The sequence below is a fragment of the Abrus precatorius genome, unplaced genomic scaffold (genome assembly GCF_003935025.1).
Source record: "Abrus precatorius isolate BTA unplaced genomic scaffold, Abrus_2018 Scaffold7, whole genome shotgun sequence".
NCBI classification, from domain to species: Eukaryota; Viridiplantae; Streptophyta; class Magnoliopsida; order Fabales; family Fabaceae; genus Abrus; species Abrus precatorius.
This window is the reverse complement of record NW_020874417.1, coordinates 28,721,645-28,793,733: the sequence shown is the minus strand read 5'-3', so window position 1 is coordinate 28,793,733 and position 72,089 is coordinate 28,721,645. Positions and strand designations below refer to the sequence as shown.

The 72,089-nt window shown below is 30.7% G+C and overlaps 6 protein-coding genes across 8 annotated transcripts; 2 read left to right on the top strand and 4 right to left on the bottom strand.

Annotated features, from left to right (window-relative positions):
- Positions 1-8,166: 8,166 nt before the first annotated feature.
- On the top strand, positions 8,167-10,942 carry LOC113871735 (protein SMAX1-LIKE 3-like). The gene is made up of 3 exons (XM_027508834.1): positions 8,167-9,362; positions 9,497-9,725; positions 9,827-10,942. The coding sequence occupies exons 1-3, from the start codon at positions 8,167-8,169 to the stop codon at positions 10,940-10,942; spliced, it is 2,541 nt and encodes an 846-aa protein (XP_027364635.1).
- Positions 10,943-20,057: 9,115 nt separating this feature from the next.
- On the bottom strand, positions 20,058-22,770 carry LOC113872983. 2 transcript variants are annotated; one of them, XM_027510906.1, is made up of 7 exons: positions 22,649-22,770; positions 22,444-22,528; positions 22,272-22,355; positions 22,064-22,103; positions 21,732-21,800; positions 21,542-21,651; positions 20,058-20,416 (listed from the first exon to the last, which is right to left on the bottom strand). In XM_027510906.1, exons 1-7 carry the CDS (start codon positions 22,755-22,757, stop codon positions 20,281-20,283), a joined length of 633 nt encoding a protein of 210 aa, XP_027366707.1. In that variant the 5' UTR covers positions 22,758-22,770; the 3' UTR covers positions 20,058-20,280. The 2 variants fall into 2 exon arrangements, with proteins under 2 accessions (XP_027366707.1, XP_027366708.1); XM_027510907.1 differs by lacking the exon at positions 20,058-20,416 and adding an exon at positions 21,284-21,444 and having other exon boundaries at positions 21,491-21,651.
- Positions 22,771-23,657: 887 nt separating this feature from the next.
- LOC113871370 (exocyst complex component EXO70A1-like) lies at positions 23,658-31,766 on the bottom strand. 2 transcript variants are annotated; one of them, XM_027508462.1, is made up of 12 exons: positions 31,352-31,766; positions 31,036-31,131; positions 30,287-30,492; positions 29,491-29,748; positions 28,702-28,840; positions 28,406-28,618; positions 27,729-27,934; positions 26,088-26,282; positions 25,893-25,992; positions 25,082-25,203; positions 24,847-24,993; positions 23,658-24,197 (listed from the first exon to the last, which is right to left on the bottom strand). In XM_027508462.1, the coding sequence occupies exons 1-12, from the start codon at positions 31,511-31,513 to the stop codon at positions 24,080-24,082; spliced, it is 1,962 nt and encodes a 653-aa protein (XP_027364263.1). In that variant the 5' UTR covers positions 31,514-31,766; the 3' UTR covers positions 23,658-24,079. The 2 variants fall into 2 exon arrangements, with proteins under 2 accessions (XP_027364263.1, XP_027364262.1); XM_027508461.1 differs by having other exon boundaries at positions 23,692-24,197; positions 29,491-29,797; positions 30,252-30,492; positions 31,352-31,748.
- A 26,992-nt stretch (positions 31,767-58,758) lies between these two features.
- On the top strand, positions 58,759-62,246 carry LOC113872986 (nudix hydrolase 26, chloroplastic). Its single transcript, XM_027510910.1, has 6 exons — positions 58,759-58,945; positions 59,019-59,069; positions 59,480-59,572; positions 60,993-61,087; positions 61,756-61,870; positions 61,950-62,246. Exons 1-6 carry the CDS (start codon positions 58,772-58,774, stop codon positions 62,013-62,015), a joined length of 594 nt encoding a protein of 197 aa, XP_027366711.1. The 5' UTR covers positions 58,759-58,771; the 3' UTR covers positions 62,016-62,246.
- Positions 62,247-62,792: 546 nt separating this feature from the next.
- LOC113873215 lies at positions 62,793-66,421 on the bottom strand. Its single transcript, XM_027511253.1, has one exon. The coding sequence runs from the start codon at positions 66,305-66,307 to the stop codon at positions 64,850-64,852; it is 1,458 nt and encodes a 485-aa protein (XP_027367054.1). The 5' UTR covers positions 66,308-66,421; the 3' UTR covers positions 62,793-64,849.
- A 527-nt stretch (positions 66,422-66,948) lies between these two features.
- LOC113873086 (receptor-like protein kinase) lies at positions 66,949-70,791 on the bottom strand. Its single transcript, XM_027511061.1, has 2 exons — positions 67,738-70,791; positions 66,949-67,605 (listed from the first exon to the last, which is right to left on the bottom strand). Exons 1-2 carry the CDS (start codon positions 70,676-70,678, stop codon positions 67,292-67,294), a joined length of 3,255 nt encoding a protein of 1,084 aa, XP_027366862.1. The 5' UTR covers positions 70,679-70,791; the 3' UTR covers positions 66,949-67,291.
- Between the last annotated feature and the right edge of the window lie 1,298 nt (positions 70,792-72,089).

The window sequence follows — 72,089 nt, the reverse complement described above, 5'->3', positions numbered from 1 at the left end:
CCCAAAATCCTCTCTTTCCTTTTCATTTTGTATTACACCGAGCTTGTACTTGGTAATAATAGTCTCCTATTTTGAGGAGTAAATTTTAGAGTAAGGAGTAGTGTAATTTTTCTTCTGTGATAATTTTATATTGTCTTTATTGGCTCTTATTTTTCATCTCTTATTTTAGTTGTGTGTTATTATACTGATACTCTGGTCCCAACAGTGGTATCAGAGCTATTGGTTTAGTTTATTCCGCTGCTATTGTCATTAGAATAGTGTTGGTAAAATTCTGAGTATACTCTGTGATTGCGATTTAATCTGATCTTTCACATCAAAAAAGAGTTGTTACTGAAAAAGTTTGGTAGTGTGAAACTGCTATCTGAGAAAGTTCTGGCTAGGAAAGATTTGGTATTTAAGAGTGTCGTTCTGGCTAGGAAAGATTTGGTATTTAAGAGTGTCTATAGTGACCCACCTCTCTTTCCTAGGAATTTTTTTTGTGTGTGTTAGTTCATGGTCTACCTGTGTTATTTCAGTAGACAATACTATTCATAGTGAGAAGTGCATAAGTCGGTATAATAAAGAGAGAAAATATGGCAGCAAAATATGAGATAGAGAAATTTAATGGGAGTAATTTCTCCCTGTGGAAATTGAAGATAAGAGCAATTTTGAGAAAAGACAATTGTCTTGATGCAATTGAAGGCAGACCTGCAGATATTTTAGAAGAAAAATGGAGAGAAATGGATAACAATGTTGTTGCCAATTTGCACTTAGCATTGGCTGATTCAGTGTTATCCAGTGTTGCAGAGAAGAAGACTGCAAAGGAGATTTGGGACACACTGATCAAGTTGTACGAGGTCAAGTCACTTCACACCAGAATATTCTTGAAGAGGAAACTCTACACTCTTTGAATGAGTGAGTCCACATCAGTAACGAACCACATCAACAATTTGAATACGTTATTTGCTCAGCTTACAGCCGCAGATTTCAACAAAGTAGAAAATGAACATGCGGAGCTTCTACTCCAGAGTTTACCAGATTCATATGATCAACTCATCATCAATATAACAAACAACAACATTATCGGTCGTCTATCCTTTGATGATATTGTTGGAGCAGTTCTTGAAGAAGAATCCAGGAGAAAGAATAAGGAAGATAGACTGGAAAATTCTAAACAGGCAGAAGCATTGACGATGATGAGAGGAAGATCAATGGAACGTGGTTCCAGTGGGAGCCAGAATCATGGTAGATCAAAATCTCAGAGAAGGAAGAACCTCAAATGCTACAATTGTGGCAAGAGAAGGCACGTGAAGAAAGATTGTTGGAACAAGAAGAGTGGAGGAGGGAAGAATATTGAAGCATCAACCTCTCAAGGTTGTGTTGCAAGTACTTCAGATGATGGTGAAATCTTATATAGTGAAGCAGTAAAATCTAGAGGTGGAAGACAACTTCATGAATGTTGGATATTGGATTCAGGTGCAACCTGGCACATGACTCCATGTCGAGACTGGTTTTACAATTATGAACCTATCTCAGGAGGATCCGTGTTCATGGGAAATGATCATGTCCTAGAAATTGCTGGAATTGGTACTGTCAAATTAAAAATGCATGATGGTACTATTCGTACAATTCAAGGAGTACGACATGTGAAAGGCTTAAAAAAGAATCTATTGTCCATTGGGCAATTGGATGACCTCAATTGTAAGATCCATATTGAAGGTAGAATCTTGAAAGTGGTTAAAGGCAACTTGGTGGTGATGAAAGCAGAAAAGATCACAACCAATTTATACATGCTTTTGGGAGATACGTTGAAAGAAGCAGATGCATCAGTTGCAATTAGTCAAGAAGAAGAAACAATGATGTGGCATCGTAGACTTGGTCATATGTCAGAACGAGGCCTGAAAATTCTAGCAGAACGTAATCTCTTGCCCGGGCTCAAAATGATAACCTTACCATTTTGTGACCACTGTGTGACAAGTAAGCAGCATAGATTGAAATTTGGCAACGTGACTACAAGAAGTAGACACATACTGGACTTGATTCATTCTGATGTATGGGAATCACTGGAAGTATCTATTGGAGGAGCAAAATATTTTGTATCATTCATTGATGATCACTCAAGGAGATTGTGGGTGTACCCAATCAAGAAGAAGTCAGATGTGTTTCTAGTATTCAAGGAATTTAAAGCACTAGTAGAACTTGAAACTGGGAAAAGAATTAAGTGCTTAAGGACAGACAATGGAGGAGAATATGTAGATGGTGATTTTCTGGCATTTTGCAAGCAAGATGGTATTTCAAGGCAATTCACAGTGCCTTATACACCTCAGCAGAATGGTGTAGCAGAGCGGATGAACAGAACTCTTCTAGAAAGAACAAGAGCTATGCTAAGAACAGCAGGAGTGGCTAAATCTTTCTGGGCAGAAGCAGTGAAAACTGCCTGTTATGTAATAAACCGATCACCATCAACAACAATTGGTTTGAAGACACCAATGGAGATATGGAATGGAAAGCCACCTAATTATTCTTCATTACATGTGTTTGGATGTCCTGTGTACGTGATGTACAATTCCCAAGAAAGAACAAAACTGGATCCAAAATCCAGGAAATGTATATTCTTGGGTTATGCTGACAATGTTAAGGAGTATCGCTTGTGGGATCCCACTGCCTGCAAGGTTGTTGTTAGCAGAGATGTAGTCTTTGCAGAAAATGAACTGCAAAAGGAGCAGAAAGATGACAGTACTACCAAAGACACTATTTCAGTAGTGATAGAAAGGAAAGCTAAAGAAGATGACAACTCTGAAGCAGAACAAGAGCACGGAGAACAAGAATCAAATGATGCCAATGATGGAGAAACTCAACAAACAAGACGTGAGATAAGGAGACCATCTTGGCACTCAGACTATGTGATGGCAAGCCACGATGCCTATTGTCTTCTAACAGATGAAGGAGAACCATCAACCTTTCATGAGGCTTTGAGGAGTTCAGATGCTTCATTATGGATGACAGCAATGCAGGAAGAAATTGAGGCCTTACATAAAAACAAGACATGGAAACTTGTTGAACTTCCAAAAGATCGAAAAGCCATTGGTTGTAAATGGGTCTATAAAATCAAACGAGATGGTAATGATCAAGTGGAGCGGTATCGTGCAAGATTAGTGGTTAAAGGATATGCTCAGAAAGAAGGCATTGATTTCAACGAGATATTCTCTCCAGTTGTTCGATTAACCACAATCAGAATTGTTCTGGCAATGTGTGCTGCATTTGATTTACATCTTGAATAACTTGATGTAAAGACTGCTTTTCTACATGGAGAACTTGAAGAGGAAATATATATGCTCCAACCAGAAGGTTTTGAAGAACAAGGAAAGGAAGATTTGGTTTGTAGGTTGACCAAATCTCTGTGTGGTTTAAAACAGGCGCCAAGGTGTTGGTACAAGAGATTTGATTCCTTCATTATTAGCCTCAGATACAACAGATTGAGTTCAGACCATTGTACCTATTACAAGAGGTTTGGTGATAATGATTTCATCATTTTGTTGTTGTATGTGGATGACATGCTGGTGATAGGCCCCAGCAAAGATCGAATTCAAGAATTGAAGGCACAATTAGCTAGGGAGTTTGATATGAAGGACTTAGGACCAGCAAACAAGATTTTAGGGATGCAAATACACCGAGACAGAAAAGATAGGAAGATTTGGCTCTCTCAAAAGAATTATCTTCGTAAAGTCTTGCGACGCTTCAATATGCAAGACTGTAAGCCAATCTCTACCCCACTTCCTGTCAGTTATAAATTATCCTCAAGTATGTGTCCTAGCAATGAAGCGGAGAGGATGGAAATGTCTCGAGTGCCGTATGCATCAGCGGTGGGAAGCCTTATGTATGCCATGATTTGTACTAGACCAGACATTGCACAAGCAGTGGGAGCAGTCAGTATGTACATGGCAGATCCTGGTAGAGAGCATTGGAATGTTGTAAAGAGGATCCTTAGATACATAAAAGGAACCTCTAATGTTGCATTATGTTTTGAAGGATCAGAATTTATTGTGAAAGGCTATGTTGATTCAGATTTTGCAGGAGATCTGGATAAAAGGAAATCTACTACTGGTTATGTGTTTACACTTGCTGGAGGGGCAGTAAGCTGGTTATCTAAGTTGTAGCTTTGTCTACTACAGAAGCTGAAATGGCAGCTACTGAGGCATGCAAGGAAGCAATCTGGATTCAAAGGCTATTGGAGGAACTTGGGCACAAACAACAGACTACTACTGTGTATTGTGACAGTCAAAGTGCTTTGCATATTGCAAAGAATCTAGCTTTTCATTCTAGAACAAAGCACATAGGTATACAATACCACTTTGTTTGTGAAGTAGTAGAGGAAGGTAGAGTGGATATGCAAAAGATTCACACCAAAGACAACATAGCAGACATAATGACAAAGCCAGTGAACAATGACAAGTTTACATGGTGTCGATCCTTGTATGGCCTATTAGGAATATAAGCAACATGTAATTGTAATATATATATTAGTAATGTGTGTGAAAATATGATTAACTTAATCATAATCTTCAAGTGGGAGAATTGTTAGTCCCACATCGGTGGGAGTTCAATTAGGAGGACCTCCTTTGGCTTATAAAAGGAGGCTTAAGGGTTCCTTAAGCATTATCCCAAAATCCTCTCTTTCCTTTTCATTTTGTATTACACCGAGCTTGTACTTGGTAGTAATAATCTCCTATTTTGAGGAGTAAATTTTAAAGTGAGGAGTAGTGTAATTTTTCTTCTGTGATAATTTTATATTGTCTTTATTGGCTCTTATTTTTCATCTCTTATTTTAGTTGTGTGTTATTATACTGATACTCTGGTCCTAACAATTATGAGTGTATTACAACATGTTTTGCATTGAGCTTATTTTCGTGTGATTTTTAAAATTAAATTAGAGTCATATTTCATATTTGATTAGATATAATTAGATGAATTAACCTATTTTGCATCTTCTGATATAAACCATGCATGGGGTCTCATGACACAGTGAACCTTGAGAAGATGGTCCGATTCCAATAGATGAAAGTTTGTTTGTTCTATGTAGTTCTTAATTATTTGAAGGGCAATATGCTTTCTTTGATTGATGTTACGTTGTTTTGTTCATCTTCATTTGGTGTTATCGTTGCTATTTTTTTCATGTCAGGCGATGTTTTGTTTTCTTTTACTTTAAGTTTGTTTTTATTACTTATAACACTGCTTTCTCTTCGTACAAAAAATATCTCAATGTCAGTTTATGATCCCTTCTGTCTCTTTGCTTATTCTCCAACTCTAAATATGTGTAGATTGGAATTCACAAATTTGTTGTTTTTTACCTGAGTTTTTAGTGAGATGTTTATAGTAAAAAATATAGGCTAACACTGATCAAGGCTGTTTTTTTTAAGATACCTATATTATTGGATATCAAGAAAATGTTTTCTTGGCTAAGTTAGAATTTTTACCTCTATTAATCTTATCACTTTAATTTTCATTTTGATATAATCTTTTATCTTTTTTAAGTTTCATTTTGATCATTTAAATTTTAAATATCAATTAAATAAGTTTTTTTTGACAATCACATGTACTTATCAATAAAATATAAAAAAGGTAAAAATAACAATGATAACAATTAAGAAAAATAAGACAAAGATAATAACAAACACAGCTGAACATAATTAAATTAAATATTGATATATCTACTTTTTATGAACTTTAATCTTAAGTAACGTGAGACTTGTTCTTTATATAACACTTATATTTTAATATTATTAATTATAGTTTTTACGTTATGATGATGATACTATACATCATTTTTTTGTCAACTATACTATACAGCATTGAACAGGTAGCTCCCCCAAAATTAATTCTGGGCCTGGCAAAGGTGAAGGTATTTTGGACTTATGCAATCACAGTCAATGATTTCTTTTTTTTTCTTTTTTTTTTTTAAGTTTTCTCAACTTTTATTCATATTAAAATAACTCTAAACCAAAAGCACACTTATTCAATACCTTTTGGGTATGGGGCTTATACTTTTCTCTTTCCAAATATTCTTTTTAGCCATAATTTTTATAAATTTGTTTGTCCTATTACCGCAAAACGGGCTTTATGAAGTTTTTTTTTTCTTCCAATGTTTGTGAAGTTATTGTGTATATTTTAATTTTTAAAGAAAATGCATTTTTCTAAAAAAATGTTTTTTTTCAAAATTGTTTAATTCAAACATGCACTCAATGAAAGCTTTTCATTTGAACCAAGCCATTTACTACTTTCTTTTTTGGGTCAACCATTTACTACTTAATTCAAGCATCATATTTGTGGGTTTGGAATGGCTTAATATGCTTATATGGGCAGGTAAACATGGGTTAGGGCAACGTTTGTCACTGTTCATTTTATACGATAGGACCCATAATGAAAAATTAAATAAAGTTATCCTTTTTTTTATTATTGTTATATTACCTATGTTTGATTTTCCCAATTACATAGAGTTTCGTGAAAATTTGTCCACTAGAATTTAAAATAGTGGATGAGAATTATTCCTCAGAATTCAGGGTCCTAGGCAGCTAGAATTGCATGCTAGTAAACTAAACATGCTTTTGAAGCTGATTACGTCACTATGATATTTTAAAGAGCATGTCCAAATTACTCATAAAACAAATAGTCTTATTTTAAATGAATTAATGAAGTAAAAATATTATATTAAGATTCTATCAGCTTTTTATTTAATTATTTATAAATAAATTTCTATTAATTTATATGAAATAGAATTGTTTATTTTAGTGAATAGTTTAGACAAAATCCATTTGTATTATGTATATTTTAAAATTTTATTAAATTTCAAACTTGAAAGTAATTCTACTCAGTAGTTGTATAGAAGGGATCACTGGAGCATAACAGCAACAGTTAAAATAAAAATTAAGGAGATCATAAAATTAAGTTAAGCTAATATAATGTTTATTATTGTTATTATTTCCGTATACCGTTCTACCTTTAATCAAATCAAGACTACTGTATGCTTTGTTAACTCGAAAATGGTTCAATTTGTAAATTTAGATTTCTTAACTAGAAACTTAAAAAGTTTAAGCGCGTGTTTAAATCAGTTCATTTTAAAACTAGGGGACTTACACATTTTTATACTGATTATTTTTCTAAATATATCAAATATATGTCAATAATCATGCACTTAATTTTCAGTTGCTGCATGCAGTGGTTTATGATATAAATGGAAGATTCCACAAAGATTTTAAATATTGTATTATCTTAATTCCCCTCACCCAGTTATAAACTCCCAAAACTAATTGAATATAGCACAATTCATATTCCATTATGTCATCTTATCTTATTTCTCAAAATGTGTCAGGCAACAGAAAACCATGATTTAGACTCATTAAAATGGTGAAGAAAGCCAACTTTTTGGAAACAAATTAGAAGAGAGACAAAGTGACATATAATAACAACATTGGTTTTCTCATGCAATCTGTTTTATTTGGAGTTAGCGTTTCATTCATTATTCCATCAATCATTCAAAGCATTATTATTCTCCTCTTCTCCTCGATAAAAGATAAAAGGCAAAGCCCACCATCACTGTTTTCCTTGTCCATTCAAACAGACAAACAGTCCTCTCTCTCTTTTTCTTCAGGTCCTCCTTGTTGGGCTGAATACCCTTCCTTTTATTCACTTTCTCTTTTTCTCACTTTCCTTTTCTCTCTCTCTCTCTCTCTCTTTCTCTCTTTCATCAGCTTATTCTTGACAAAAGTGATTATTCCATTCATAATGTTTAAAGCTTGTTGTTACTTTGCTGCATTTATTTTATACTTCCCACAAGCTTTTGATAATCCACTTACCTTTACAATGTACAAGAAAGAGAGAGAAAGTTGCATATCACAGGCAATCCACTTCCATATAAAAAGCCAAAAAATTTCCCTCACTGACAAGAAAGGCACAAAACCCACACAATATCTATCTTGCAGATGTTGCTATAAGTGCACCAAACAAAGTATAAACCAGCATAGAGAGAGATATCTGCGTATCCTCCTAAGCCAAAGAAGCCTTTGTTTTTACACTACCAAATGAACCTCATTCATCCAAAACTCCATTAACTCTTCTCTAAGTCTAACCTTTGTACTTATATATAGAAACATCTCAGTGAGTGTTAGTTATTATTATTACTTTTGAGAAGATATGAGAGGAGGTATATGTAGCATACAGCTTCAGGCTCTTACACCTGAGGCTGCAACGGTTGTTAAACAAGCTGTTAATCTTGCAACAAGAAGAGGTCATGCACAAGTGACTCCTCTTCATGTTGCTAGTGCCATGCTTGCAACTTCCACGGGTCTTCTTCGCAAGGCTTGTCTTCAGTGCCACTCTCACCCTCTTCAATGCAAGGCCCTTGAGCTTTGCTTCAATGTTGCACTCAACCGTTTACCAGCTTCCACTTCAAGCCCTCTTTTGGGTCCACAATATTGCACTCCTTCACTTTCCAATGCCTTGGTTGCAGCCTTCAAACGTGCCCAGGCTCACCAGCGCCGTGGATCTATTGAGAACCAGCAGCAGCACATTTTGGCTTTGAAGATTGAGGTGGAACAGCTCATAATTTCCATTCTCGATGACCCAAGTGTTAGCAGGGTCATGAGAGAAGCTGGTTTCTCTAGCACCCTTGTTAAAAGTAGGGTTGAACAAGCTGTTTCAATGGAAGTTTGTTCACAAAAGGCTCCTGATAGGAGCCAGTCCAAAGAAAGCACTAAACCTCAAGTTCTTGGTGGGGGTAATGTGTCTCCATCTAGACCCTTTGGTCAAGTTGGTGGCTCATTCATCAAGCCGTTAGACCATGTTAACAATGAAGATGTAACTAGTGTGTTGAGTGAGTTGGTGAAGAGGAGAAGAAACACAGTTATAGTGGGGGAGAGTGTGGCTAATGCTGAGGGAGTAGCTAGGGGAGTGATGGAGAGGTTTGAGGTAGGGAATGTTCCTGGAGACTTGAGGTATGTGCAATTTGTGAGCCTTCCTCTTATCTACTTTAGAAACATTAGCAAGGAGGAAGTTGAACAGAAACTAGTGGAGGTTAGAAGCCTTGTGAAAAGCTATGTGGGAAGAGGGGTTATTCTTTATTTGGGTGATCTAAAGTGGTTATTTGAGTTTTGGTCAAATTATTGTGAACAAAAAACAAATTACTACTGTTCTGTCGAGCACATGGTCATGGAACTTAAAAAATTGGTTAGTGGAAGTGGGGAGAGTAGTAGACTGTGGCTTATGGGGATTGCAACTTTTAAAACATATATGAAGTGTAAACTATGTCATCCATCCCTAGAAACTATTTGGGACCTTCATCCCTTCACAATTCCAGTTGGTAGCCTGAACCTAAGTTTAAATTTTGACAGGTAATTAATTCTTTATTCTTTTATATTAATCTATTGTGTGGTTTAGAATTATTTTTTATGCTTTTAAAATTCCTTTCTTTCCTTGTCTTATTGAGTGCTTAGTTGTAACCTCTGTCTGTTGTTTCACATTATAGTGATTTTCAAGCTCATCAAAGAAGCAAGGTATTTTTCAAGGACATGACATTTGAAGATAGAGCAGGAGTTAGAAATCATCTAACTTGCTGCAGGGATTGCTCAATAAATTTTGAAAAAGAAGCTGAGAGCATAACTAACAGTATAAGCAAGAAAGTTTGCACTGCTAGTAGCTTGCCAACATGGCTTCAAAATTGTAAGGAAGAGAGAAGTGACATAATGGAAGATCAGGTTTGTATCATAATTCTGAACACTTGGTTCATTAAAAATAAATTATCTATAGGCAATACAGTTTTGAACTATTTCTGATTTTTTCTTCCTTTGTGAAACAGGAAAATGGAAGGCTTAAGGATCTGTGCAAGAAATGGAACTCATTATGCAATTCACTACACAGACACCCTTCCATTATTGAGAAACCAGTTTTCTTTGTTTCTTCCACTCCTTCATCTCCCACTTCTGTTTCCTCACGTGAAAGAAAGTCTAACTTGCATCAGAGCCATCTTAATTGGCCAATCATTTCTGAACCAGAAAAAGCACCAAAAGAATGTGAATTATACACTGAAACTGGCGATGATGGCTATGATGGCAACTTCATAATGTTCATGCCAGATAGCAGTGTCCCTAAACCAGATCTTCTGTCAAATCCCAACTCTAGTCCCAACTCAGCTTCTTCAAGTGAAGCAGTGGATGGTTTAGAAAGCACTCAAATGTTCAAGGAACATACTTCTGAGAATCATAAGATTCTGTGTGATGCCTTGGAGAAGAAGGTTCCACAACATAAAGAAATTATTCCAGAGATTGCAAGCACTCTCCTTCATTGTAGATCAGGAATGAGAAAAAGAGAGAACCACTTGATGAAGAGAGAGGACAATCAAGAAACTTGGATGTTCTTTCTTGGGGTGAATTTTCAAGCCAAAGAGAGTATCTCTAGGGAGCTAGCTAAAGTTGTTTTTGGCTCTTATAGTAACATTGTCACAATTGGTATGAGCAATTTCTCTTCCCTAGGATATGATTCCACTGATGAGAAATCCAAAAGGAAGAGACCAAGAGATGAGTTGAAAAGCACTTATCTACAAAGATTTGGGGAAGCAGTGAATGAGAACCCTCATAGGTTGTTCTTCATGGAAGACTTGGATCAAGTTGATTACTTTTCTCAAAAGGGTATAAAGCAAGCGATTCAAAGTGGAAGCATAACACTTCCTGGTGGTGAATCTGTTCCTCTCAAGGATGCCATTGTCATTTTCAGTTGTGAAAGTTCCAGTTCATTAGTTTCAAGATCACCAGTCAGAAAATCACCATCTGCTGAAAACAAAGGGAAAGAGACATTGGATGAAGAAAGTTCGAGCCTTTCTTTGGATCTGAACATAGCCATTGAAGATGATAGAGGAGACACTGGTATCCTAGACTTAGTTGATAAACAAATTAATTTCAGCATACAAGAATTGTGATAGTTAGGAAGAGAGAAACAATCTTCTATGTTAAATTTGGGTGTTACTTTTTTGTTTCTTTATATTTTTCTCTTCTTGTATTGTTTTTTCAGCTACACTTAGTGGGGGCAATGAAAGGCATGAATGGAAAATTATGTTGAATAGAGATACACAACTTGAAATAGAATTTTCAAGCTTGGATGTGTAAGGTATATTTAGGAACGAGTCTGTGTATATGTTAATGTTCTCCAATCTTTTGCATGTAATTGGGTTCCTGTTCTAACTAAATCTGTATTCTACCATTAATCACTGGTTTTCAATTAGAGAAAGAAAGTTTTTCCATATTTCATCACTGATCTGTTAAGTACTCATTATCCTATTCAACAATAATATTCACATGCTTATATAATTTGTTTAATCACACCGTAACATTCATTATATAATTTTTTCTCTCTCTCTCTCTCTTTCTTTCATTTTTTATATAAAAACATAATGTACATATTAATGATTTTCTTTATAGAATGTATAATAAATTCACATACTATTCTTTTTCTATTATTAATATAAGTCGGTAGAAATATTTTAATGGTGAGAAATCTGAAACTTGAGCAAGAGAAAAATGTTTCTTAATAACATAGATCAACAAGAAGATGTTTCTTTCATTTTAGAATATGCTTTTTAAATGTGTATATGTCAAAATGATATATAATATAAACGAGAAGTGAAATAATTTATATATAATAATAATTTTTAACATTTAAACAAAGAACTAATGATATATAACATTAAAGAAAATGAAGTAAAAACAAGGAAAGCACATTTTTTATTTTTTTTATCACTTTCCATATGCAATGGAAAGTTTCTGTTCTCATTCAGAAAAGCAAATATATACATAATACATTACAGGCATTCAGTTTCTGAAACAGGATTTTCGCTGACACAAATGCTTGGCATTCATACAATTTCTTGTCGGAACACCGTACCATTTTTTCAACTTTAAACTTACATATATCAGCAAAATGGGCATTAATAATAATTTTTTTATGTCCATTGACATTAATATTTCGAAAAGTGATTTTAGAAGATTTATGGAGGGGGAGTACTTACCAATAAGGAGGAAAAAATGTTTAAATATGATTATGAATTTTCATTTTAGTTTTCTAAATTTTTTGTTAATTTTTGGTTAATTTAATTTTAAATTCTCTAAAAGAATTGATGTCATGATTATGTATTTTTTAAAGGGTGCATACCAGAGTCAAATAATTTAAAGTGAATAAATTAAATTATTTAAAATTAATTTAGATAATTGAATCACTTTGAATCAAAATTAAACCAAATTAATTATGATTTTCCGGATCTCATATCCGTTTTGTGAACTTGAAATTGTTACCCATAATTAATTACTTGACTAATTAGTCAACTTTTTTAAGTGACGATTTTAAGATTATAAATATTTTTTTATATAAATATAATTTGTTAATTGAAGTCATAATTTTTTTTATTTAGGTCATGTATTTAATTATATTCAAATTGAGTATAGTTACTATAAGTAGTAAAAGTTTTTTTTTCTAAATATTTAATATAGGAATGTTCATTAAGATTTAAATTCAAAATTATAAATTAAAATGAAATAACCTGTATCATTTAATTTACGTGTTTGATATTTACTTGAAGTCACAGTTTACTCTCACAAAACAAAGAACTCGTATTAGATTGTCTTACTTTTAGATTAATAAACTATTTTTAGATTCTCTTTATTTCTTAAATATATTAATTCAATAAACAATGTGTAGTTGATTTTATTTCTGTATATTAAAATTAAGGAATGTTTTACTCCTAGTAATTAATAAGTACAAAGCATTATGATGATGTTGGTTCAAGTTGATTAGCATAAATACAGTTTAAACACATTGTTTTAAAGAAAAAAAAAAGTTAAAGGTTTTAAAAAGGTGGATTAGTATTATTCATAGACTAAGCATTTCTGCAATGTAAAATCAAGTTGTGAAAAGCTTTTTGTTTCAAAATCATTTTATCATGAATGGTAGAAGTTAAAAAGCAACTCATAGAATCAAGTATGGATATCATTAAGAAGCATCTAATGCTAGCTAGTTGGAATGAGCTCATACATTCCAATATCCTCCCTAGAATGAATTATATCCACATATTTTGTGTCCTATTATAAGAGTTCCTCATGATTCTAATTCCTTTCTATTGTCACAGCCATAATCTCACCTGAAAAATGAGGAGGAAAAAAGTTAATTTACTTTTTATGTGTATTTAAATGAATTATTTTTTATGTTAATTAATTAGTAGATAATTGTTACAATTTAACTTTTAATTTTAAGTTTGAGTTTCATTAAGTGTAATTGTATTAAATAGTAAGAAAAATAATTTTATAATTTACAATAATCTTACTCAATTCAAACATGACTGTTTACAAGTTTTAACAAAATCATTTCTTTTCAGAGCTTTTTAATATATATATATATATATCAACCAAGGCATTTATTTGTATTTTCCAATTCCAATCACACTTCTCATTTAGCTGAATTAATACACTAAAACACTTTATCAAATTTTTTATCAGCTAAAAAAAATTTATTACCTGCAAATGCACTGTATTCATATAATATTTTAAGTGACTGTTTGATTTTATATAATAAATATTTTTAATATTTTGCTAATGCTTCCAAAAATTATGACATGCTTCATAAAATAGAGTCTACAACAAAAAGTACTCAAAATTTTAATTTTTCAGACTTCTTCGGCCTCTATATTACTGGTCGTTGCTGAACAGCAGAATAAAGCATACCTTTTTTCTTAACTTTTATTTCTTTTTTAAATAAATATATTTTAATTTTATAAAATTTCATAATTGAATATAGAATAATATATCTATATAGAAATATAATGTATTAATTATGATAAATATTACATATTTTTATTATTTTGAAAATAAATTACGTACCCTTTATTCTTTTTCTTTTTTCAAAAAAATCCTTCCAAACTATTCGTCATGAAACCAAGCTCTCTTTTTATGTAGCCTTCACTATTAGCCCATCGTTTAAGTTATAGTTAGCTAAGGTAGCATAAAGATAAATTATTCTAATTTTTTTCCTCCTTTTCTTTTTATTCCTTAAAACAAAGTATGAAAAGGAAAAGTTATGAACAAATTGAAATGACCCAAGTATTGCTAGCAAAGTGTCAAAGGCTTTTAAAGATAGGCATAAGTTGATCTTCATGAATGCTCTTAAATCTGCAAAGAAGGGGACAAAAATTAAATTGACCTTTATAAACAAAGTTAATGAATTAATCCAAAATATATGTTCCTTCCCTAACTTATAAGAAACCTGCACCTCCTTTTTCAAAAGATTGTGCAACTTTTTTATAAACATATATATTTTAAGCTCTTGGATCTTAGTTAAGTCTCAAGTCTGAATGCAAACAATTGATCATCAACATATAAAAACTATTATAAATATATTATGTAAATATAATTAGAATTAAGTAATATAATGCTTATATGCACAAATTTTTATAAATATTGTATCTAAGTCCAAATTCAGATTTGTTTGACAAGTGAATATCCCATCCATGACGGGTAATTAACTTCTATAAATACTTGAAAAGGTGGATGAAAGAATTATTCATGGCGTGAGCATTCTGCAAAGAAACAATTGAGTTTTTAAAGGTTTAGTTGGTTTCAAAATTGTTTATCTTTGAATGTTAGAAGTTAAAAAGCAACAATTATGAATATCATTAAGAAGCTTCATGCTAGTTGGAATGTGTTCACACATTGCTATACGAGTTGCAATAATTATATGTTGTAAATTTATATTGTATTTTAAAAATAGTTTTAGTATTAAATAATTAAATTAGTAACTTATATATTTACATACATAAATAATAAGTATTTTATTAAAATGAATATTACAATAACTAAGAATATAAAAATTAATATTTAATGCATTTTAAAATATTTTTTTATAATTATGATAAAATACTCTGATAATTGCTTCTTGTTAATAAAACTATAAGGAATATCAAATACCAACCATATAACAAAATAAGCATTTTTACCTGACAAATTTTCTGCGATTTAAACTTTTTATGTATTATTCAATCACAGATCAAATGTGTGTGTAAAACATTATAACTAGTAAAAGCATAAAAATAAAGTTTTTATTTTTATTTTTTGATTTTCCTTAAAAGAAAGTAGAAACAAAAAGGAAAAGCTATAACTAAACTGAAGTGGCCCAATCAAGTGTTGGTAGCTAAGTGTCCAAGACTTTTAAAGAGAGGTATAATAAGTTGATACTCAATGCTCTAAAAGATGCAAAGAAGGAGACAAAAATTAAATTTCCCTTTCTTTAGCAAAAACACTTCAGGGAATTAATCTAAACTTATGTGCCTTCCCTTACTTACAAGAAACCTACACCCTCCTTTTCAAAAAGATTGTGTAACTTTTCTTTTCAATTTAGCTTACTCTCAAATGAAAATAAATATTATTTTCTTCACTGTTAATTTACATTAGTTTTATAAACTAAACTATACATGAAAATTATATATATATATATATATATATATTATGAATTATTAAAATTAAAAAATAAAAAGTATGAAGTCATATAACTCTTTTGAAATGATCAAATGAATTTATTTTTTTATATTAATAATTTATGTACAATTAAAATTTATAATACTTGGAGACAATTTTTTGTCAGCCATGGTAGTTTTACTAATTAAACTTAACCATGGTTATTTTTAAAAAGAGGATATTTGTGGTCTAGATAATATATATATATATATATATATATATATATAATTTAAATTTATCATTCTCATTATCACGTAAAAAGTATTTAATGTGTGTTTTGTTTAAATATATTTTTAATTCTAATTAATGTAATTAAGTTCATTTTCAGTTTTTATTGTTTTATTATTTCAAACCTCAAGTTTTAAAATAGACATTCTCACCCCTTAAGAGTAACATGACAATGTATCTAATCATATTATATCAATAATCATGATGAGATAGCATGTAATATAATATAATATAATATGTTTTGATGATAAAAAAACACTTTTAAAATTTACAAAAATTTTTAAAAAAATCTATATTTACATAGACTAATACACGCACTTCATATTTCTCATGTTCTTACAGAACACCAATATATACAAATAAGAATTACAATAGATGAGGTCTAAACTATGTACTACAGTAATTATACCCATATCCACATCTAGTGGTGCTTAGAACTTGACCATGTCCCTCAACCCAATTTGATTCACAGTATAAAGAGAGTTGAATCTAATTTGACACGTTGATTTATAAAATATATGTGGGTTATGATATATACAGATACTCATGCTGTCCACTATCTTACCAACTTATTTTATGCAAAAGTGCAGCGATTGATGCACACTAATTGTCACCATAGTCCATAACACAAGCCCTCGAGCACTGTACCCATTAGAGCAAGATTGTGGGATATCATTCTAACTCTTTTTGTCAAAATAGCAAATCTTATCATTAAAGTTTTTAAACTTGGAAAACAAAACATTTTCATACGCCTTTAGTTTATCCATATCATTGATTTTGACATTTTGTATACATAGTAGCTAGACTAGAGGACGAAATCAAATATCATATAAATATCTTGCTGAAAGAAAACTGTTGGTGATTTCTCCCTCCAGATTTTCTTCTTATAGCATTAATTGGTGCTATTCCATCAAAATTCATAGTAAACATCACAAAGGTTGTTTTGCTGAAGAGGGACATAAGACTGAATTAATCCCCATGAATTATATACAAGCCGACAGGAAAAAGGGACTTTTCTAGACTAAATCTTTATAGGATCAAGCAAATGAAAATTGAAAAATGTGTATCAAATGTTTTCTTTCTTTTTCTTATGAAGAAGGAGTCTATTATAGACTGCTGCTACTGTTTCATAAAATATTATAAATCATCAAGAACATGTTACAACCGATGAATTATTATATGCAAAACTGGTGATTGGCTAATACAAGATGTGTGAATGGATAAGTTTATAGGTACGTTATAGAACATTACCTTTATGGATTATAGAGATGAAACAAAACGAGAGGATAAGGAATGAAATTCGTAATGTATATATCACAATCGTGTATTAAATCTATATATTTTTTAATTTTTGTTTTTTATATAATTTTATATTAAAAAATAGGTCTAACTTACTTTTAAAACTAATTATAAAATGAAACATTCAAATCTTATGAAAAATACTTAACTTTATTCTTAACCTATGTGAAACATTTTGCTTAACTCAGATACGCGTAACTGATCACTTCTAAAAACACTTTGTTTTTCAAATGCCAAACATCTATTATATTTTGAAAAAGAAAAGGAGACACTTTATTTAATTGGTCACTGGTTAAAATTTAAATTTAAATCTCACTAGAAATATATTTTGGGGGTGATCGACCTCTAACAAATTTTATACCGGTTTACAAACATTTTTTTTATTCCATGAAAAAACTTGTTTATTGTTTGATATATGCTAAAAATAAATGCTGCGGTAAAATAGTTCACAGTATCCAGTGCACATATTTTAAAATAGAAAAATAGAATAAACATTATTTTTATAATTATAAAAAATATATATATGAAAACCAAAACTAAAGTTTGAAAACACACAAACACGCGTTAATTGGTAGAATAATTTTAGTTTTATTTTAATATATTTTTTATATAAAAATGTTTATACTTATTAATTTTTAATGATAGGATAATTTATTATTAAAAATAGTATGAAGTGTGTTTTAATTAAATTCAAAATTTATTTGCAACTTGAAGAGTGATGACTTTATCCCATGTCAATTATTGAACTCTTTCTTTAACTGCAATATTATGATTTGCTTTATATATGTTGTCGTAATAAAATTGGAACTTATGATCATTGTAGAAGGCATCCCAACGGCTAAAAGGCTCTTTAAATACCGAGATATTGCATCAGTCGTCTCTGCCACTTTAAAATCTTATAAATATGATCTATAAATCATTACAGAGACGAAGAAAAGTAAAGATAAAGAGAATTTGAAAAGCATGACCCCACTAATTGTATTATTTTTAGGGTTCATCAATGCTCTAAAGCATTCAAAATGTTCATACTTTTCAAAGGCAACGCAACTTTTCTTCTTTGCTTTGAATATTGCACTTCTCTGTCACCCTAAACTACCCATAACACCCCAAACTTTTGAGGCAAAGGAGATAGTGGCATAAGAGATTGGCATGGAGACAAAGTTTCCACACCTTGAGCTTTTGCAGTCTTTAGGAAAGAGAGAAAACAATAGAGCCTTGAATGGCTATGTTTCCTTTATGTGTAGAAGGCCACACCCTCTTTTCAGTTCTCTCTTCTTTCTATTACAAGTGAATTTTTGCATGAAAGTAAGGGATTTCTCGGATCTACAACTCCCAATAATCAGTGTATAATTGTGGACATCTCTTTCACATTCATACCTTCATCTTTGCAGCCACCTCGGATCCTTCAACTAGCTGGGGACAATCATAATGGATCCATAACTTTATTAATTTTGTTCATTTCAATCTTCAGACTTCAATTTAAATATTTTATTATGTTAAAATTATTAAAATATAATATTTTTTTAATTGCATAATTTAATTTTAAAACTTGAAGTTAATATTTTTTTTAAAATTGTTAGTGGGAGGGAATGTTGTGAGGAATGGCGTCTGTTCTAAGACATTACATATGACCAGTCAAAAAGGGCACATGCCTTGGAAATTAACGAGAATGGATGGAAAAAGTTAACGATGACCTGATACACTGCTTACAAAGATTTTTTCTTATTTTGGGCTTCTTATGTAAGAATAGAATAAACAAAGTTGGTGCTTTGGAAAATGGATCTAACAACAATTTCATTTGCATTAAGTCCTATTTTCTTCAGATTGTTTTCGAGTTCTCATCATGCTCAATATATCGAACAACCTAATTTATTACACAATTCAATCCCAGCATGTAACTAAGCAAAATTTCAAGAGAATGCACAACCAAGGGCATTAAATAATCCAAAAATTAGTGTATGCGGCCAGAACTGTGAAATATAACCGTTAAATCCCTCTAGATGTTTTTCTTCAACATATAAATAACTACTTTATTTTAATTTTTCAAACATAAGTAAATGTAAACTATTAACTTATATAGTTGTGAATATTTAAAGAATTTAATGATTAAGTGAATGAAATTCGCATTTCACTTATATCATTCAATAGTAGAAGTCTTGCACCAAGTTTTTGTTTCTTTACTTGCAACATGCTGTGATGAATACTTTAAGATATTCTTGAAATTTTAAGATTAAGTCTAGTAGGTTAACGCAATCCCTTTTTCTCCATACACCTATCTAAATTTATTAAAGCCAAGCAACAATACTACACCTGTACCTGGAAAATGTTTGATAAACTTTACTTTGCATGCTTCACAATAACAGTTGTTCATCCAAGACCAAGCAGACAACATAATAATAAGCTAACTAAATGTTTTATCAAACAAATTTTCTAATATGTACTAAAAAAATACAAGTGAGAACTTATACATAGTAATTTTTTTTATTAAAAATCACAGGATATCATAAAATTCAACACATTCTATGCAACAATTTTTAATAAAAAAATGTTATTTATTATTATTTTTTATTTTCTTAAATACACAAAAAAATAATTTATGAGAACTACTGCACAACCAAGAGGCCGATTTACTTGTGTAGAAACATATATTAAGAAATAAAAATATATTATCTTTCCATCTTCTCACTTCTCACCTGCTCAATCAAGAAGACCCTAAAATATAGTCGTTGACTATGCCTGTTTGAATAGGAGAAAAGTTATCGTCCAGAAAAAAAGAAAGGAGAAAAGTTGAGACAAATTTAGAAAAGATGCATTCACAGTGGCTTGGTTAAAAAACACTTGTAAATATGCTTATGTTGTAGTGCAATTCACTTATACTCATATAACTTCACCAACCCCTATGACATGAAAGTAAATAAGAAGTGTCTTTTCCGACTTGAACATTCAATATGATCATTAAAATCATTTTCACATCTTTAAATTTACTTTCAACCTTCACAACTTCACCAAGTGGTTTCAAACGGCTGATCGCCAAACTAGTATATCGAAAAATACATAACAACGTACAAATTATGTTCCATACAAAGTTCAGCGTTCTAATATTCATCAAAGCCACAAGAATGAGTAATAATTGGAGATATTACCTTACTAGATGGAATGTCAAGTAACAATATCAAGTCTCATATACAGGCCTATGCATAATAAAGATCAAAGTATTTTCAATGAACTCTTTTATTCACTCAGTTGGGTCCTTCCCAAACCTCATAAGCACGTGGGTTGCAAGCATTGATCCCCTGCGTGTCATTTCTGCAATTCTGCCAAGCAATGGCAGCTTTGTGGTTTCTCTATTCGAAATTGGTTTTTTGTCCCACCTATTTGTTGTAAACTTAAATTTAGTCACAGGAGGAATTATTCTAGTTTATATTGTTTAAAATATTGAATAATTATTTACTGTTTTGGTACACAGGCGAAATATTTACTTGGCTTAAGAAAATAAAGTTCAGAATTCATGGGGGAAAATAAAACCAGCAATATATTCACTTAGTTTCTAGAGCCCAAAATGATACGTAAAACTAAATTATCAGTTCAACAGAAATAATTAAGTCTGTTATATTTTTTATAAATATAAATTTTATTTTAAAAATACTTATTATATTAAATGATGTAATTAATAATTTGTATATTTAATGATATTAATAAAAATGATATAAAAGAAATTTAGTAATTAATGTATTTTGAATCTATAATATATTTTTTATAACAATATCATTTGTTTCTTATAATAAAGATCAAAAAAATATTTTATTTTATTTTTTATAAAATAGACAAAAAAAGAATATATAATTCATTTTATAGAAGTAACTACATTAGCATTAGAAGCGATGAAGACATCCCAGCACAATAATTGATGCAAAAGACTGTGTCTCTGCTCTAAATTAGAATTTAAATGGCCTAACAATTAATCTAAAATAGAATTTGGCTAACTTGAAACAGAAACTATGTTAAATAACTTCGTTGAAGAACAACCTGAGATAATAATGTTTAAATGTGAAGGCACAACATTGGTTTACACAATTGTAACAACCAATGAGTCCATGAACATTAGATGTGCGAGATTATATATAAAACAATATTCAATTCAACAGTCGTTCCATATGTTTTCTCTTCAGAGGCAAAAATATGAAGCTATATGACATTATAGAATAAAATGCATAGTTTCTTTCAGTACTGTCAAAATTAAATTTTTTAAGGTAAATGTTAATTAGTGTTTTAACAGTACTCATTAACGAATAAAAAAAATATTTTTATTAAAAAATGTTATTAATGCACTTTTCTACATGATTTTAATGAAAAAAAATCATTTTTCATTTCTTAATCAGGACACTGATTAATAAGATATATATATATATATACATATATATATATATATATATATATATATCTATTTATTTATTTAAAAGAAAAGAGCAAAAACTCCTGAAGAGAATAGTACATACCAGTCCTCATGGCGAACGACTTTACCCTCCTCAATTTGCAACTTGATTAGTGATACCATATCTATGTCCTTTCCCAAGAATTTATAGTATTGCTTATTGTCAATTAATATCTGTATGCAAAATCACTTGAGTTTTTAGCAGAATCAAAGATTGAAGTACTGCTACACTAAGTGACACTAAATTTACTAACCTCTCCTTTTCCTGATGAAGCCATATTTTCTTCAACAGTGTATTCCACAATCTTTGACTCACTAAATAGCTAAGAAAAAAACAAAGTGGGACATTAGTTCAACGTTAAGGGAAAAGAAAAGAACAAGTCCTGACACAAGATTACTTTATCTAACATTAAATAGCTGATATAGGAATGACTAATCAGCTGATTAACATTATTTTAAAGAAAATAGAAAAATACATATTCTAACATGATACAACAACCTTGCATTATGCAACAATTATATATATAATGTTCTTTCAATTATACTTTCAACAAAGATTATATTTAGATAGAGAGGAAAATGCAACCTTGGGAAGAGTATAGAATGCTGATTTGATCTGCTTCACCCTGCGTTGTGTATCAATAAATTAAAATGCAAACCTAAACCTCAATCTCCTTAACACAATTTTTACTATGATTGATCAATTTTTTTAAAAATAGACCGAATATAAAAAGTGTAACATTTCTGTTTCGGTAAAAACGAAAGAAGAAATAAACAATAAAACGAAGGCATACCCACGAGCACACATGAGTGGATCCTCAAAGGAAGCATGTGGAGCATAGATTTCAAAATCGCGAGACGTTGCAGTGGATCCATAGCTGAATTTAAAATGAATTAATAAAAAAAAACACATCAATCAATATAAAATAGTTGAATTAATTAAGTTCTCCATAACAGAGAGCTCACAGACGCAGAATCTGAGGAACTATTCCATCAGCGAAGTTCTTCTTTGCAGCGGAATCGCTTGCATCTTTGTAACTGCTCTCTGTTCCTTCAAGTCCAAGCGCGACCAAACAAAGAACTCGTTAAGTTGTGACGATGAAACCAACAGTAGTAATGCGTTTACAAGGCTATTGAAACAGAAACAGCGCGAGACATGAATTTGGATTACCGCCAGAGTGCGTTTCCATTGCAAATTTTGATAGAAACCAAACAGAGTCTTTGAGAAAGTGTTGTGCAGTGTATACCAATGGTGGAGCTTTAGCACGCAACGTGGCCATGCTACCATCATCTATCTATCTATGTACTAATTAAATGCACGAATTTTTATGTGAATATATCAGAAAAATCATTATTAAAAAAAAAGAATTATATATTTTAACAATTAAGAATGTTTTACGGATTAGAAAACCCTTCCTCGTATTTAGTTAACTTCTCAACATAAAATCTAAACTAAAAAGTTTAGTCTTCGCACAAGACTTGGATCAACAAACCGCGTTATCTTAACTGTCATCAATTCGTTCACTAGTTTCGTCAAACCAGCCATTTTGACGAGTATTCCAATACTATATGACAAAAATGATATGCTTGTTTAGCTGGGAGAGAGAATTGAAACAAAGACAAGGAGAAAAGTTTATTTTTTGTCACGAAAAGTATTTGGGGACTTTGAATATGATGGTTTTCAGAATTGTAAAACGAAACATTTTCAGCATTTAAAAAAATACTAACACATTTCGACTCACTATTTTAATATATTTTTCTATCATTAAATGGATTCATTTAATTATCATTAAAAAATTAAACTTATTTTCCATTTCACAAATAGGCTTAAATTTCATTTAGTAATAAATAATATATTAAAAATATTTTAGAACATATTATTAATATTTCTCTTCAACACAAATCTTGCATCTCTGAAGATAGAGGTTCTTTAGTAATCTATTTAATTTCATTTCTATCAATTGAAATAAATTGGTAAATTAAACACTAGACTCACTAGTCAACTAGTGCTAAAAATGAACTTCACCGGCCTGTGAGACTTTACCCTTATGTTTTTTTTTATTTCTTGCATTATCTTTCCATTCCATCACTTTAAAACATCCCAATGTTACCATTCCTACCGTGCAAAATTCTAAATTGAAAATGACAAAAGAATTACAAAATCCTGTTTGAGATTTGATGGGAGGGTATTACACCAATCCCTTGTAACATAAGCCCTCAAGACTACTAAAATTTCATTCATATAATTACAATCACTTGTATACACAATTCTAAAAATCAATGCTCCAGTAAATGGAGATTCTGTTAGTAGACATACATTGGTTTTGGAGACTAACACCTCCCGCTGGAAATCAATTGAACTATACAGAAAATCTAAGGAATCAAAGTCATTCACCATCTTATTACATTTGTTGCAATACACAAAAGACAAATGATAACTCCTCATCCTCCTTATAGAGGTAGGAAGATACATTCACCTACCAATTACAACCTGGTGAATTACAATTGAAGTGGGAAAAGAAAACAATCCACAACAAAGGCACTAACCACTAAATACCATCATGCACAAGTTAAAATATGCCTATCCTTATAAGTAATTCATTTACCGCTTGGTTTCACTCATGTTTTTCCCTTCAAAAAATTCTCCCAACATTCGGTCTAGATCTTCTGCTGTGTATTTGATGTACTTCTGGGGATTCTTTCCACTCTCCACTAGAGGCCTGTACCATGGCAGGTTCCCAATTATGCATCATTGCAAAGTAATAGTTCATACAAAAACCACAAGGCATCAAATGCAAACATATCATCAACATATGAGTTGTTAAAAGAGTGAAGGAGTAACTAGGTAAAGCTGAAAGATGGGTTAATTTGCCAATAAAAAAGATGAACAAGGGAAGATTAACAACTAAGTGTTTGTCATAATGTCATGTAATTGAAGGCTGAGAAACATTTCAGGATAAATTACCGGTGACCTCAAAAGTTACATCCTAAAACACCTTTCAGTGCACAAAGTTTAAATCCTTACATTATAAACCACTCATGCTCATGAACATACTTCTAACACCCGTTGAAGATTTTAGAAAAACACTGGCACTGTTGAAATTGGTATATTGAAGTCGATTTGCACAAAACATGAACGGAATAAAGTATAATTTTCCCTGAGTTTTAAGAAGGATAGAATAGATAACTTTCCATTTTTTAAAGTTTCAAGTTATTATAATATTTTTCAACAGGATTTGATATTATATATATATATTTATATCAAAGGGGACTGAGACATCATTTCACATCCATGGATACTTATTATCCCCAACACAAAAAAAAGGAATGAGATGATAACGTTCGAAGTGAATTAAAATGAGGACACACCCAAAGCGTTTCACAAACGATCTATAGGCAGGCAACAAGACTTCAGCAACTGCAAGCCTAAGAGACTCTCGCAACTCAGTGTCAGGAACTGTCCATTGAGATTGTTTCTGATGGAGTTCCTCGAACATTACATTGAATGACTTAAATCTGACAACAAAATACAAGTAGTCACGTCAAAAGAAGTACAGAAAACACTTTCCCAAAAAAGGCCACAAAGAAGCAACTGAAAGGCTACCTGTCTTTAACAATTGCTCTTGAAGCACCACTACTGCTTCCAGTTCCACCACCATCACCACCAGCAGTGCCACTCCCACCACCTGATGAGGTAAGGCCCTGAATAGATAGGCACTGAAGAATCTGCCATGGAAAATAATCAAAATTTAGCAATGGCACAAAACCTTCTGAAATACTTACTAATCAATAGAGGATGATGTCTAAGTTTCTAGCCCAATGATCGCACAAAGATCAAAACACCAAGAAGCTGTAATCCCAAATGGGAAAAAAAGGAAAGCACGGAATTTACAGGCAAGAAATACACAAAAAGGATGTGGAACATGCCATCTAATGAATAAATTAGGATGTTAATGTTGTAAAACATCTGAACAGATCAGGTTCCAAAGTACAAGTTCTAGTTCCACATTGTATACATGTTTTGAATGATCAGTATACCATATGTACTAATTTTAACAGTTAACCTTTATTGCTTATCATCATGTAGGCATCAGACGGTAATCTAGGATACAAAGAATGAAATCTTTTACTTGGGTGGTGGTCTGATGTTTTAGAAATGTTTAAACAGTGTGGTAACTCTCTAGGTCCTGGAAGTGTTTTGGTATGTCCTTATATATCTTGGAATCCTCATTGATCTAAGTACATATGTCAGTGTATGATTGAGGGGAAAAAACCTATGTATTCCTCCCCATCCCTAAACGCCTGGGATGATGGGTTAATCAGACTGGCTGATTTAGCCTATACGAAAATTTAAAACAATAAAAGAAAATAAAGCTGAAGGACAGTTAACAATCAGCAAGCTCAATAGAGCACACCTTTGCCCAAGCATTTCTTTTGTATTGATTTGCATGCTGCTGCACAATCCTCCTATGTCGTTGTACCCAATCATCCCCCAGCAAATCCTTGGCTTCAGACCTAAAACAGGATAGGATTAGGAGGAAAAGTAACTTTGAACCACCAGAATATGCAATAAAAATATTATTATAACAAAAAAAATGTGGAAAACATACCTCCGAACTGATCTGACAATATAATGAATATTGTTCATGAGAAAAAGATGTGTCAATGCAAGGTCTTTATACTGCTTTGATTTCCCATCTAAATTGGTTTGCAAAGCTTGCATTATTCGCATCGTTACAGATGCTAGCTGTGAAGAATCATCACCTTCAAATTCCTGAAAAAGTTGCTTCAAGGTGGATCGGTAGCTGCAAAGTTTAAAGAATATGTGAGGATCTATGATGAAGATCCTGAAAAAATTATACACACGTCCACATACACGTTGGAAAAGAACAAACAAGCTTAAGCCTTATCCTTCTTACATAGGGTAGGAAAAGTGAATTTTAACACGCAACTTCTATTACCTGTAAAAATATAAAATAGAAGTATGGGATTGGACAATTCCCATATAGATATTGATACTTCATAATATGGAAAACAAAACCCAGTTCAAAATAGTTGGAATTTTTCAAGTAGTTCAAGATTTCAGTAATGATCTGACAAGGTTGAAAACAACACATCTGCAGAATTACATACATACCGCAGCACAATACCCATTACAGTCAACATGGATCTCACGGGCAATCAGGCACAATATTCTGAGCCTACATAAATTTAAAATACACACAGGAACACTTGTCTCTTGGACATGTAAGGTCTAAGACATATTTCATTATTGAGAAATACTAACAAATAACAATGCACTCGATTATTAGGTGAAATTTATTAAAAATGACAAATAATATGTTAAGTCCTAGTCTTAATTTAATGAGTTTCACTCATGCTTTTGTAGTCTCAAATAAATTTCAACCAATAACTGAGAAAGTGTTAGAAAGTGTGTTCCTAGCTCTCCTCTCTGTATTCTCAATTTTTTATTTCAGGATAGGTATTACTATTAGCCTCCCACTCCCACCAAATCACTTTCAAGACAATTTTTTTCCCACTGGTACAGCATGTCTCATTATTACAGTGAAATTCTACAATGATCTAACTACTCGGGGTTGGGTTGATCAAATTGATAACTATTTTTCAGCATACTTTCCTATCTAAATATGTTGAAATAATAGGGTTTGGAGTCTTATTGAATTAATGAGTTTAGGCTTGTACTCTTAAGTACTACACTAGTGCTTGACCTAATAATTAGTATATATAGGACCAGAAGATTAGTATTTATAATTGTGTCAAGTACTACTGTAGAGCTAGTAGTACAAGCCAAAGCCCACTAATATAATACAATCAATGGAAGACATTTGGAAAAATAAATGAAGGTACAAGTTTGAAATGTGAATTAATTTTTCTTTTAGAAAAAAAAAATCATTAAGAAAGAAAAGAAGAGTACAAAGCTAGAAGATAAGACATCCTCTCAATAAAACTACAAAAGAAATACCATGAAACTAAGATATTGAAGCATGTAACATGGCATGTCAATCTGTCTTCATGTCTAACAAGTAACAACTAAATGCACTTAAAAATCCATAAGCAGAACACCACAGAACTGTAAAAAAAAATTTGAAAACTTAAATATGAAAAATTAATAATAAATAATGACTAACACTTTCTTGATCGCTGATCAGCGAATGTGGCAAAAAATAATGGAAATAATTTGATGCTATGGCGACAAAATTGGGATCAGACAATATCATGGCTGAACTTACTCAAATAAAAACTTCACATAGTTAATTACATAGCTTGTCAAAGGATGGACAGTTCCATCTGTAACTGCAGTTTTTGTAGCATCTTTCTCAACTGCCTCTTCAAAATCTCCAAACGTCTCCTGAGCTGTTTGCGCAAGTCGTTTTGTCAAACCTGTTGCAGCTTCTCTTATTCCAGAGCAAGCTTTGCCTTTAAAAAGTGTTTCAATCTGCAGGTTGTCACGTGAATAATTTGATCACAAGATTATAGCACGACTGCAATATGCAATGTGCTTGTTTTATGTACAAAACAACCACCTAAACCTACTCTGTGTCATAAATGTCAAATATATCACATCTTTTCCTAAGAACATCATAAGTATGGTGACTAAGTAAACCTCTGAGTTAGAGGATGAAAGTAAAAAACATGGCAGATGAAACTAACAACAGATTCATACCGATGAGAGAATTATAATGTTTTCAACTGACATAAATTAGCCTCTAGACATGAGCTGGAGCACCTGTTAGAGACTTTTTATACTAACTAAATAGTTTGTTCTCACAAATGTTGTAAATAGTGAAAAGCCACTTACATGTACAGCCACTAACACTACATAAGGTCATTATTGGCTACTGAAAAAAATAAAACATTACAAAGTTGACCTCATAAGATTTATGAATTTTTATGTCAAAAGTCATACCTCTGAATGGAGCTCTTGCATTATTTCATACATGTCCAAAAGTACAAATAACTTTTCTGGGGATCTCTTGCTTTTGGCAATTGCTTCTCCAAAACTAAGTAGCATAGAGACACTGTTTGTAGTCACCTCAGCAAAGCACTGTTCAGTGAGTGAATCAAAGCCTTCAAATATCTGATCGCAAACTTTACTCTCACCAGCAAACAGCAATTTCACCTGTTCATGTATAATTATAAATTTAAAATAAATTTCAAAAAATGAAGACAAAAAACACAGTATTAATCCTACAATCTTCTTACTGCTATACGCATGAAATGGATCCAGTTTCCAATTTTGGCTTCCAAAATCTCCCATTGCAGCTTTTGGACATCATCTTTGTTGAGTTTCTCAACTCCAAGTTTTTGGAGGCTCTCTTCCAATACATTAGACCGGGCATCCCTACATATAACAATGATGATAATCATTATTAAATAGCAGTAATCATATTAATCATTGTTAGAAACATGTAGTATAAGTGCATTTTCATACACTATACCATTCGGTGTCTATGTTCACTGTGTACACAGTAGCCAACCAAAATACTTTAGTATTGCAATTAGGATTCATGTATTTATGGATCATGTACTACATATTCAAATCGTGTAGTTCAAACACAAAGTTCATCCTTGTGTGTAGTTTGTGCCTAGAGAGGGAGGCTCTTGGTTCTGTGGACTGAGAGAATGTGCTACTTTAATAAACTCTTTCATATATCATACATTTCATATACATTTATATTACTCCATTTCTAATTTCTTATGTTCTTTACAATTATTTTCTATATTCATGTTTGGTGAACTTAACACCTATATAAACTAATCACTTAGAATCAATCCTCAATTGACACTTCCTTAATTCACAAGACATTTCCTAACAGTTTCCTTCCTATACTTGTAATTTCACATCCTTGAAAGTGATAAAATTATAAAAGGTAAAAATTAATTTTCATGCTCGGTACTTTTGCAACTTTTAAATGTAGAGTTCTATGACAAGGAAATATCACATTTTCCTTCAGCAATGAATCAATTAACTAAATATAGAGCATTCATTACCTGTATATTTTGAGTAACTGTTGTTGGTGACCAGCTTCAACCATTTGCTGAGCTAAATCATGTAGCAGTGGCAAAATTCTTGGCGGTATAAGGGCAGGAGGTGTGTATACAACAGCATCAGCATTATTGTTGTGAGACTCAGAATGGTGATTAGAAGGATTCTTGCCACTAGGATCACCCTCATGGCCAGGTGACCCTGACGAAGGTCGCATTGAGTTAGGAAGGCAATCAAAGAGGCGCTCAGGTTCCACAGGTTTGCTGAAATCACACATAATAAAAGAAAATATCACGGTAACGTGAATAAAGTCTTCACAAAGCAGGAAAAAAAAAAGAATCACATGTTCATTAAATAGCCATACTGCATAGGCAGAACTTCAAAGATGCCATGAGGAAACCATTATCCTTTTATTGGGAAGATCACATCCCTAAATAATTTGAATATGTTTTCAATAATAAGTAACAACAAGGAAACCATCATGCAACAACAATCTGAGAACCACAGACAACAACACAATTCAACATGCATTGCACACATTGAAGCCAATTTTTTTTAAAAATCATACATAAATAAACCAAAAATGATGAGAGACACACACAATAATTTGCAGCAAGTTCGAGGAACCAACTACTATACTGGTGGTTGTTTTGGTTTAGCATTATAGATTGGTTTATCTGATGCAATATCATTTTCCTAACAGTCTGACACAACCATGAATGATTATTGAGTTCAAGCAAGCAAATGAACTTCTCAGCAAACAAACCAAAAGAGAACAACATTGAGCACAAAAATACAAACCTGTAAGATGATAGTAACTGCTTAAACTCAACTTCTAGCTTAGAAATAGCTTTAGCAAGCAAATTATTAGCATGGCCAACAATACCATCACTACTCTTAAAACCCTTCTTGCTGCCAAAAAACTGAATGTTGCTTCTCAACTTATCAATCGCTTCAAGATAGTTTTCCAGGTCTTCATGTGGCCCTTTAAGTATTTTGCCCTCTGCCTGCATATTAAGATCAATGAGAACATAAAACAATGTAATTCAGTTGGGGTGGGGGCAGAACCTGAGGAAACAAATCAAAATGACATATATGTGCCACATATCTTTTTAAATATTAGGATATGACAATTTTTCTACCCATCCTCTTTGAAACATGCTAAAATATCAGATTTCAGCTTAAGAGAATCATTTGAAATCAGCTTAATAGACAAGTATGCCTTCAGCTACAAGAATATATAATAGGGAAAAAAGGCTAAAATGAAATTAAGCAGCATTCCAGCAACAAAAACGCATAGGGTACAAGGATAATTGAGCCAAGCAATCTTTTTTAACCTGAATTAACCATACACTGTATCCTACATTTTAGAGATCTACACTGGACAGAGAATTTGATTTTGTAATTTCAATTTATCAACTAACACAGACTAACCTAATTTAAATAAATAAAAAAATACATTGAGAGAAACATATAATAGAGTTGAATCAAATAGCATAAAATCAGCACATAATGTAACAAAACAATGGTTGCTACAAAATCAAACCAACCTGACGATATTGATCAAAGTGAGCCAATACAACCTCCGCAGCCTTCAAAGTCCTATCAATATTCTCATGAGCTTTCCTAATAGAATGAGTTCTAATCTGCAAACCCAAAAGAAAAATTCCAACGTTCAACAATCACACAGCCACAAATCCACGAAACTCCCTTCAGATCCCCACAGGGGTTGCTCGAAAAACAAACAACCGACAACGCAAAACCCAAAATCCCATTGCACCCAAGTCAAAGAAAAGTCAACCCACTTCCCAAAACCCCATTTTGAAATATTCCCACCATTTTATACAGGAAAAGAGAAAAGGGAACCTGAGTGGGACGCATGGCGGTTTCAAGCGCAGAGAGACGGTGATCAAAGGAACCAAGAATTGAAACAACGTTGTCTGTTATTGTCTGGCTATTCTGCAGAGACTCTCTCATCATGGTTGCTTTTTCACTCAACAAATCAACACTTGCCACCGCAATTCCCATCTTCTTGCTGTTGCTGTTGTGCAATCTCAGAGAGAAGGTGGTGGAAGAAAGAAACAGAGGTTATTGTTGATAGGGTGTTTTCAATGGGTAGAAGCTGTGAATGTGATGTTAGAATGGACCCACGCGCCGGTGGCAGTGTTGTGTTGGTTTTGGTACTCCTTCTTCCTTCATGTCTTTCCTTTGACAGAGTGTGTCTCTTATTTATCCGATCTTCCACTGTTATCAATTCTTTTTTCTTTTTCTTCGAATAATGGGTAAATAATTACTCAATTTGCTGTATTTCTAAGTTTCATTTTGGTCGGTTGCGTGTGCAATAGCTGTTGAATTATTGTATATATTTATGTCCTTTGTTTTTTTGTGGGCGTGTATAAAATAAGCTCCCATTTTTCACCAACTCCTCCATGGATTGCACTTATGAGGAAAAGGTTTTGAAAAAAAAAAGTGTTATTAAAAAAATTGTTATGAAAAATGTTTTTTTTATCATAAATAAAATTGAGATATTTTTTTTATTTAGAGTTATCTAAATTATGATAAATTTTAAGTGAAAACTAAATTAAAAATAATATATATATAAGTAATAATATATTTTAAATAAAACTTTTATAACTTTTTCTTGCACTTTTGATCTCTAGTCTAGACGGGTGCATCAACAACGGATTGTGAATACAGGAACTAACTGAAAATTAGAGTATTAAACTAAGGGTATAATTGAATAAATTATTTCTTAAAATGGTGATTTTAATATTCACTTTCCTAATATCAAATATAAAAATGTATTGGATTAATTAAAATGATTGCGACAGTTAGATAAAACAGTGAGTAAAACTCAATGAGTATTTATTACAACACAAAGCAAAATAGCAATACAATAAGATGTTCACATTTTATTTTATTATTCTCTATATATCCATATAGAGTTCCACTTAAACATAACAATGGGGTAAGGGAATCCCATGTCCCTTTACTTCTTCACATCTTCATTTCCAAAGGATTTCTCATTCTTTCCACCTACACCAAAATAAACAATACCTAAATATTATTTTATTTAATAAAATACTTCTTAATAATCATGTATACCATAAATTTAAAAATAAAACTCATTAAGATATAATTTTCTATATGTTGTTTCCAATAATTGTTACCTCTAGCATTAGCAGGTTTCTGAGACTTCACAGAGGATCCCATTAATTGAGGAAACACTTCTTGAGTTCCTTGAAAATCTTGATTGTTGCTTGGCTCTCCTTTCACAATTTGAGCCCAAGTGTAGACTTGTTGCACTGGTAAAATATTTTTTTCATTTTTCTCAACCTGCAAAAATGCACCACATCAACTCTTACACTTAAGCAGACTAACTAAAACTATATTGATCTATTAGCTTCAAGAGTTTTGTTATGAATTTAGAATTTTAAAATAGTTTTGAAAAGAAAACTATATTTAAGAAAAAAACCAATGATAAAAATGGATTTATTTAATTTTAAAAATAATTGACTCAAAATTATGCTCCATTCAAACTAAAATAATCAAGAGTGTAACTAAATTATATATATTGGTCTCTTGAAAGAATACTTTTTTTTTTCTGAAAAATTCATACAACGTTGTCTATGTAAAAAACAGAAAAAAATTAAAAAAGGGTGTTGGCAACAACAAACATTTACTAGAGCACAAGGTATCTATGATCTAACATTGCTTGATAATTTATTAAATAATAAGATTTAAATACAATATTACAAGTGATTTTAGTGTTATTTTATTATTAAAAATAATTTTTTTTTAATAATATGTGTTGATAAAGATGACCATTAAATGTGACCAACTTTACCGACCGAAACTTTAATTTTAATTAAAAATAAGTAAATATATTTATGATATTAAATTAAATTTTTTTTATTAAAACGGTTTTTAATTTTATAGTATTTAAATTATTTTTTGTAATGATTTTTTATTATTGGAGTAAAAGAAACAATTAAAATTCGATTAAAACAACACTTTTAGGGAAACAATGAAAATTAAATGTCTTTATGGAAATTTTAAGATTGATTTAGCCCCCAAAATTCTTAATCGATTTTTTCTTAAGAAGAGCATGAAATCGCCCATAACTCACCATCCTTTGGTAGGAAATTAAATGAAAAAAAAAAAAAAGGAGAAGGATAATTATTGAAAATAATAATTAATCCCAGTATTTTCAATTTAATATGAATCTAAGAGGTTTCCAATTGTTAATTAAAAAAATTAAGAAGGAAAGTTTCCTCAAAATTGCTTCATTTTCAATTTTTTAATGCATGCAACAAAAGTGAAGTAAAGAGAAGATGGAAAGAAGAAATAAAACCTGATAATCAGGAACAAGTTGAGTTGAGGGGTGATGAGCAGAATTATGAGGAGCTTGAACAGTGACTCCATCCCCAGCATTGATGACATTTTCAGTGTCAGGTTGATTTTGATCTTCCTTTGGTGTATTGTTTTCAGAGAACAGTTCATCAAAAATATCAGGAGGTAGCAAAAATTCCACATTTTTTGGGTTCAGAGGAAAGTCTAAGTCTTTCTTGCTATCCATCACAGAGAAAACAACACGAGAAAATTTCAGTAATTCTTAGTTTCTAAAACAAAGAACCACAAACAAATGGAACGGTGATTTTTAATTTGCAGAGCATAAAGTTAACTATATATAATGCCTTCTCAAGAGTCAAGACATGGTAAATTACTAAAAACTTATTTTCAAGAAAAAATTATTTTCAAGTGGTCTATTAAATGAATAATAAATATGATTGTCAAATTTTAAAATTATATATAATAGTAAATTAGAATACACTGAATGTGTAAAAAATAACAAATTATATTAATATTCACTAATACTTTTACATGTTTTTTATTTTTAAATGAAAAATATTAAGGACATGATAAATAAATCAAATAAAAAATTAGACAATTTTGTAAAAATAATTTTTTTTCATGATCAATTTTTGAAGGATAATTTTTAAGGTGCTTTGTAAATAAAAAGGATAGTCCATGTTTCTTCTGGAACAATTATTACCGTTAATTTTAAATTGATAGATAATGAGGTTAGTGGTTTATTTGAAAAATACATAAATAACTTTTAATTTTTAAAATATTAGAAAAATCACAACTGTTAATCTAGATAAAATATACAATGTTCTTTCAAATTTACAACTAATACAATAAACACCTTCTTAAAGTATCGTTTTACTTTTGTAACTGAGTTCTTTCTATCCGCGCTACCAAACAATAGAAATAAATTCAATTTCTATGACGTGACACTAAACAAAATAAAAGCTAATAAACGTTACAATGGTAGAAAAAATTTAATTTATTGCAAAGAGGTGGCGTAACATATTTAAAAATAAATTAAAAGATATTTTTTAAAAATGAATTATACTTTTTAAAAAAAAATAAAAACTAAATAGAAGATATTGAATTTAAGTAAGAAAAATCTCTAAATTTAATAAATAGTTATAAGAGATTTACATTAATTTTTCTTAAAAAGAAAGTTAATTAGTTAAAGTTTAAATTTATGACTTATTAAATATAAAGTTTTATTTTACTTCACTTATTAATCCTTCAAGTTTAAACTTAAAAATTTTAGAGTTGAAAAAAATGGTAAACAGAACATTTTTTTTCTTTGAAGTGAAATGATTAATGAAAAAAAACTTAAAAATAAAAGTAAAGCTGAAACAGTATATGTAAATTGATTTACATGTTTGATGAAAAAATTTATCATCCTAACTAAGGTGCTAATATTTTTTTACAAAATTAATAAATTTAATTTTTTTTTTTATCTCAACACCATTTTTTTAAAAATTTTTAACCGCGTCCTTTTTATGTGTGCAAGTGGACAAAAATTTGCATTGAATTTTTAAGATACGACAATAAATGAAATCAATGCTAATAAACGTTGTGTAATCGTCACATCATTTAACTTTCAAATTTAAATTAAATGTTTGTTTGTCGTGTATAAAATGAATTTAATACTTTAATATATTTGAATATTTATATGCAGCTTTGACTTGTAGCTTTGACTTGTACGTCACATCAGGCGAGAGCAATGCTCGCTCAAACGAGAGTCGGCTCACTCACGCAAGAGTGCGCAGACTTATAGGGGTATTTAAGGAATTTCAGCGCAGAAAACATTCATTTTTCTCACCAGATATCTTTCCTCTCTCGTTTTCTCTCTATTCTCTCACCTTATCTCCTGAGAGAAAACCTTCTCAAAGCTGAACCCCTTCCTGATCCAAGTGTGAAGGTTTATCTCATTCAGATCTAGGTAGTTTTTTGGGTTCAATTCTCTGTCATCACTCCTTATTCCTTGATTTCTCTTCTCAAGGGCTTTCTATTTTGTAATAATAAGGAGATTTGAGTTCTTTGGTGTTGTTTCTCTCCTTAGAATTCATGAGGAGTGGATCTAAGAAAACCTAGTTCCAGATAAAGGAAACTTACCCTAGATGGATATTATTATGCACCCTGATAATATAAATCTCCATCTAGCTGAGAATGGAGTGAAATATGAATAAACCATAGGGTAGAACGTGAAGTATGTATGGCTAAAAGGATTTTCTGTTGTTTTGGTGAATAGTATGAAGCTAGTTGCGTCTGAAAGAAGTATTTGCAATGCTGTAATTTAATGCGCTGAAAATTATATATATATATATATATATATATATATATATATATATATGCATGTGTTGCATCATGTCAATTTTCTCATTCTAAAGTCGAGTTACATGTTTAGGTGGTTAAACGTCTAACGGTGGAAAAATGCTGAATTATGTTATGTCTAGATCCAGATACTAAGATGAGTCATTCTCAGATTGGAAAATTATAAGTTCCTTCTAGATTACTTAAACCGTGAAACTAATTAGAACTGAGATATTGCATTTGCATTAGATGGGTTAGGAATGGGCTAAACATGCTGCATTGATTGGCTAAGAATTATTGATATATATTAAGTTGTATAAAAAATTATATTACGTTCTACAATTTATAGTTATTTGTTACATAAGCTCACCCCTTGCATTTTGTTTGTGTTGAAATGTGTACTGCAGTGACCATACTGTGGCACGTGAGCAGGAGTGACAGGTGAAGCACGCACTTTCCATACTATAGTGTCTGACTGAGAAATGGTTTGAGTCAAAGATTTTAGAAATATGTAACTTTACTTTTGTTAGTCTAGGTCTTAGTTATGAATCTAGACTATTTGGCTACAGATTTGATTATGAAATGTAAATTTTGATTATAAATTATATTTTGAGTTTCTTATAAAAGGACTGTTATGTAAATATTGTCATAGAATAATTATATATGTATATATCCATTATTTTATGAAGAAGCCCTTGAAGCCCTATTTTATTATTGAAATAGTTGTTTATTTGAAAAATACATAAATAACCTTTAATTTTTAAAATATTAGAGAAATCACAACTGTTAATCTAGATAAAGTATACAATGTTCTCTCAAATTTACAACTAATACAATAAATACCTTCTCAAAGTATCGTTTTACTTTTGTAACTGAGTTCCTTCTGTCCGCGCTACCAAACAATAGAAATAAATTCAATTTCTAAGACGTGACACTAAACAAAATAAAATCAAATAAACGTTGCAATGGTAGAAAATATTTAATTTATTACATAGAAGTGGAGTAACATATTTAAAAATAAATTAAAAGATATTTTTTATAAATGAATTATGCTTTTTTTTTAAAAAAAATAGAAACTAAATAGAAGATATTGAATTTAAGTAAGGAAAGTCTCTAAATTTAATAAATAGTTATAAGAAATTTACATTAATTTTTCTTAAAAAGAAAGTTAATTAGTTAAAGTTTAAATTTATGACTTATTAAATATAAAGTTTTATTTTACTTCACTTATTAATCCTTTGTGTTTAAACTAAAAAATTTTAGAGTTAAAAAAAATGTTAAATAGAACTTTTTTTTTCTTTGAAGTGAAATGATTAATGAAAAAAAACTTAAAAATACAAGTTAAGATGAAACAGTATAGGTAAATTGATTTACATGTTTGATGAAAAAATTTATCATCTTAACTAAGGTGCTAATATATTTTTACAAAATTAATAAATTTAATTTTTTTTATCTCAACACCATTTTTTTAATATTGATTCAAATTTTTTAACCGCGTCCCTTTTATCTGTGCAAGTTGACAAAAATTTGCATTGAATTTTTAAGATACGACAATAAATGAAATCAATGCTAATAAACGTTGTGTAATCGTCACATCATTTAACTTTCAAATTTAAATTAAATGTTTGTTTGTCGTGTATAAAATGAATTTAATACTTTAATATATTTGAATATTTATATGCAGCTTTGACTTGTAGCCTTGACTTGTACGTCACATCTGGCGAGAGCAATGCTCGCTCAAACGAGAGTCGGCTCACTCAAGTAAGAGTGCGCAGACTTATAGGGGTATTTAAGGAATTTCAGCGCAGAAAACATTCATTTTTCTCACCAAACATCTTTCCTCTCTCGTTTTCTCTCTATTCTCTCACCTTATCTCCTGAGAGAAAACCTTCTCAAAGCTGAACTCCTTCCTGATCCAAGTGTGAAGGTTTATCTCATTCAGATCTAGGTAGTTTTTTGGGTTCAATTCTCTGTCATCACTCCTTATTCCTTGATTTCTCTTCTCAAGGGCTTTCTATTTTGTAATAATAAGGAGATTTGAGTTCTTTGGTGTTGTTTCTCTCCTTAGAATTCATGAGGAGTGGATCTAAGAAAACCTAGTTCCAAATAAAGGAAGCTTACCCTAGATGGATATTATTATGCACCCAGATAATATAAATCTTCATCTAGCTGAGAATGGAGTAAAATATGAATAAACCTTAGGGTAGAACGCAAAGTATGTATGACTTAAATGATTTTCTGTTGTTTTGGTGAATAGTATGAAGCTAGTTGCGTCTGAAAGAAGTATTTGCAATGCTGTAATTTAATGCGCTGAAAATTTTATATATATATATATATATATATATATATATATATATATATATGCATGTGTTGCATCATGTCGATTTTCTCATTCTAAAGTCGAGTTACATGTTTAAGTGGTTAAACGTCTAACCGTAGAAAAATGCTGAATTATGCTATGTCTAGATCCAGATACTGAGATGAGTCACTCTCAGATTGGAAAATTATAAGTTCCTTCTAGATTACATAAACCGTGAAACTAATTAGAACTGAGATATTGCATTTGCATTAGATGGGTTAGGAATGGGTTCAACATGCTGCATTGATTGGCTAAGAATTATTGATATATATTAAGTTGTATAAAAAATTATATTACGTTCTGCAATTTATAGTTATTTGTTACAAAAGCTCACCCCTTGCATTTTGTTTGTGTTGAAATGTGTACTGCAGTGACCATACAGTGGCACGTGAGCAGGAGTGACAGGTGAAGCACGCACTTTCCATGCTATAGAGTCTGACTGAGAAATGGTTCGAGTTAAAGATTTTTGAAATCTGTAACTTTACTTTTGTTAGTCTAGGTCTTAGTTGTGAATCTAGACTATTTGGCTACAAATTTGATTATGAAATGTAAATTTTGATTATAAATTGTATTTTGAGTTTCATATAAAGCGACTCTTATGTAAATATTGTCATAGAATAATTATATATGTATATATCCATTATTTTATGAAGAAGTCCTTGAAGCCCTATTTTATTATTCAAATAGTTGTTTATTTGAAAAATACATAAATAACCTTTAATTTTTAAAATATTAGAGAAATCACAACTGTTAATCTGGATAAAGTATACAATATTCTCTCAAATTTACAACTAATACAAGAAACACCTTCTCAAAGTATCGTTTTACTTTTGTAACTGAGTTCCTTCTGTTCGCACTACCAAACAATAAAAATAAATTCAATTTCTAAGACGTAACACTAAACAAAATAAAATCTAATAAACGTTGTAATGGTAGAAAATATTTAATTTATTACATTGAAGTGGAGTAACATATTTAAAAATAAATTACAGATATTTTTTATAAATGAATTATACTTTTTTTTAAAAAAAAATAGAAACTAAATAGAAGATGTTGAATTGAAGTAAGGAAAATCTCTAAATTTATTAAATAGTTATAAGAGATTTACATTAATTTTTCTTAAAAAGAAAGTTAATTTGTTAAAGTTTAAATTTATGACTTATTAAATATAAAGTTTTATTTTACTGCACTTATTAATCCTTTGTGTTTAAACTAAAAAATATTAGAGTTGAAAAAAATGGTAAACAAAATTTTTTTTTTCTTTGAAGTGAAGTGATTAATGAAAAAAAACTTAAAAATACAAGTTAAGCTGAAAAAGTATATGTAAATTGATTTACATGTTTGATGAAAAAATTTATCATCCTTATTAAGGTGCTAATATTTTTTTACAAAATTAATAAATCTAATTTTTTTATCTTAACACCATTTTTTTTAATATTGATTGAAATTTTTTAACCGCGTCCCTTTTATGAGTGCAAGTGGAGAAAAATTTGCATTGAATTTTTAAGATACGACAATGAATGAAATTAATGCTAATAAACGTTGTGTAATCGTCACATCATTTGACTTTCAAATTTAAATTGAATATTTGTTTGTCGTATATAAAATGAATTTAATATTTTAATATATTTGAATATTTATATGCAGCTTTGACTTGTAGCTTTGACTTGTACGTCACATCAGGGGAGAGCAATGCTCACTCAAGCGAGAGTCGGCTCACTCAAGTAAGAGTGCGTAGACTTATAGGAGTATTTAAGGAATTCCAGCGCAGAAAACATTCATTTTTCTCACCAGACATCTTTCCCCTCCCTTTTATGTCTAGATCCAGATATCGAGATAAGTCACTCTCAAATTGGAAAATTATAGGTTCCGTCTAGATTACTTAAATCGTGAAACCAATTATAGTGCCCTAGCATATGTGAGAATAAGTCTAGTTTGCTGCTATATTAGCAATCTTTACTTGTAGAGTGAGTGAAAGCGAGTCGATTCAATTATTGCATTCATATGAATTGGGCATTCTAGAGTGATTTCACTTAAGTGTGATCAATCTCGCTTAAGTAAAATAAGAGAAGACAGCCTCAACTATCCTCTCGCTCAGGCAAGATGGGATCTCGCTCAGACAAGAAGTCACAGAAGAAATGGGAAACTCTCTGGACCTATTCTCGCCCAGGCAAGAATACTTCTTGCTCGGGCGAGAGTTGTCTCTCCCAAACCAGAAGAATGCTCGCTCAAGCGAGAGTCGGCTCACTCAAGCAAGAATACGCAGACTTGGAGGGGTATTTAAGGAATCTCAGTGCAGAAAACATTCATTTTTCTTACCAGACATCTTTCCCCTTTCTTTTTCTCTCTATTCTCTCACCTTATCTCCTGAGAGAAAACCTTTTCAAAGCGGAACTACTTCCTGATCCAAGTGTGAAGGTTTATCTCATTCAGATCTAAGTAGTTTTTTGGGTTCAATTTTTTGTCATCACTCCTTATTCCTTGATTTCTCTTCTCATGGGTTTTCTAGTTTGTAATAATAAGGAGATTTGAGTTCTTTGGTGTTGTTTCTCTCTTTAGAATTCATGAAGAGTGCATCTAAGAAAACCTAGTTCCAGGTAAAGAAAGCTTACCCTAGATGAATATTATTATGCACCTAGATAACATAAACCTTCATCTAACTGAGAATAGAGTGAAATATGAATAAACCTTAGGGTAGAACGCGGAGTATGTATGGCTGAAAGGATTTTCTGTTGTTTTGGTGAATAGCATGAAGCTAGTTGTGTCTAGAAGAAATATTTGCAATGATGTAATTTAATGCGCTGAAAATTATATATATATATATATATATATATGCATGTGTTGCATCATGTCGATTTTCTCATTCTAAAGTCGAGTTACATGTTTAGGTGGTTAAACGTCTAACGGTGGAAAAATGCTGAATTATGTTATGTCTAGATCCAGATACTAAGATGAGTCATTCTCAGATTGGAAAATTATAAGTTCCTTCTAGATTACTTAAACCGTGAAACTAATTAGAACTGAGATATTGCATTTGCATTAGATGGGTTAGGAATGAGCTAAACATGCTGCATTGATTGGCTAAGAATTATTGATATATATTAAGTTGTATAAAAAATTATATTATATTCTGCAATTTATAGTTATTTGTTACGTAAGCTTACCCTTGCATTTTGTTTGTGTTGACATGTGTACTGCAATTACCATACAGTGGTACGTGAGCAGGAGTGACAGGTGAAGCACCAACTTTCCAAAAGATTTTTGAAATATGTAACTTTACTTTTGTTAGTCTAGGTCTTAGTTGTGAATCTAAACTATTTGGCTACAAATTTGATTATGAAATGTAAATTTTGATTATAAATTGTATTTTGAGTTTCATATAAAGCGACTCTTATGTAAATATTATCATAGAATAATTATATGTGTATATATCCATTATTTTATGAAGAAGCCCTTGAAGCCCTATTTTATTATTGAAATAGTTGTTTATTTGAAAAATACATATATAACCTTTAATTTTTAAAATATTAGAGAAATCACAACTGTTAATCTAGATAAAATATACAATGTTCTCTCAAATTTACAACTAATACAATAAACACCTTCTTAAAGCATCGTTTTACTTTTGTAACTGAGTTCCTTCTGTCCGCGCTACCAAATAATAGAAATAAATTCAATTTCTAAGACATGACACTAAACAAAATAAAAACTAATAAACGTTGAAATGGTAGAAAATATTTAATTTATTGCATAGAGGTGGAGTAACATATTTAATAATAAATTAAAACATATTTTTAAAAAATGAATTATACTATTTTTAAAAAAAGTAAAAACTAAATAGAAGATATTCAATTTAAGTAAGGAAAATCTCTAAATTTTATAAATAGTTATAAGAGCTTTACATTAATTTTTCTTAAAAAGAAAGTTAATTAGTTAAAGTTTAAATTTATGACTTATTAAAGATAAAGTTTTATTTTACTTCACTTATTAATCCTTTGAGTTTAAACTAAAAAATTTTAGAGTTGAAAAATATGGTAAACAAAACATTTATTTTTCTTTGAAGTGAAATAATTAATGAAAAAAAACTCAAAAATACAAGTTAAGCTGAAATAGTATATGGAAATTGATTTACATGTTTGATGAAACAATTTATCATCCTAACTAAGGTGCTAATATTCCTTTACAAAATTAATAAATTTAATTTTTTTATCTCAACACCATTTTTTTAATATTGATTCAAATTTTTTAACCGCGTCCCTTTTAGGTGTGCAAGTGGACAAAAATTTGCATTGAATTTTTAAGATACGACAATAAATAAAATCAATGCTAATAAACGTTGTGTAATCGTCATATCATGTAACTTTCAAATTTAAATTGAATGTTTATTTGTCGTGTATAAAATGAATTTAATATTTTAATATTCTTGAATATTTATATGCAGCTTTGACTTGTAGGTTAGTTCAAATAATTTGTACTTTTTAAATTTGAGAGTTTAAATTAAAAGATAAGTGACTCATTTAATGATAAGTGCGCGTATGCGTTTTAATACAATTTTGACTTTGCAATATATACATATATAAAAAAAAAGGCATGTAAATTGTGAAATAAACATTGTAAGTAAAGAAAGCGTTAAGTATAATACATATAATGTGATCTTCACATGTAAAATAGAATTAATATTTCAATCAATTCAAATATATATATATATATATATATATATATATATATATATATGCATAATTTGTCTTAGTTTGCAAGAAAAATGTTAACAATAAAATATTTTTTAAAGTGAGAGTCTAATTATAAATAAAAATAAGTGACTCATTTGATAGTTAATATATGTTGTAAATACACATACATACATGTATGTGAGAAAGAAAGAGAGAGATTAAAGAAAAGGAGTAAAGAAGGGAGTGTTGCAATGAAAAAAATTAATATAATACATATCATGTGATTCTCATATATAACTTTAATGTGAATGTTTTTTTTGGTCACAGATGAAATATATTTAATGTTTTTTTTTTGTCATTACTATTTTAATATTTTATTATATAAAAATTAATACTTACAGAATGTTCCCTCAAGTCTCTCTCATACCTTCCTCCAATACCCAAAATCCAAACCTAATCCCTTTCAACCTTATTCTTGACATGCTATAATGCCCTAGGATAGGTCGAGTCTGCTGCTATATTAGCATTCTTTACTTGTAAAGTGAGTGAAAGCGAGTCGATTCCATTATTGCAATCATATGAATTGGGCATTCTAGAGTGATTTCGCTTAAGTGAGATCGATCTTGCTCAAGTAAAATAAGATAAGACTGCCTCAACTATCCCCTCACTCAGGCGAGAAAGGATCTCGCTCAGGCAAGTAGTCATAGAAAAAATGGAAAACTCTCTTGACCTATTCTCGCCTAGGCGAGAGTTGTCTCACCCGGGGAGAGCAATGCTCGCTTAAGCGAGAGTTGGCTCACTCAAGTAAGAGTGCACAGACTTGAAGGGGTATTTAAGGAATCCCAGCGCAGAAAACATTCATTTTTCTCACCAGACATCTTTTCCTTCCCGTTTTCCCTCTGATCTCTCACCTTATCTCCTGAGAGACTCCTTCCTGATCCAAGTGTGCAGATTTATCTCATTCAGATCTAGGTAGTTTTTTGGGTTCAATTCTCGTTCATCACTCCTTATTCCTCGATTTCTCTTCTCAAGGGTTTTCTATTTTGTAATAATAAGGAGATTTGAGTTCTTTGGTGTTGTTTCTCTCTTTAGAATTCATGAGGAATGGATATAAGAAAATCTAGTTCCAGGTAAAGAAAGCTTACCCTAGATGGATATTGTTATGCACCCAGATAATATAAATCTTCATCTAGCGAAGAATGGAGTGAAATATGAATAAACATTAGGGTAGAACGCGGAGTATGTATGGCTAAAAGGATTTTCTGTTGTTTTCGTGAATAGTATGAAGCTAGTTGTGTCCGGAAGAAATATTTGCAATGATGTAATTTAATGCGCTGAAAATTTTATATATATGTATATATGCATGTGTTGCGTCATGTCGATTTTTTTATTCTAAAGTCGATTTACATGTTTAGGTGGTTAGACATGTAACGGTAGAAAAATGTTGAATTATACTGTGTCTAGATCCAAATATCGAGATAAGTCACTCTCAGATTGGAAAATCATAGGTTCTTTCTAGATTACTTAAACCGTAAAACTAATTAGAAGTGAGATGTTACATTTGCATTAGATGGGTTAGGAATGTGTTCAACATGCTGCATTGATTGGCTGAGAATTATTGATATATATTAAGCTGTATAAAAAATTATATTACGTTCTTCATTTTATAGTTATTTGTTACGTAAGCTCACCCTTGCATTTTGTTTGTGTTGACATATGTACTGCAATGACCATACAGTGGTATGTGAGTAGGAGTGACAAGTGGAGCACCCACTTCCCATGTTATAGAGTCCGACTGAGAAATGGTCTGAGTCAAAGATTATTGAAATCTCTAACTTTACTTTTGTTAGTCTAGGTCTTAGTTGTGAATCTAGACTATTTGGTTACAGATTTGATTATGAAATGTAAATTCTGATTATAAATTGTATTTTGAGTTTCATATAAAGCGACTCTTATGTAAATACTGTCATAGAATTATTATATATGTATATATCCATTACTTTATGAAGAAGTCCTTAAAGCCCTATTTTATTATTGAAATAGTTGTTTATTTAAAATATACATAAATAACCTTTAATTTTTAAAATGTTAAAGAAATCACAACTGTTAATCTAGATAAAGTATACAATGTTTTCTCAAATTTACAACTAATACAATAAATACCTTCTGAAAGTATCGTTTTACTTATGTAACTGAGTTCTTTCTATTCGCGCTACTAAACAATAGAAATAAATTCAATTTCTAAGATGTGACCCTAAATAAAATAAAAGCTAATAAACGTTGCAGTGGTAGAAAATATTTAATTTATTGCATAGAGGTAGAGTAACATATTTAAAAATAAATTGAATGATAATTTTTAAAAATGAATTCTACTTTTTTTAAAAAAAAGTAGAAACTAAATAGAAGATATTCAATTTAAGTAAGGAAAATATCCAAATTTAATAAATAGTTATAAAAGATTTACGTTATTTTTTCTTAAAAAGAAGGTTAATGAGTTAAAGTTTAAATTTATGACTTATTAAATATAAAGTTTTATTTTACTTCACTTATCAATCCTTTGAGTTTAAACTAAAAAATTTTAGAGTTGAAAAAAATGGTAAACATAACATTTTTTTTTTCTTTGAGGTGAAATGATTAATGAAAAAAAAACTCAAATATACAAGTTAAGCTGAACCAGTATATGTACATTGATTTACATGTTTGATGAAAAAATTTATCATCCTAACTAAGGTGCTAATTTTTTTTTACAAAATTAATAAATTTAATTTTTTTATCTCAACAGCATTTTTTTTAATATTAATTCAAATTTTTTAACTGCTTCCCTTTTAGGTGTGCAAGTGGACAAAAATTTGCATTGAATTTTTAAGATACGAGAATAAATAAAATCAATGCTAATAAACGTTGTGTAATCGTCACGTTATATAACTTTCAAATTTAAATTGAATGTTTGTTTATCGTGTATAAAATAAATTTAATATTTTATTATATTTGAATATTTATATACAGCTTTGACTTGTAGGTTAGTTCAAAAAATTTATACTTTTTAAATTTGAGAGTTTAAATTAAAAGATAAGTGACTCATTTAATAATAAGTGTGTGCATGCATTTTAATACAATTTTGAGTTTGCAATATATATATATATATATATATATATATATAATAAAAAGGCATGCATATTGTCAAATAAACATTGTAGTAAGAGAGTACTTTTAAACATAATTCTATGATATCTTAAAAATGAAAAAGGCATCATATATCTTTTAAATGTGAAATAATCATCATTGTTAATGCTACATTAAATATGCATAATAGATGAAGGTAGTTATTAGTTTATCTTTAAAAGACATAAATGTCTTTAATTTTCAAGACATCAAAGCAATCATGAATATAAATATATCTATCTTAATAATATGTTTAAGAAGGGTACAAGATGTTTTAAAATTTATGGTTACTTTGAGCAAGTATTTTTTTTTAATTCACCACAAGAGTAGTTTTTTTGTTTGGACTAAAACTATAAATCTGGGCCTTGTAGATAACTAGGCTAGGATGGGCTTAAGATTAAAAAAATCTCTTAGGAAATTGTGTTGAATTAAAGTAAAGAAAATAACAAAATATAATAAATAGTTACAAGAGATTTGCATGTATTTTTTTTATAAGAAAGTTAATTAGTTGAAGTTTAAATTTATTACTTATTAAATATAGATTTTTAATTTATTTCACTTATTAGTCCTTTGAGTTTAAACTAAACATTTTTAGAGTTAAAAAAAAAGATAGTAAACATGACATTATTTTTTTTCTTAAAGTGAAATGATTAATTATAGAGAAACTCAAGAGTACAAGTTAAATTGAAACAATTTATGTGAACTAATCTATATGTTGTATAAAAAAAAATTGTCATCCTAATAAAGGTACTAATATTTTTTTTACCAAATTAATAAATTTAATAATTTTTATCTCAATGTTATTTTTTTAATATTGATTCAAATTTTTTAATCGCATCCCTTTTTTTATGTGAAAGTGGACAAACATTTGCATTGAATTTTTAAGATACAACAATAAATAAAATCAATACTAATAAACGTTGTGATGGAAGAAAAATATTTAATATAATAAATATTGTGTAATGGTCACATCATGTAACGTTCAGACTTAATTTGAATGTTTGTTTATTTATATATAATGAATTATATATTCAAATATTTATATGCAACTTTGACTTGTAGGTTAGTTAAAAAAAATTATACTTTTTAAATTTGAGAGTTTAAAATAAAAAAATAAGTAACTCATTTAATGATAAGTCTATGCAAGAAGAATCTAGGGCGAATGATTTCAATCCTTACTAAATTAACAGCTCATAGGTTCTTTATATTTTTCTTTTTTTTACCTTACATGACTCTTAGGAAAAGACTGTTAATATTATATAACCATTAGGTGTTAATATCTTTAATATGAGTGATTGACAATCATAGAGAAATTAAATTAAAATTACTCTAAAAGAAAATAAAAAATTGTAAAGATGAAATCATACGCCTTAAGTTCTTCTTGATTAGTTTTTGTCAGAGATTGTGCCATTTTTAATTCTATTTTAATCACTTTTACATTTGAATTCTTGTTTTATTTAATTTAATATTCTTTAAGTTTAAACAATTAAATTAAGAAATTCTTAGTAATTGAAAACAATTCTTGTGAGACAATAATTTGTGAACTTATTTTTAGAATCTTTTATTACTTTTTGACAGGTACACTTACCCATAAACAAGTTTTGATGTTCTTATTGGGGGATTATTTTTCTAATATTAAGAAAATCTGATATTTAATTAATTTGAATAATTCCTGTTTTGCTTTAATTTTTTTTTGTTTATTTATAATTTTTTACTTTATTTATTTTGTTTTATCTATTTTAAATTTTATAAAAAAAAATTTAGTGTATGCTTACTCATTTTAAGTCTTTTACAACTTGTTCGTTTGATCTAGAAATTGAAAAAATTGTGTGAAGACAAAGGAAAGAGTTGAGAAAAAAATGGCAGAGGGAAGAAAATCAATTCAAAACTATATCACAACCATTGCTGGATGAATGCTTAATGAAGACCCCAACCTCTTTTTGACAAAATTCCTCTGGCTCACAAATACTATAAATAACAAAGTCACTACTGATACTATTAGGTTTCGCCTTTTTCCATTCTTTGTTACCAAAAAGTGAATGCATAGTTTACCATGCTCTCAACAGGTTCCACCACAACATGGGGGGATTTGACCAACAATTTTTGGAAAAATATTTTCCATCATCTAGATCTGCTAAGCTTATGATTGAAATTTTTAGTTTTCAATAGTATGAGTCAGAATTCCTATTTAAAGCATGAGAAAAATTTGGAGAGCTTTTGAGGAGCTACCGTGATAATGATTTTCCTATGTGGAGACCAATGCAAATTTTCTACAGAGTATTATCAATCTTCAATAGAACCACAATTAATGTAGTAGCTGGAGAAGCCTTCATGAGAAGAGACTAAGATAAAAGGTATAAATTGGTAAATGAGATGGTATTTGCTAGTTTTCAATGACACACAATTGATCCTTTCATAAGCAAGAGGAGGAAGAGTATTCCAGTATATTTAGCAGAAGCCAATAATCCTCTCACAACTTAGCCAGAGGCTAGGCTCTGACCAAGCAAGTTGAGTCAAGGCCATGGTAAATTACTAAAAACTTGTTTTCAAGAAAAAATTATTTTCAAGTGGTCTAATAAATGAATAATAAATATGATTGTCAAATTTTAAAATTATATATAATGGTAACTTAATTAGAATACACTGAATGTGAAAAAAGCAACAAGTTATATTAATATTCACTAATACTTTTACATGTTTTTTATTTTTAAATAAAAAATATTAAGGAAATGATAAATAAATCCACAAAGAATTAGACAATTTTTGAAAGATAATTTTTAAGGTGCTTTGTAAATAAAAAGGATAGACTATGTTCCTCCTGGAACAATTATTACCATTAATTTTAAATTAATAGATAATGAAGTTAGTTGTTTATTTGAAAAATACATAAATAGCCTTTAATTTTTAAAATATTAGCAAAATTACAATTGTTAATTTAGAAAAGATATACAATGATCTCTCAAATTTACAACTAATGAAATAAATACCTTTTTGAAGTACAATTTTAATTTTGTAACTGAGTTCCTTCTATCTGCGCTACCAAACAACAAAAATAAATTCAATTTCTAAGATGTGACACTAAACAAAATAAAAGCTAATAAACGTTGCAATGGTAGAAAATATTTAATTTATTGCATGGAGGTGGAGTAACATATTTAAAAATAAATTAAAAGAAATTTTTAAAAAAAGAATTATACTTTTTAAAAAAAAGTAAAAACTGAAGAGAAGATATTCAATTTAAGTAAAGAAAATCTCTAAATTTAATAAATAGTTATAAGAGATTTACATTAATTTTTTCTTAAAAAGAAAGTTAATTAGTTGAAGTTTAAATTTATGACTTATTAAACATAAAATTTTATTTTACTTCACTTATTAATCCTTTTAGTTTAAACTAAAAATTTTTAGAGTTGAAAAAAATGGTAAACAGAAATTTTTTTTTTCTTTGAAGTGAAATGATTAATGGGAAAAAAACTCAAAATTATAAGTTAAGCTGAAACAATATATGTAAATTGATTTACATGTTTAATGAAAAAATGTGTCATCCTAACTAAGGTGCTAATATTTTTTTTATAAAATTAATAAATTTAAGTTTTTTTTTATCTCAACAACATTTTTTTAATATTGATTCAAACTTTTTAAGTGCATGCTATGTGTGCAAGTCGACAAAAATTTGTATTGAATTTTTAAGATACGACAATAAATAAAATCAACGCTAATAAGCGTTGTGATGGAAGAAAAATATTTAATATAATACATATTGTGTAATCGTCACAACATGTAGCTTTCAAATTTAAATTGAATATTTGTTTATCGTGTATAAAATAAATTTAATATTTTAATATATTTAAATATTTATATGCAGCTTTGACTTTTAGGTTAGTTTAAAAAATTTATACTTTTTAAATTTAAGAGTTTAAATTAAAAAATAAGTAACTCATTTAATGATAAGTGCGTGCATGCGTTTCAATACAACTTTAAGTTTGCAATATATACATGTAAAAAAAAAAAAGCATGCAAATTGTCAAATAAACATTGTGAGTAAAGAAAAATGTTTAGTATAATACATATAACATGATCTGTACATGTAAAATAGATTTAATGTTTCTATCAATTCAAATATTTATATGCATAATTTGTCTTAATTTACAACAAAAATGTTAACAATAAAATATTTTTTAAGGTGAGAGTCTAACTAAAAATAAAAATAAGTGACTCATTTGATAATTAATATGTTTGAAATATACATACATACATTTATATGAGACAGAAAGAGAAAGATTAAAGAAAAGGAGGAAAGAAGGGAGTGTTGCAATGAAAAAAAAATTAATATGATACATATCATGTGCTTTTCATATATAACTTTTAAATTTAATGTGAATTTTTTTTTTGTTATATATGAAATAGATTTGATGTTTTTGTGTCAATATTATATTTTATTATGTAAAAATTAATATTTACATAATGTTCCATCAAGTCTCTTTCATGTAACACCTTGAATTTTGTAACAATAATATTTTGATTTATTAATGTAAGCGTATGTGAATTGTTCTATGTTTGTGTGTTTGAGATATATGATGATGTGGATATATATATTTGACTGTGTGATGATGCGAATACATGTGTAGGAATATAGGTGAATTGATTCAGAATGTTTGACTGGTAGTTGAGTTAGAATGATTTAGAGAATAGACTAAGTATGTACTGCAGGGGCATTCTCGCTATAGCAAAAGGATTCTCGCTGTAGCAAGAAGGCCCTAGACGAGTTGGGTGATTCTGTTGCGTTCTCATTGTAGCGAGAAGGTGACAGAAGAGAGTGCATTTCTAAATACAGTCTTGCTGTATCGAAAGAGTCTCGCTACAGCGAGATTCTGCAAAAATCAAATTGTAGTTTCCTCTGATATTTTTGTTGTAGTGAGAGAGAGTGTCGCTACAGTGAGGTTCAGAGACGGATGTTTCGCTGTAGCGAGAATATCACGACCAAAAAAGTATTTGAGAGGTTTAGGGTTGAGAAATTCATTTCCTACTTCTCTCTTTGAAATTTCTTCAATTCTCTCAACCTTCAGCCTTTTTTCACCAATTAAATTGTCTCCAAATTCGTTTGTGAGCGAGATTAAAGGTTGAGATTGTATTTGAAGTGTTTGGAGGTAAGTTTTATGGGCTAGGGTTTCATTCCTTCATCCTTTTCTTTGTTTTCTTGAGTTATCATAAATATTTCCCTTGTTTTAGGGATGAAGTACCGTGTGGGGAATATTTTCTGCTATTATTTCGTGTTAAGTCTTCATTTTGAGGTAAGAAAAACTCTACCCTATCTCATTGTACTTAGAAATTGATTATTGTGTTATGTATTGCAAGGTAATTAGGGTAAAGCATAAAAATATGTGTATTTGATAAGAATGGATTGATTATGATTGAATTGAGATGGAAACTATATTTGGAATGCAATGTGAATGATATTGAACATAGTATGTGTGATGTAGTAGTTTGATTGCGATGGAGTTTTGATGAGAATTTGATGTTTAAGAGTAATGTGATTGAATGTGGACATATGTGCCATGTGTGAAATTGAATATCATGATGTGATTGAGAATGTGGTTGAAATGCTTAGACTTGCCATTGATTGATATTAGATATTATAAAATGGGTGAGAATGTGTGTGAATGGCATGCTGAGTGTGATTGTGTTTTAAATGTTAGAAAATTATGAATGGTTCAGCGATACACTGGAAGTGGGGAAGATGGGACAGTAAAAATACCTTGGGAAAGAGAGGGTGGTAGTGACACTAACAGTGAGCGTGGGTGCATCACAAGCCACACACTCTTCTCCTGACTCAGCCTTTGACTAACACTTTGCTTGGAGGCTCAGTACCACACACGTTGTATCTGTGAAGTGCGAGCTATCCGGCGACAATCCATTGTGTGAATTGAGTAAGTCCCTGAAGTTGAGGGCATCAAGAATTTGTGATTAGAGTGAGCGTGGTTGACATGTAGTGAGCGCACATGTGTGTAGATTATTTGATAGTGTAGTGAGCACACCTATGTGTAAATGAGAATGAAATGTTGAAATTATTGCTTTGTGCCTGTTTGATGCACACTTGAGTTATATTAGTAAATGTGTGAAATGGGTAAGGTGAGTCTATTTGTTTGTGTATGATAGTGTAAAGTACTCACTCTTACGTTTATTTTTCAGGTAACTAAGACGATCAGTACCAGACTTAGTGAATGGAATGGATTAAACTGTTATAGGACTTAAGAAATTGATTTTTGAAATTTGATGTATTTAATTTGGTCATGTAGCACTTATTTGATGCAAACTTGTAACCTTCCCTTATTTTTGAAATACCTTATTGAACTATGTATTGGGAACTAATTATATGTAATTTATGTACTCCTATTTGTTGCAAAAATTTATTTATTTAGAAATTTTAAATTAAAGTGTTACATCTCATACCTTCCTCCAATACCCAAAACTCAAACCTAGTCCCTTTCAACATTATTCCTGACATTCTATAGTGCCCTAGGATAGGTGAGAGTACGTCAAGTTTGCTATAATATTAGCATTCTTTGCTCTTAAAGTGAGTGAAAGTGAGTCGATTCCATTATTGCATTCAGACGAATTGGGCATTCTAGAGCAATTTCGCTTAAGCGAGACCAGTCTCGCTCTAGCAAGATAAGATAAGACCACCTCAACTGTCCCCTCGCTTAGGTGAGAAGGGATCTCGCTCAAGTAAGAAGTCATAGGAAAAACAAAAAACTCTCTAGACCTGTTCTCGCCCAGACAAGAATACTTCTCACTCGAGCGAGAGTTGTCTCGCCTAGGCAAGAGCAATACTCGCTCAAGTGAGAGTCGGCTCACTCAAGCAAGAGCGTCCAGACTTGCAGGGATATTTCAAGAACTCTGGTGCAGAAAACATTCATATTTCTCACCAGACATCTTTCCACTCTCGTTTTCTCTCTATTCTCTCACCTTATCTCCTTAGAGAAAACCTTCTCAAAGCTGAACTCCTTCCTGATCCAAGTGTAAACATTTATCTCGTTCAAATCTAGGTAAGTTTTTGGGGTTCAGTTCTTCGTCATCACTCCTTATTCGTTGATTTCTTTTCTCAAGGGTTTTTATTTTGTAATAGTAAGGAGATTTGAGTTCTTTGGTGGTGTTTTTCTCTTTAAAACTCATGAGGAGTGAGATCTAAGAAAACTTAGTTCCATGTAAAGGTAACTTACCTAGATGGATATTATTATGCACTCAGATAATATAAATTTTCATCTAGCTAAGAATGGAGTAAAGTATGACTAAACCTTAGGGTAGAACCCAGAGTATGTATGGCTGAAAGAATTTTCTATTGTTTTGGTCAATAGTATGAAGTTGGTTGTGTCTAGAAGGAATGTTTGCAATGTTGTAATTTAATGCGCAGAAAATGTTATATATATACCTGTGTTGCATTATGCTAATTTTATTATTCTAAAGTCAAGTTACATGTTTAGATGGTTAGACATATAATGGTAGGAAAATGCTGAATTGTGCTATGTCTAGATTCAGATATCGAGATGGGTCACTCCCAGATTGAAAAATTGTAAGTTTCTTATAGATTACTTAAATCGTGAAACTAATTAGAACTGAGCTGTTTTATTTGCATTAGATGGGCTAAACATGCTGCATTGATTAGCTAAGAATTATTGACATATATATTAAGTTGTATAAACAATTATATTATATTTTGCATTTTATGATTATTTGCTGCGTAAGCTCACTCTTACATTTTGTTTGTGTTGGCATGTGTGTTGCGTTGACCGTACTGTAGTATGTAAGCAGAAGTGACATGTGGAGCACCTACTTCCCATGCGATAGAGTCTGACTGAGAAATGGTCTGAGTCAAAGATTTTTGAAATCTATAACTTTACTTTTGTTAGTCTAGGTCTTAGTTGTGAATCTAGACTATTTGGCTACAGATTTGATTATGAAATGTAAATTTTGATTATAAATTGTATTTTGAGTTTCATATAAAGTGACTCTTATTTAAATACTGTCATAGAATAATTATATATGTATATATTCATTATTTTATGAAGAAGCCCTTAATCCTTATTTTATTATTGAAATGTTGAGCATATATTTTTTTATTAATCAACATGAGTTAAATCTTGATTCTTTTAAAATGATTAAAATTCATATAGATTTTAATTGGATAGTATGTCACAGATCTTTCTAAAAAGGGGTTGTGACAAACTATAATTTGCAGTTGCAAGTGGTTTTAAGGTTTCATTGTTAAAAATGATTGCTGTTAGGATATCCTAATTTTTGCATATATCATTTTCTAGAAACATGAACATCGAACATGTTGAAAGAATGGTGTGACAATATCTAAAAATAAAATTTTGTTTAAGAAAGGTGAAAAGTGAACATGTTGAAGGGAACACCAACCACTAGACAATGTAGATTACTTGATAGTTTAAAAAAATTTGACTCGAATTGGATTACTAGATAGTTTAAAAATTTTGACTCGAAGGTGAAACAGTTGACTCATAGTGGGAAGGAAAATAATGAAAATGTTGAGTTAGCTATTGCTAAATTGAAAGCCAAGGCAAAGGAGGCAAGAAGAACAAAATTTATTGGGATAGATGATTTAGGATATGTTTTGTGAAAAAAAAAAAATTCAAAGGAAAGAAATCTAAATTGAAGCAAGGAAAAGTCCAAGAGTTTGTGTCTCCTTTGAGTTATACTAAGAAAAAGGTTAAAGTGAAAGTAACATTGGATGATGATGTTGAGACATTAGATAATTGTCAAAAGAAGAAAAAGATAATGTTGGTGAAAGTGATTTCAAAGGGCTCATTGATATAAGAGTTAGCTTTTCAACTTTTCCATTTTAGGTCTGGCAAGAGGATGTGCAATGTAGTAAATTTAGCCATACAACTAGTTCCAACATTGCTTAGGACAATTATCCAATGATTTGATTTGACAACTCCAAGGCTCATAACTTGTAATTGGAACAAGGTTGAAGAAGATATTTTGAAATAATTATTAATATTTTTTAAAATAATATAAATGATTGTTAGGGACATTTTGGTAAATATTAATATGTAAATAATAAAATATAAAAAATAACTATGACATTGTACTGATGAACAAAATTTTTGTTATCCAATTCATCACTTAATAAAATACAATTAATGGCAGAGATTAAATTATTATATTTTGAAAATATGAGGAACTAAATTCTAACAACTTTTTTCAAAATGACATATCAAAATGTGCTATTTATATAGAGAGCAAAAAAATATAATTTGTGATCATCACATCATGAAAATTTTAGATTTAATTTGAATGTTTGCTTGTCGTATATAAAATAAATTTAATGTTTCAATATATTCAAATATTTATATGCAACTTTGACTTGTAGGTTAGTTCAAAAAATTTGTACTTTTTAAATTTGTGAATTTAAATTAAAAGATAAGTGACTCATTTAATGATAAGCATGTGAGTTTATTTTAATACAAGTTTGAGTTAGCAATATTTACATGTTGTGAATATTCAATTTTATTTGGATCCCATCTAAATAATTTAAAAAAAAAAAAAATATCAAATTCTATAGGAAGTTAGGAATTATGAATTTAAAATTTAGAAAATAAAAATTAGATTCTATAGGATTTAAAATTTTAAATTTCTATAAGAGGTTAGGATTTTAAAATAGATAGATATTTTTTATTGTCAAATAACTAGGTTAGTGGAGGAAAAATCAATTGGAAATGGTAGACTTTTAGGAGAGTTGATTAATGGTACTCAAAAAATGACGAAGTAGGAACCTTTTATTTTTTAAAATATAAAATAATAAAATGGAATCTAGGATTTTGAAAAGTAGTTATAATTAGGAAGCCTAAAAAAAAGGACATCTTTTTTTAGAGCATGAAAAACAAAAGAGAAAAGGGAAACAAAAATGGGAGAGTTTGGAAAACAAAGAGTGAAAAAGAGAGAGAGAGATAATTTAAGAGAGAGAGCATGAGAAACAAAAAGAGAGAGGATTAGAAAAAATCAAAGCTTTGAGAATACTTGAAACAAAAGAAAAAAGAGAAGAGTATTGGAAGCATGAAGAAACTTTGAAAAAATTCATTAATCTTGAAGTACATATTTTCAAAGAACATCAAAGAAAAGGCAACACGATTCAAATCTTAAAAAAGCTAACAAAACGTGATTCAAAATTTTCTTCTTTTTCTAAAAAATAAAAATTAAATTATTACCTTTTATTTAATTAAAAATAAAAAATGACAAAATAATTTTTAAATTCATTCCCCTTATAGAAAAATAAATAAATAATAACAATTATTGTACATAGTTTATTTCTTTATATCTTCTTTCTAAAATTGTATTCCTTTATTATAAAAATAAAAAAATAATATTTTACAAATTATATCTTCTTATTGCAAACGTAAAAAATGAAGCTATAATTCTAAATAAATAAAAAATAGGAATTATTTTCTCTTAGAATGAAATAAATACTTATAAAGTTAAAATAATTTTATAAAATTAATTAAAATGTAACCACTTTTTTAACGGATGTCGTATGGTACTAATGCCTTCTTTATGCATAAACAACTTTCGAATCTTAATCTGGTTTTGAAGATTATTTTCTTAATTAAAGTTTTTTTAAAGTTTTCTTTGATAAATTTTGGTGGCAACTTCCTGTCATTAGTCTTTCTTAAATTGATTGCAACCTTTTTCTAGAGTCTTCTCTTTCTCTACACGATTGCGGTCCTGTCGTGACTCCAGTTATGACAAATGTAAAGAAAAATGTATGCAAATTGTCAAATAAATATTGTAAGAGAAGTGAAAAGGAATATGGTTAAAGAATATTTATAAAGTGATTTTTTTAAGACTTAATTATGTCTATAGTCCCTATAAAAGTGATATTATTTTATATAAGTCTTTAAAAAATTGTTTGGAATTATGACTATAGTCCCTATAAAAGTGATATTATTTTATATAAGTCTTTAAAAAATTGTTTGGGTTTAATTTGTGACATTTTTAAAATGTAAAAATTTAGTCTTTGTTGTCAACTGTACTTTATTAAGTAATGAGCTGAATAACAGAAATTTAATTCATCATTATTTTTAATATTTTATTATGTAAAAATTAATATTCACAAAATGGTCCCTTAAGTCTCTCTCTCATACCTTCCTCTAACACCCAAAATTCAAAGCTAATCCCCTTCACTCAATTACTCTTATTCCTAACATGCTATGGTGCCTAGGATAGGTGGAAGTAGGTCGAGTTTGCTACTATATTAGCATTCTTTGCCCCTAGAGTGACTAGGAGTGAGTTAATTCCATTCTTGCATTCAGATGATTTTGATATTTTTCAGCCTATAAAAGGGAAGAAATTTAAAATGAGAATAAAGAAAAGAATTGATATAAGAAAAAATATGTGGAGTACAAATTTTCTATGATCATCACAATGAGTTGTTTGGTTGCTAACACTAATAGAGGTTTAAAGCTATTCATGTTTCCATTGATAAACTTTGATCATAAGAACCACAATTTACAATTGTAGGTGTTATTATTAAGATATTATTATTAAAAATAATTGTTGTTGGGATATCCTTATTTTTGCATCTATCATTTTTTGAAAACATAAACATCAAACATGTTGAAGGAAATGGATGAGAGGTCTGGTTTGATGACTTTAAGACTTACAAATTGTTATTAGAAAGAGGTTGAATAATATATTTTGAAATAATGTTAATATTTTAAAATGATATAAATATTTTTTGACATATTTTGTAAAAAATAATATGTAAATAATAAAATATAAAAAATAATTATTACATTACAGTGATGAGTTAAATTTCTATTATCTAACTTATTATTTAACAAAGTATAATTAATAATAGAGAATAAATTCTTATATTTTAAAAATATAAAGGACTAAATCTTAATAATTTTTTTTAAAGACTTATACCAAAATATACTACTTCTATAAAGACTAAAAAGATAATCAAGCTTTATTTTAATTTTATCAATTATCATATTATCATTATTGAGCTTGCAGTTAGAAAGTACTTTAAATAATTTCTTTAATATTTTGTGTCTTTTAAATGTGCAATAATTATCATTATTAATGCTACATTAAATATGTATAATAAATAGTGGTAATTATTAATTTATTTTTAAAAGATATAAATATACTAAAATTTTAAGACATCAAAACAATTATCACTGTAAATATATCTATTTTAGCAGTATATTTAAGAAGAGTATAATCAAATTTATGGTCACCCGAGCAAGAAATATTTTTAATCCACCCCAAGAGTGGTTATTTTGTTTGGACTAAAACTGTAAAGCTGGGCCTGGTAGATAACTGGGCTAGGATGGGGTTGAGATTGAGAAAGAGCAGAAACATTTACGGTTATCATTTCGGTGCTCCCACTCTGATGTGATGGCTTTATGCAGAATAGCTTGCTCTTCTGCTTCTGCTTCTGTTTGCGCCACTACTTTTCGTTTTCGGAAATACCCTTCCAAATACCAGAAATTCTCCTTCGCAACGATGGATGCTCCTCCAGAAGGTTATCGGAGGAACGTTGGTATCTGTCTAATGAATAATGAGAAAAAGGTTTTGCAATTGCAATCTCTCTCTCTTATGCCTTTATTCACCCAATCAATGCTTAATCATTTTTATTTTGCAGATTTTCGCGGCTTCCAGGCTCGATATACCCAATGCTTGGCAAATGCCCCAGGTACCGTTTCTTTTCTCTCTGTTAAACTACTATTTTAACTTAATTTCACAAAATAATAATAATAATAACAAATTTTCTAGCATACCTCAAATGACGCATAATTTTAATAAAATTATAACATGCATTGGATACTGTGATATTTTGTAATTTTCAAAAGCTTGATATGTATAGGTTCTTACTGGGCACACGTTAAAAAAAATCATAATAATAATAATAATTATTATTATTATTTTTACATCTTTATCTGATAACTTATAGAACAAGTGGTATTTCCTCAAAAATAATCCGTTCCAAACATGAATGTCTGGTTTAACGTACTTATTTTTGGTAGCTTATGAAGAAAAGGGTAAAAGACTTGGAATGGTGTACTGTAAGTATGTAAGTATTCATCTTAATGTGGCACATTTTAGGGGGGTATTGATGAAGGTGAGGATCCAAGAAATGCAACTATCAGGGAATTAAGAGAAGAGACGGGAGTTAATTCGGCCGAAGTGATTGCAGAGGTGCAAATTATAAATTTCTTTACTTGCTAGCACCCTACTACCTGGCTGTTGTCATAATTTGCAAGTGCCAAATCATTTTTCATACTGGTTGAAATATTTCTGTTAGTTAAACTGCTACATCTCGCCTTGCTTTTAGAATACCCATATCAGCTTTGTACAAGGATACGCGCACTTTGTTCTGTTGCTGCATCCATATTTATTTTTATTGATTAGATTTAGAGGCTTTGGAACGAGTGAACTGGGAAGGCCTTTTGATGGTTTTTTTTTTTGCATATATTAACCTTTGCTAGAATTGCTTAGGTGTGATACTTGAATCTTAAAACAGCGATATTTTAGAGTTTTTTTTCCTGACAGCCAAAGACTAAGGTTTTAGATAGCTCACAGTTGATTTCTGGTGGAGGGTAACGAAAGGAATTTTGATAAGTTGGTACCTTTTTAATTTTGTAAAAGTATGTATTTATTCTTGAGGCAGCAAGTTGAAAGAAATCTGAAACTCACAACTGTGAACGGTAGTACAAGGAATAATATAAAGATAAGATAGAGAAACTAGCTTACCTGCCTCAATCTAGCGTAATAATCAAAGTTGAAAAACACTTTACCTTCGAATATTCTTGAGTTCTCATAGAGATATGTCTAGATATCTAAGTTTCCTTGTAATATCAGGTGCTTCCTGCCTAGATTAAGTCTTTCGAGTTTCGATATGGAACCTACTAAACCATTTTCACAGACAAACTCAACCTTAAAGCTTAAACTAGGCCTATGAATGGTTTATATCTCTAGCTCCCCACTTCACATAGAAACACTTGGGACTTGATAGGCAAAATACAGTTTAAGTTCTAAGAATGAGAACAGCAAGGATCAAACCCGACTGCTAGATCATACACACTGAGATACCATGTCAATGATCACATTGATCTTCTGTTTATCAGCAACATCGAATTGGTCCAATGATAATTAATGGCATCAGTTATGTTGTTCATCGAACAATTTGATGTTACACATATCCTTTGAGAACTGATTTGATGTATTGGTAAAAGGGGGACCAATGTGATGTTGCATACACCTTTGGAGGACCAACATGGATAATATTACAAAAACTTCATTAATTGGTGAGGCCTATGAATGTTTTATAACTCCCATTATCATTAAAAATGCTTCCATTGAAAGGAGTTTGCAGCTGTTCATTAAACCCTCAGGTTCAATGGCCTTTGAGGTGTGTCAAAGAAAATAATCAGCTCCTTCCTCATGCTGCTAGGTATGCTAGAGTTACATCCAAATCTAATCATTGTTTTTGATCTATCTATGTCAATTAACTGATTCACTGACATTATTAGTTTTCATCTAGCACAAAATCCTAATAAAGCAACCTTTTTTTCTTGCTGTAATGATAAATGTTCATCTTGGTGGCTTTCTATTGTAGGTACCTTATTGGTTAACTTATGACTTCCCACCAAAAGTCAGGGAGAAACTAAATATTCAGTGGGGAACTGATTGGAAGGGTCAGGCGCAGAAATGGTAAACATTTGGATATGGTCTGTCTGGATGGAATAAAACTCATAAGAACGGTGCACAACCAAATTATATAATGTTTAACTACCTAGAACCAATCAAATAACAATTTGTTGGCATTACATTTTTTTGACCGAATGGTTTTGTTTTCCCCTCCTTTTCATGAGTAGGCTTTAAAGTCATGCCTATATTTGTCCTTACAATAACTAAACTTTATCTCACCGGGTGAGGTTGGTTATATGAATTACATGACGTTAAAACTAAAATTTCAGGAATATTATTAATAAAAAAATTTCTTTTAATAATTTCCTCTAAGGTTTTTTTGAGTTTTCATTTATCCTTTTCTTCTAGACTAAAATTCATGACATCAACTCGTCTCACTAGTGCTTCAAAAGGTTTTCTTTACAAGTGACCAAATCACTTAAGACAATTTTCACTTTTCAATCATCTTTACCACTATAGGTGTTACTCTAATATCATCACGTCTATTATTATTTTTTATCTTGTTCTTACTCATGAGAATTATTTACCTTTACATAAATGCCTATATCTGTCGTTGTGTGCGAAAATTTGGGTGAGTGCAGGGGTGAAGGTATTGGAATTGGAAGGCATACTAGAAGGGATATTTTGTTTTGGCTTTGCTAAACGGTGTTTTCGAATCTTCATATCCACAGGTTTCTTTTAAAGTTCACCGGGCAAGATCAAGAAATCAATCTTTTGGGTGATGGTACTGAGAAAGCTGAGTTTGGGGAATGGTCGTGGATATCACCGGAACAAATGATTGAGCTTGTGAGTATACGGGATGATGATAACTTTTTTCATACTTGTCCAAAGCCAATGGTATGACTTGGTTTATCTTGTCATGTAGGCAGTGGATTTCAAGAAGCCTGTCTACAAGGAAGTCCTTGGTGTGTTTGCTCCATATCTCCAATAATCTTATCTGTTATGGCTTCCACGTGACAGGTGCCTTGGATAATTCTGTGGGCTGCTTTAAAAATAATGTGCCTAGACATTATTCTCTCTGTCTCCTCTTTGCCATAGCCATAGGACAGGCGAAGAGGGCTATTTATTATGTGTCTATGCATCTGTCCACTTTTGTTGTCATGATAAAATATGACACGTAACACGTCATTGTTATCAAGAAGGGTATGAGAATGAATTTTGTGATTACTTACCAACCTACGAATCCCATGTCCCTTTGGGTACACAGTAAAAACCGATTTTTGTTAAAATTAAAACTTATGGGAAGTTCTATTTTGTATACAGATATATATGTCTTGGGAGAAATTTATTATGGCGGCGCTGAACAATTTTCATGTGTTTTCAATCGAAGACAGCCACAAATCTAAGCCATGTTTGGAATAAATTATTTTAAACAAAAATAAAATAAAATAAAACTCTCTTATGAAACTAAAAGAGATAAGGGATTTTTTTTATAAAAAAAGTTAAACTTTCACTGGATTGATTGGAGTTACGCATTTTGTAACTCCATTGCTTCAATCAAAGCTACTTCTGGAATTTGTCACCAAGTATTGAGATCTCTCAGCTTTGCATCGCTCCACTAAATAGGTTATTGTAGTCAAAAGATGATTTATGAATGGATTGGATCAAGATTTTGCAGCAAAAGTGTTGCAAAATGCACTTCCAAAGGTATAAGCAGCAGAATTTAAATATATAAAATAACTTACAAAAACTACATTTATAACGTTTTGCCTTTTACTGCAGTGTATATTTAATATTCACCGAAGGTGAGATGTCAAACCCAATTGTTCTTTTGAATCCAATTATTTGCTTTAAACTAGTTACAAGTGGTTTTCTTTCAACTTTAGGCTCTCCAAGCATTGCACTATCTTCTTTTTCACCAAGAATAACGACATCCACGTACGTTTTGTAAAAGAAAAAAGGAATATACACTCAATCTCTCCATACATAAGTAAACGTAGGCACAACTCAAGAATACAGGAGTGTTCTTCGCTGAAACACAAAAAACTCTTAAAATCATCATTATTCATTCTTGAACCTCTTAAAAGCATTTAGGCATAATATTTAAGAATCATTCAGCAAATCACAAGCTCCAAGGCAGAGAACGCATTTGAGTCGTAAGTCCTGTTTATCACAAATGCTAGACATGAAAATTCGGTTATGCTTTATACAAGCGTGCATGCAATGGATGACTTGTTCAGTACCTACCAAGTAAGGATAATCTATGAATATAAACAATTGGAACTTATCAATAAGGTTTGAGAACATACTACGTGGACTTTCAGTTCAAAAATGAAGCAAATATCAAAGGATATTTCTACAATTGCGTATTACGAAAGAATAAAATCTATATCCCATATAAAATATGTATTAAGTTAACAATAAGCAATTGAAACACCCTTGCAATGGGGAAAGCGAATAACAGATCAACTTTTGAGAGCCATTAACAACAGTCGAGTAGCTAATTGACACAAGTACAAATCATCAAAAGGGCAATTCAATTTTCACCACTTGCTTTTCTGTAAATTATTATTAACAGTCGGAACAGGAAAAAGTAGCTCTTAGTAAGACTTGTTAGTCAACTATAGTTAATTAGTTATGATTTACGAGTATATAAATAGTTGTTAAATTAGTCCTTGATTAGTTCCTGTACTTAATGCACTTGTGGCATTAATAAAATTGAATGAATGTAAACTGGTCCTGGGTGAGAAATTTTGTAAGATAAATTAATTCGTTCTAGGATTAAAGATATTTTAAACTTTATATAATGAGTTATGATGTTGCAGGTATGTTACATACTTGGAGAGTGCATGGAGGTTTGTTGAATTCAACTGACAAAATAGTATTGAACCATAATTATTTGGGAGAAGTGAGAAATCTAGATACTTTGAAACACCCCTGCATATCTATGGGCACCAAACATATAACTATGACTCAATCAGAATTTTGCAAGTTCAAAACAAGCACAATAAGAACATACAAGATCTTCAGGGATGCAATCTTTGATTGACTGTGAAGGCATGACTTAAGAATCCATCTTAATGTCCTGTACCAGAACAAACAGTCAACTGGTTACAACATTATATGAACACATTCGAAAAATAATGTCCTAATAACATCTTGGAGGATACTGTTCCAAGTTTGCAATTCAATCTATATCAACCGAGATACTTCACCTTCACAATTGCTTGATTAAAATCAAATGAATACATATTCAAATCACAAAAACTGCAGACTCGGATTAAATTGCAACATTTCTAATTCCAAAGAATTGTTCCTGCTTTTTAGACTAAAAATAGGTGCATTTCCTTAAAATCTTCGACCAATTTCAACACTTAAGACTGGAAAAACAATGACAATGGTTTATGTATCGATGCACTGGGTAGATGATGGGTTGCTGGATAACTGTGTCACCTTTGCACAAGAAAGGAATTATATGTTTTTGTCAAGTTGATAAAAAAAGAGGAAGCATGAAAGATGCCGTGCATCTTGTCAAAACCCCTTTTAAACAGTCAGATATTGTTCCAAAGTGATGGAGACTTAGCATGAGAAACAGTTCTGTGTTCTTCCATGAATGCATATGCCTTTCAAAGAAAATTCTAGAAAGAAAAAGAATTAACTAATGAAGAAATTACTTTCCAGTGGTTAAGTTGCTGAGCCCCAATCAATTTCTGAGAAGTCTACAATCTGTCCACTTAGAACCTAAATCTCCTTGTGAGTGTGAATCACAAAACAGGTTTAGAGCATAACAGCTGAGTAGCAATAGAACCAGAAACTTTTTCAGTCTTATCGCTCTAGTATGTTTTGTATGTGGTCCATGACAATGTCTGCCACAATCTCAGGTGAGAACCGTCTGATCATGTCCTCTCTTGCCTGTCTGCCTTTGTCTGTAGCCTCAGTGAGATCATTCATCACCTGCCTTAGAAGAACCTGAAGTTTATACTCAGAAGGTTCAGCCCAAAGATGTCCCTTGAATGGACCTTCCATTACTTCAATCATTCTATCCGCAGGTAGTGGATAGCTATTAGCCTCTGTCAAATATTCAGTTGGCCCAGACCAATTTGTGGCAATCACTGGCAATGCCATTGACATGGCCTCCACCAGTGGTCTCCCCCATCCTTCTCCTCTGGATGGAAGAACAAAAGCATCAGCTGCCCTGTAAACTCTTGGCAAGTCACTTTGTGGTATGTGTGTATCAATAACATACACCGGAGCCCAGCCACTACCTGGTTCTACAACATCAGAATTCTCCACAAAATCCAGTATTTTGTTCCCAAAATCTCTGTCACTATGATAAGGATTTGTTAACAAGTACAAAGCAACTCTATCATCCTTTGAGAATTCCTTCAAGTATGATTTCAACAACACATCCCACCCTTTCCTATACTCCCACTTGAAGATACTTAAAAACACAAAACTCTTCCTCACACCAGAACCTAAAACCAGTTTTGCTCTAGAAGCAAGATCCAATGGCTTGTACCTGGCAGGATCAAAGAACTTCACATCAACAGGTTGAACAATCTTCACCACCTTGGAAGGATCAACCCCACTTTCCACAAATGTAGACTTATGAAACTCTGTAGGAACCCAAACATAATCCATTTTATTACATCTCTTTACATGTTCATCATTCACTCTATCAGACTCAAACATAGTCCTCCCAATCACAGACTTAAAATCATTGTAAAATGATGGAGGGCATGCAAGGGTTTGAAACAATGGCGGGTACCAAGCACCAGGTTCACTATGGCAAACCACAATAGTCTCATTCATTCTACACTCAGTTTGGTACAACTGAATGGCCAAGTTCTTCATATCCTGTGGCAAACCCTCCCAAAATTCCAAAGATTCTAGATCACCATGGTGCTCAATTGCCAACCTAAATGGTAAAGATTGCATTTTTCTACGTTTATCAAGTGCCAAAATATAGGACCAACCTTCTGAGCTATACCCTCCTCCTGAAAGGAAAGGAGCCATCCAAAGCACACAATGGGAGGGGATAGAAAGTGGTTTTGGGGGTGAAAAGAGAGACCCAATTGCATGAAAAAGGGTTGGTGATGTGAGGGAGTGTTTCAAGTAATGAACTTTGTAGTAGTTTGTTCTTGTGAAACCCCACGAGATTGCTATAAGAAGAACCAAAAAGGATAGTGAGTGAAATGTAAATTTTCTGAATTTTGATTTGAAGGGGTGAGTTGTTGGATTGGGAAGAATATGTTGTTGGTGGTTTGATTCAGAGGAATTCATGACAACATGTATGGGTGACGGAGATCACACTATTGTTGTAGAGCGAGAAAATCAGAGAAATCCAATGACACCACATCCAGAGGGGAGGAGGAGAGCGATACATCTGCTGGGAGACCCTATGGAATACTTTTTGGGGGAAAAAATGGTACTTTTAGGCTCAACCAATGAACCATTTGAAATATAATTTTTTATTTTTGGTAATGAAGTTTTAGTTCTTAAAAAATTTATTATTTCATTTATTTTTATACACTAATTTTTCAAAATACAATTTTCTTTATTAAATGGCCTTTTTTTAGTTATTATAAAATCTTTTATTTGATCTCTAAATAGTATGAGTCTCTCGTTTGATCTTCATAAATATTATTGATTTTTATTTTGATCTTTTTAAAATAAAGTATTAAATGAAAATTTTATTTTTTATAGAAATAAAATAAAAAATAAATGAAAATGACCATTTGCAATAAAAAAAAACTTACGGAAGGCTCGTTTAAAAAGAATTGAAATAAACTACTAAATAAACAATTATACATTTTTCAGAGAAGCCTCAATTAAGTCTTTTTACTAATATAATCTTTTTCTTTTCTTTTTTTCTGAAATGTAGTATTTCACTTGCAACTTAGATTTTAATTTAAAGTTAATTACTGTTAAAACTGTAGTATTCCTCTTCTACCTTGTACAGATTATGTTAAAATCTGAACACCAACATACAAGTAACACGTATGTGTACAAACTCAATGTTAGAAAATTCAATTCTTTTTTTTTTTTTATCAAATGTATTATGCCATTAAAGTATCCATAACCCACTCTTATATCATCTTTTCCTATTTCCTATATGCAAATAAGTGCATGATAATAGAACATAACCTTTGTACACTAAAACCGAAACCAGAAGAGGCAAAACAGAAAACATTGTCATGATTATACAATACATAAACATGCCTTAAGAAAACTAGTACATCTTTCTTGTGTGGGAAGGATTTGCATCTACAAATGTTTGACAACATCTCTCATCGTGGGTCTGTTGCATGGATCCTTTTCTGTACATCTCAAAGCCACCAAAAGCACCTTGGTAACTTGTTTCATCACATTACAGTCTGAAATTTCATGAGCAAGCTCTGAATCAACAATTTCATCAACAACTCCTGTTTCCTCCCATACAGATCTTATCCAATTAACTATATCCGTTCCTTCCATAAATGATGGATCCAATGCTTTCTTTCTTGATATCAGCTCCAACAAAACTACCCCATAACTGTATACATCAGACTCCTTACGCTTTGTTGTTGTATAAGCACTCTCTGTCACATACCAATATTTAAACATGTTAATCAAGATAAGAATTAGCAGGATTTGGAAAAAAAAGATGCAGTTATGTAAGAAAAAAAAGGGTGAAGTTATCATAGTAGAAGAGTTGAAGAACGAAGAATTACCTGGTGCAATATAACCAATTGTACCAATGACATATATTGACTGTTTTGATGTAGAAGGCTGATCCAAAAGCTTGGCAACACCAAAGTCTGCAATGTGAGGCTCCATCTCAGAATCTAGAAGTATATTGCTTGTCTTGATGTCTCTATGCACTATAACAGGATCACAATCATAATGAAGATAAGCCAATCCATGAGCAATTCCAACAGCTATCTTATTCCTGACATGCCATTCCAAAGATTGTGGTGGATTCTTCTCATGCAAAGCATCATGAAGGCTCCCATTTGGCATGTATCTGTAAGCAATTAGACCATAGTTTTCTCTCAACCAGCACCCTTCCATTTTGACCAAATTTCTATGCCTTATCTTCCCAAGGGTTTGAATTTCTGTGATCATACCTGGGCTTTTCCCCTCATTTTGAGAAACTACAAGCTTCTTTACAGCCAAAATTTTGTCTGGACTTATTGCTGCTTTGTAAACAACTCCTTGAGCTCCTCTGCCAACAATATACTTATCATTTAGGTTTTCTGTAGCTTTCATCACTTTATTGAGAAGTGCTGAAGAATCATCTTCCTCCTTGATTATGGCTTCCTGCTTAATATTTCTGATAAAGAATATGTAAACTAGTCCCAGCAGCAGAACAACAAATATTGAGGATCCAAGTGCTATCATCACAATTGCAACTTTACTGAGGCTTTTTGAATTTGTTTCACATGGCCTTAAATAGCTGCTTTGAGTGAAATTCAACCCATTTAATAATGAAAAATTGACACATAGGCCAGGATCGCCCAAAAATGATACCGAAGAATTTGGTAACTTCATCAGCTGTTGTGGCACAGGACCTTCGAAAGAATTGTATGAGATGTTGAATTCAGATAATGAACTGAGCTCATCAAGAACTTGAATACTTCCTGTTAAATTGTTCCAAGATAGATCCAGTGTTTGCAGATTCTTCAGGTTTCCAATCTCTCTAGGAAGCTCACCTATCATCCCATTAGCACTTAGATTTAACCCATATAACAAATTCAGCAATTTTCCAACTGATGTAGGAATATTTCCTCCAAACATATTTCCACCAAGTTGTAACTCATTCAGCTTTTCAAATTCAGGCAAGAAATCTGGGATACCCCCACTAAAATTATTCTCTGAGAGAATTAAAGTTGTTAATGCTATCCAGCTCTGAAAACTTGATGGAAATGAACCATTTAAGAAATTGAATCCCACATCAAACTTGATCAGTTTGGTACATTTGGACAGCTGATTTGGCAAAGGACCTTCCAAGTTATTGTGAGAAAGATCCAAAGACTGGAGATGCACAAGGTTTCCCAACTCCGAGGGTACAAGACCTGTCAAGCTGTTCATGGACAGATCTAAAAGAGAGAGATTTGTGCAGTTTCTCAAACTTGATGGAATTGCTCCACTGATATTGTTGTTGCTGATGCTCATGTAATAGGCATTTGGATTAGTTTCAAAATCAGGAAGAGGCCCAGTAAAATTATTTTCTTCAAGTCTCACCCTTGAAAGAGTTGTGCACCTTCCTACATCAGCAGGTATGCTACCATTAAATTGATTGCCACCCATATTCAGCTTGTCTAATTGCTTTCCAAAACAAAGATTCGGTGGGAGGGTACCGGTGAAATTATTGTACATGAAGTCTAACATCACCAAACTGCTATTGATTCCTAGACTCTGAGGTATGACTCCAGAGAATTGGTTGCTGAACAAAGAGATATTCTTGAGATGTTTGAGTTCTGTCATCATTATAGGTAGCTCTCCTGAAAGGCTATTATTGTACACTAGGATATGTTCAAGGCTTTGAATTTTCCATATGCCCAGTGGAATTTCCCCTGTCAAAAAGTTTTCATACAATCTAAGATCACGTAGAGTACTCAAGTTTCCCAATTCACTAGGAATTTCTCCCTCAAGTTCATTGGAATACAAATGTAACTCTTCCAGTGATTTGCAATTGCCAATCTGTGGAGGTATGTTCCCAGAAAATAGGTTCACTGGAATTATTAGAATGGAAAGCTTGTGCAATAGGCCCAAGGTTGATGGTATACTGCCAACTAAGTTGTTCCCTGCAGCATAAAACTCTATTAGACTACTACAATTCCCCAAGCTTGATGGTATACCCCCACTAAAATGATTGTAAGAAAGACTCAAATAAGATAACTTTTTGCAATTTCCAGATCCCAACTGAATAGTGCCTCCAAGATTATTATAACTCAGGTATAAATCATGGAGATTTTTGAGATTATTTAGACTCTCAGGAATAACTCCCTCCAATTGATTCCTTTCCAAATACAGATTCTCTAATTTACTACAATTTCCAATGGATGTGGGAATTGTCCCTGACAGCTGATTATTATGAAGATCAAGTGTGACCAGCTCAGTGATATTCCCAACACTTGGGGAAATGGAACCAGTTAAACTATTGTTGTTAAGATACACTTCTTCTAGGTGAGTAATTTCAAACAAGGATGCAGGAATATCCCCGTTAAGAAGATTAGAAGAAATGTCCAAGTACTTCAAATTTTGCAAGTTTTTGAAGCTTTCAGGTATTTCTCCACTAAAGTTGTTCGCAGAAAGAATCAATTTCTCAAGCATGCTACAATTACCTAATTGTGGGGGAACTTTTCCATAGAGATCATTACCTGACAAGTCTAAGGTTTGCAAGTGAATCAAATGTCCAATTTCGGGTCCTAATTGACCAAAAATAGAATAACTACTAAGGTTTAGAGAAATTACATTGTCGACTTGATCACAATGCACTCCAACCCATGAGCATGGAGTGGAATCAGAGGCCTTCCAGGTGGAGTTTATGCCACCAGGCACAACATTCCAGTGCCTCAAGAGGGAGAACAAAATCAACCCTTCTGAGCTCAAGGCATAAGCAGCATATATCAACGTAGAAAAGCATAGAAGCAGCAAGAGATACCTCATAGGAAGAAAAGGAACCACAACGACAAATATGATGCTAAGGTGGCAAAGCTTTTAAGAGCAAAAACTAAAAAACACACACTTCCTTGCAGTTTGCAAGAATACCAGAGTAAGGTGCTGTTTTTGGGCTCTAGACTTTGCTATATATGGAGGAGTTGAAATTGCATGCAAACATTTCACTACACAAACAAAGAAGAGACAAGAGAGTGAGTGCAAATGAAGTTGTGCCATGCAATTGTAACACTGCTTGTAGCTCTACATTTTTGACTTTTTTTCAAGTTTAGTAGAATCTGTGTGTATTGGTCCTATTTGCCCACTTGGCCTGCCCACTTGCCCATTTTTAAGAAATAAACTATTTTTATTCAATAATTAAATTATTAATAATAATATTTAAATAAACAATTAAATATTTTACAATGACAATAAATACTTAAAAAGACAGCACCCTGCACCCACATGCGAAAACACAAATATCATAGAAGCACTTACAACTTGCCTTTAATAATCATTCATATTGCCAAAATACATATGTAGCCCTTTAACCAAAAATTAATAGTAATAACAATAATTAAATGTTTAAATTTATTGACCAATTAAGCTTTTCTTCTGGAAAAAATATAGATTTTAATCTCGGAGTCTGAAGGGAAAAGAATGACAAAGGAGAAAGGTTCAAAATATCAATAATTTATATCACTAAATAGGAATTTTTTAAATATTTAATATATATATATATATATATATATATATATATATATATAGAGAGAGAGAGAGAGAGAGAGAGAGAGAGAGTACTAATGATAAATGATGAATAAAGAAGATGTAGACATGTAACTAAGAGGTCTTTGGCAATTTTGAAGTCAATAAAGATTGCGATGAATTAGCCGTTGGAGGAAAGTCCACAAATATTATTCTTAAGGAGGTGAACTAAATATCTTTTTTACAAAATAAAAATATATTGTTATAATTTAATATTTTAAAGTTATTTTTTATATTTAGGTTGAAATGTTTTTTTATTTTAATAATGGAAAATTTATGAAAATAAAAAAATTCAATAGTTGAGTTAGAAAATAATCTATGTTTTTATATAATAAAAAGACACACATATATATACTCTTTTTCGTAAAAAAAAAATATAGATAAAGCATGAGAATATTACTTTTAAAAAAATAAAATTAAGCTGACAATTATGTTGTTCAAAAAGTTGACAATATTGAATTTAGGTTTTTCGTGTATTTTAAGAATTTTAGCTAGTTATTGACCAAAAAATGCGGCTAGTGGAAAAGGTGCTCTCTTATGTTAACTTTGACTTTCTAGTTACATGTTAAGTAAACATTTAAAGTAACTAAGGCTAGAAGTACATTGTTTATAATATATTATTTATTATTAGTTAAAAATTATTAAAATTATGTGAATT

What these genes read in the sequence shown, in the direction of transcription:
- LOC113873215 (XM_027511253.1), bottom strand. Translation starts at nt 66,307, where the DNA reads ATGAATTCCTCTGAATCAAACCACCAACAACATATTCTTCCCAATCCA.
- LOC113871735 (XM_027508834.1), top strand. Translation starts at nt 8,167, where the DNA reads ATGAGAGGAGGTATATGTAGCATACAGCTTCAGGCTCTTACACCTGAG. An exon ending in CTAAGTTTAAATTTTGACAG is followed by an intron (nt 9,363 to 9,496) that starts GTAATTAATTCT and finishes TTCACATTATAG; the next exon opens with TGATTTTCAAGCTCATCAAA. An exon ending in GTGACATAATGGAAGATCAG is followed by an intron (nt 9,726 to 9,826) that starts GTTTGTATCATA and finishes TTTGTGAAACAG; the next exon opens with GAAAATGGAAGGCTTAAGGA.
- LOC113871370 (XM_027508461.1), bottom strand. Translation starts at nt 31,513, where the DNA reads ATGGGAATTGCGGTGGCAAGTGTTGATTTGTTGAGTGAAAAAGCAACC. An exon ending in CCGCCATGCGTCCCACTCAG is followed by an intron (nt 31,132 to 31,351) that starts GTTCCCTTTTCT and finishes TTGGGTTTGCAG; the next exon opens with ATTAGAACTCATTCTATTAG. An exon ending in AGAGCAATTGTTAAAGACAG is followed by an intron (nt 24,994 to 25,081) that starts GTAGCCTTTCAG and finishes TTTTGTTGTCAG; the next exon opens with ATTTAAGTCATTCAATGTAA.
- LOC113872983 (XM_027510906.1), bottom strand. Translation starts at nt 22,757, where the DNA reads ATGGCCACGTTGCGTGCTAAAGCTCCACCATTGGTATACACTGCACAA. An exon ending in GTTCCTCAGATTCTGCGTCT is followed by an intron (nt 22,356 to 22,443) that starts GTGAGCTCTCTG and finishes TTTTAAATTCAG; the next exon opens with CTATGGATCCACTGCAACGT. An exon ending in GTCGTTCGCCATGAGGACTG is followed by an intron (nt 20,417 to 21,541) that starts GTATGTACTATT and finishes TACAACAAATAG; the next exon opens with GTGGGACAAAAAACCAATTT.
- LOC113872986 (XM_027510910.1), top strand. Translation starts at nt 58,772, where the DNA reads ATGGCTTTATGCAGAATAGCTTGCTCTTCTGCTTCTGCTTCTGTTTGC. An exon ending in TAATGAATAATGAGAAAAAG is followed by an intron (nt 58,946 to 59,018) that starts GTTTTGCAATTG and finishes TTTATTTTGCAG; the next exon opens with ATTTTCGCGGCTTCCAGGCT. An exon ending in AAGGGTCAGGCGCAGAAATG is followed by an intron (nt 61,088 to 61,755) that starts GTAAACATTTGG and finishes TCATATCCACAG; the next exon opens with GTTTCTTTTAAAGTTCACCG.
- LOC113873086 (XM_027511061.1), bottom strand. Translation starts at nt 70,678, where the DNA reads ATGAGGTATCTCTTGCTGCTTCTATGCTTTTCTACGTTGATATATGCT. An exon ending in AATTGGTTATATTGCACCAG is followed by an intron (nt 67,606 to 67,737) that starts GTAATTCTTCGT and finishes GGTATGTGACAG; the next exon opens with AGAGTGCTTATACAACAACA.